The sequence below is a fragment of the Salvelinus fontinalis genome, chromosome 17 (genome assembly GCF_029448725.1).
Source record: "Salvelinus fontinalis isolate EN_2023a chromosome 17, ASM2944872v1, whole genome shotgun sequence".
Lineage (NCBI taxonomy): Eukaryota > Metazoa > Chordata > Actinopteri > Salmoniformes > Salmonidae > Salvelinus > Salvelinus fontinalis.
Genome location: NC_074681.1, coordinates 16,894,083 through 16,955,030, shown reverse-complemented (window position 1 = coordinate 16,955,030; position 60,948 = coordinate 16,894,083). Strand labels below are relative to the sequence as shown.

Below are 60,948 nucleotides of genomic sequence, written 5' to 3'. Positions count from 1 at the left end.
ATGTTAGTGGCTTAGGACGCCATTTCTTTTGACTTAGCTTCGCTTGGCGCAAACTGTATTGAAAAGTAAGGATAATTTAAAAAATGTAATTCCGCGATTGTATTAAGAATTAAATTGTCTATCAATCGCTGTCCACCCTATATTTTTTTGTCACGTTTATGAGTATTTATGTATACGAGTAGATCACTGTCTAATATGGCGCACGGACATTTTCTCACCAGCTGGGCTACATTTCCCATTGTCTAACCATGATTTTGGTGGCTAAATATGCACATTTTCGAACAAACTGTATATGTATGTTGTAATGTGATGTTACAGGGGTGTCATCTGAAGAATTCTGAGAAGGTTAGTGAAAAAAATAATATATTTTGGCGATGTTTACGTTATCGCTCTCTTTGGCTAGAATCAATGCTGGGGTAATGTTTGCACATGTGCTATGCTAATATAACGATTTATTGTGTTTTCGCTGTAAGACACTTAGAAAATCTGAAATATTGTCTGTATTCACAGGATCTGTGTCTTTCGATTAGTGTATGCTGTGTATTTTTACAAAATGTTTGATGATTAGTAGTTAGGTAAACACGTTGCTCATTGTAATTATTCTAGTCCATTTGTGACGGTGGGTGCAATTGTAAACTATGCCATCTACCTGAAATATGCACATTTTTCTAACAAAACCTATCCCATACCATAAATATGTTATCAGACTGTCATCTGATGAGCTTTTTTCTTGGTTAGGGGCTATAAATATCTTAGTTTAGCCGAATTGGTGATAGCTACTGGTGTTGGTGGACAAATAAAAGATGGTGGATTATGCTAATGTGTTTTTAGGTAATAGATTTACATCTTTACATATTGTGTCTTCCCTGTAAAACATTTTAAAAATCGGACATGTTGGCTGGATTCACAAGATCTGTGTCTTTCATTAGCTGTATTGGACTTTAATGTGTGAAAGTTAAATATTTTAAAAAAATATTTTTTTTGAATTTCGCGGCTCTGCCTTTTCAGTGGGGGTGGGGGGGGTGTGCCGCTAGCGGCACCCTAGTCCTAGACAGGTTAACATGATGTCTTCTAACTGCATTCGCTGTACTCATATACAGGAGAATGATCGCCTAACGGCGAGGATAGCTGTGCTGCAAGCCCAGCTTCAGACGCAATCGTTAGGCAAGGGTCATTTCAGTGTAGGAAAGGGTGAAACAGCGTCTGTGCCACCAGTAAGTACAGATAGTAACGTTAGTATAAATCCCCCCGCACTGCCCCCGCAGCCGGACAATTTTCTCATGGCTTCTGGAGGGAAATGCTGTTGGAATGCTCAACCGGTGTCGCTCATTCAGCCGACAGAAACTTTCAACCGGTTTTCCCCATTGAGTAGCGAGTCGGAGTCTGAGGCCGAGTCTTCTCTTGTCTCTACTCCTCCCGTTACGGGGTCTGAGACGCCGAAGGCTCCCACCATTAGCTCTGACAAATTGAAAACCCTAGTCATTGGCAACTACATTACCCGCAGTATTAGACTTAAAACGAATCACCCAGCGATCATACACTGTTTACCAGGGGGCAGGGCTACCGACGTTAAGGCTAATCTGAAGATGGTGCTGGCTAAAGCTAAAACTGGTGAGTGTAGAGAGTATAGAGATATTGTTATCCACGTCGGCACCAACGATGTTAGGATGAAAGAGTCAGAGGTCACCAAGCGCAACATAGCTTCAGCGTGTAAATCAGCTAGAAAGATGTGTCGGCATCGAGTAATTGTCTCTGGCCCTCTCCCAGTTAGGGGGAGTGACGAGCTCTACAGCAGAGTCTCACAACTCAATCGCTGATTGAAAACTGTTTTCTGCCCCTCCCAAAAGATAGAATTTGTAGATAATTGGCCCTCTTTCTGGGACTCACCCACAAACAGGACCAAGCCTGACCTGCTGAGGAGTGACGGACTCCATCCTAGCTGGAGGGGTGCTCTCATCTTATCTACAAACATAGATAGGGCTCTAACTCCACTAGCTCCACAATGAAATAGGGTGCAGGCCAGGCAGCAGGCTGTTAGCCAACCTGCCAGCTTAGTGGAGTCTGCCAATAGCACAGTCAGTGTAGTCAGCTCAGCCATCCCCATTGAGACTGTGTCTGTGCCTCGACCTAGGTTGGGCAAAACTAAACATGGCGGTGTTCGCCTTAGCAATCTCATTAGGATAAAGACCTCCATTCCTGCCATTATTGAAAGAGATCGTGATACCTCACATCTCAAAATAGGGTTACTTAATGTTAGATCCCTCACTTCAAAGGCAGTTATAGTCAATGAACTAATCACTGATCATAATCTTGATGTGATTGGCCTGACTGAAACATGGCTTAAGCCTGATGAATTTACTGTGTTAAATGAGGCCTCACCTCCTGGTTACACTAGTGACCATATCCCCCGTGCATCCCGCAAAGGCGGAGGTGTTGCTAACATTTACGATAGCAAATTTCAATTTACAAAAAAAAAAAAAGATGACTTTTTCGTCTTTTGAGCTTCTAGTCATGAAATCTATGAAGCCTACTCAATCACTTTTTATAGCCACTGTTTATAGGCCTCCTGGGCCATATACAGCGTTCCTCTCTGAGTTCCCTGAATTCCTATCAGACCTTGTAGTCATAGCAGATCATATTCTAATTTTTGGTGATTTTAATATTCATATGGAGAAGTCCACAGACCCACTCCAAAAGTCTTTCGGAGCCATCATCGACTCAGTGGGTTTTGTCCAACATGTCTCTGGACCTACTCACTGCCACAGTCATACTCTGGACTTAGTTTTGTCCCATGGAATAAATGTTGTAGATCTTAATGTTTTTCCTCATAATCCTGGACTGTCGGACCACCAGTTTATTACGTTTGCAATCGCAACAAATAATCTGCTCAGACCCCAACCAAGGATCATCAAAAGTCGTGCTATAAATTCTCAGACAACACAAAAATTCCTTGATGCCCTTCCAGACTCCTTCTGCCTACCCAACGACGTCAGAGGACGAAAATCAGTTAACCACCTAACTGAGGAACTCAATTTAACCTTGCGCAATACCCTAGATGCAGTTGCACCCCTAAAAACGAAAAACATTTGTCATAAGAAACTAGCTCCCTGGTATACAGAAAATACCCGAGCTTTGAAGCAAGCTTCCAGAAAATTGGAACGGAAATGGCGCCACACCAAACTGGAAGTCTTCCGACTAGCTTGGAAAGACAGTACCGTGCAGTACCGAAGAGCCCTCACTGAAAGAGCCCTCACTGCTGCTCGATCATCCTACTTTTCCAACTTAATTGAGGAAAATAAGAACAATCCAAAATTTCTTTTTGATACTGTTGCAAAGCTAACTAAAAAGCAGCATTCCCCAAGAGAGGATGGCTTTCACTTCAGCAGTAATAAATTCATGAACTTCTTTGAGGAAAAGATCATGATCATTAGAAAGCAAAATATGGACTCCTCTTTAAATCTGCGTATTCCTCCAAAGCTCAATTGTCCTGAGTCTGCACAACTCTGCCAGGACCTAGGATCAAGGGAGACACTCAAGTGTTTTAGTACTATATCTCTTGACACAATGATGAAAATAATCATGGCCTCTAAACCTTCTAGCTGCATACTGGATCCTATTCCTACTAAACTACTGAAAGAGCTGATTCCTGTGCTTGGCCCTCATATGTTGAACATAATAAACGGCTCTCTATCCACCGGATGTGTACCAAACTCACTAAAAGTGGCAGTAATAAAGCCTCTCTTAAAAAAGCCAAACCTTGACCCGGAAAATATAAAGAACTATCGGCCTATATCGAATCTTCCATTCCTCTCAAAAATTTTAGAAAAAGCTGTTGCGCAGCACTCACTGCCTTCCTGAAGACAAACAATGTATACGAAATGCTTCAGTCTGGTTTTAGACCCCATCATAGCACTGAGACTGCACTTGTGAAGGTGGTAAATTACCTTTTAATGGCGTCAGACCGAGGCTCTGCATCTGTCCTCGTGCTACTAGACCTTAGTGCTGCCTTTGACACCATCGATCACCACATTCTTTTGGAGAGACTGGAAACCCAAATTGGTCTACACGGACAAGTTCTGGCCTGGTTTAGATCTTACCTGTCGGAAAGATATCAGTTTGTCTCTGTGAATGGTTTGTCCTCTGACAAATCAACTGTACATTTCGGTGTTCCTCAAGGTTCCATTTTAGGACCACTATTGTTTTCACTATATATTTTACCTCTTGGGGATGTTATTCGAAAACATAATGTTAACTTTCACTGCTATGCGGATGACACACAGCTGTACATTTCAATGAAACATGGTGAAGCCTCAAAATTGCCCTCGCTAGAAGCCTGTGTTTCAGACATAAGGAAGTGGATGGCTGAAAACTTTCTACTTTTAAACTCGGACAAAACAGAGATGCTTGTTCTAGGTCCCAAGAAACAAAGAGATCTTCTGTTAAAGCTGACAATTAATCTTGATGGTTGTAAAGTCGTCTCAAATAAAGCTGTGAAGGACCTCGGCGTTACTCTGGACCCTGATCTCTCTTTTGACGAACATATCAAGACTGTTTCAAGGACAGCTTTTTTCCATCTACGTAACATTGCAAAAATCAGAAATGTTCTGTTCAAAAATGATGCAGAAAAATTAATCCATGCATTTGTTACTTCTAGGTTAGACTACTGCAATGCTCTACTTTCCGGCTACCCGGATAAAGCACTAAATAAACTTCAGTTAGTGCTAAATACGGCTGCTAGAATCCTGACTAGAACCAAGAAATTTGATCATATTACTCCAGTGCTAGCCTCCCTACACTGGCTTCCTGTTAAGGCAAGGGCTGATTTTAAGGTTTTACCGTTAACCTATAAAGCGTTACATGTACTTGCTCCTACCTATCTTTCCGAGTTGGTCCTGCCGTACATACCTACACGTACGCTACGGTCACAAGACGCAGGCCTCCTAATTGTCCCTAGAATTTCTAAGCAAACAGCGGGAGGCAGGGCTTTCTCCTATAGATCTCCATTTTTATGGAATAGTCTGCCTACCCATGTGAGAGACGCAGACTCGGTCTCAACCTTTAAGTCTTTACTGAAGACTTATCTCTTCAGTAGGTCATATGATTGAGTGTAGTCTGGCCCAGGAGTGTGAAGGTGAACGGAAAGGCTCTGGAGCAACGAACCGCCCTTGCTGTCTCTGCCTGGCCGGTTCCCCTCTCTCCACTGGGATTCTCTGCCCCTAACCCTATTACAGGGGCTGAGTCACTGGCTTACTGGTGCTCTTTCATGCTGTACCTAGGAGGGGTGCGTCACTTGAGTGGGTTGAGTTACTGACGTGATCTTCCTGTGTGGGTTGGCGCCCCCCCCTGGTTTGTGCTGTGGTGGAGATCTTTGTGGGCTATACTCGGCCTTGTCTCAGGATTGTAAGTTGGTGGTTGAAGATATCCCTCTAGTGGTGTGGGGGCTGTGCTTTGGCAGAGTGGGTGGGGTTATATCCTTCCTGTTTGGCCCTGTCCGGGGGTATCATCGGATGGGGCCACAGTGTCTCCTGACCCCTCCTGTCTCAGCCTCCAGTATTTATGCTGCAGTAGTTTATGTGTCGGGGGGCTAGGGTCAGTTGGTTATACCTGGAGTACTTCTCCTATCTTATCCAGTGTCCTGTGTGAATTTAAGTATGCTCTCTCTAATTCTCTCGTTCTCTCTTTCTTTCTCTCTCTCGGAGAACCTGAGCCCTAGGACCATACGTCACGGCAAACCGGGCATGATGACTCCTTGCTTTCCCCAGTCCACCTGGCCTTGCTGCTGTTCCAGTTTCAACTGTTCTGCCTGCTGTTATGGAACCCCTACCTGTCCCAGACCTGCTGTTTTCAATTCTTAATGATCGGCTATGAAAAGCCAACTGACATTTATTCCTGATTATTATTTGACCATGCTTGTCATTTATGAACATTTTGGCCTTTCTAGGGAGTTTTTCCTAGCCACCGTGCTTCTACACCTGCATTGCTTGCTGTTTGGGGTTTTAGGCTGGGTGTCTGTACAGCACTTCGAGATATTAGCTGATGTACGAAGGGCTATATAAAATAAACTTGATTTGAATGACAATGCCACCAGCCGTACTGCTCGTTCTGTGCGTGATTTCCTGCAAGACGGGAATGTCAGTGTTCTACTATGGCCAGCGAAGAGCCCGGATCTCAATCTCATTGAGCACATCTGGGACCTATTGGATCGGAGGGTGAGGGCTAGGGCCATTCCCCCCAGAAATGGCTGGGAATTTGCAGGTGCCTTGGTGGAAGAGTGGGGTAACATCTCACAGCAAGAACTGGCAAATCTGGTGCAGTCCATGAGGAGGAGATGCACTGCAGTACTTAATGCAGCTGGTGGCCACACCAGATACTGATACTGTTACTTTTAATTTTGACATAACATTTGAGGACATAACTTTTTTGCTGAGTTTACGTACAGGCACTGTGGTGATGTTGTCCGCGATGCACTTATTGATAAAGCCCAGTGACTGATGTGGTGTACTCCTCAATGTGATCGGAAGAATCCCAGAACATATTCCAGTCTGTTCTTGTAAAACAGTCCTGTAGTTCAGCATCTGCTTCATCTGACCACTTTTTTATAGACCGAGTCACTGGTGCTTTCTGCTTTAATTTTAGCTTGTAAGCAGGAATCAGGAGGATAGAATTATGGTCAGATTTGCCAAATGGAGGGAGAGGGAGAGCTTTGTACGTGTCTCTGTGTGTGGAGTAAAGGTGGTCCAGAATTTTTTCCCCCTCTGTTTGCACATTTAACATACTGATTGAAATTAGGTAAAACTGATTTGTTTCCCTGCGTTAACGTCGCCGCCACTAGGAGCGCCGCCTCTGGATGAGTGTTTTCCTGTTTGTTTATGGCAGTATACAGCTCATTGAGCACGGCTTTAGTGCCAACATCGGTCTGTGGTGGTTTGTAGACGGCTACGAAAAATACAGATAAACTCTCTAGGTAGATAGAGTATCTCATTATAAGCTGTAGACCACACTACCTCAGGCGAGCAAAACCTTGAGACTTCCTTAGATATCGTGCACCAGCTGTTGTTCATATATATGCATAGGCCCTCGCTCCGTGTCTTACCAGAGGCTGCTGTTCTGTCCTGCCGATGGAGTGTATAACCCGCCAGCTGTATGTTCTTAACTTCGTCGTTCAGCCACGACTCGGTGAAACATAAGATATTACAGTTTTTAATGTCCCGTTTGGAGGATATACGTGCTTTCAGCTCTTCCTATTTATTTTCCAGCGATTGAACATTAGCTAGCAGGATGGAAGGCAAGGGCAGATTAGCCATTCGTCGCCTGATCCTCACAAGGCACCTGGATCTTTTTCCACAAAATCTCTGTTTCCTTCTCCAACGAATCAATGGGATCTGGCCCTGGTCGGGTGTCTGTATCACATCTCTCCCGTCTGACTCATTGAAGATGAACTCTTTGTCCAGTTTGAGGTGAGCAATCGCAGTTCTGATGTCCAGATGCTCTTTTCGGTCATAAGAGACGGTAGAAGCAACATTATGTACAAAACAAGTTACGAACAACGCAAGAAAACAAACAAAATATCATGGTTGGTTAAGAGCCGATAAGACGGCAACCTTCCCCTCCGGCGCCATCACTACCAAGCCCAAACTGAGGGAGGACCCAGTTGACTATTGGATCAGGCTCAACAAAGTAGCAGATTTAGCTGATGACGGTTTACGCAGACAGGGTGGGAGGATGGAAAACTTAGGTCAGCAAGTGGCCCACGTTTGTGAAACATTCCCCTGATCCTGAGCTCTCCTGCAGGTTCAGCTACAAAGTACTTCATAAGTGGAGCTCCAGAGATGTTCAGGTGAGGATAGACGTGTACCAGAGGGAACAGAGAGCCTTAATGAAACAAAGCAGTGTTACACAACTGAAGAGTCATGCCACTGCTCTGCACGACATTGTCCGTGTCACACAACCAAGTTAACAATGAAAAATGTAATGCCTCACACTCCTCTTTTGCTCCTGTTACTACTCAAAGTCAACAGTATCACGTTCCACATACTTCCGTAACTCCTGCCTTGGTTCAACATGCACAGCAGCATTCAGATGAGAGGATGATGGGGAAAGCGCAGCGACAAAACAGTGGTTCCCGTGAACACAACCCCCCCTGCACACAACCCAAGGCCTGCAGGGTATGTGATGATACTAGGCACTCAAAACAGTCTCATTGCATGGGAGAGCATCTGTGCTTCCTCTGTTTCACTCCTGGTCACACGAGACATGCATGCCCTAGGCTTTTGTCACAGTCCAGTCTGGCTGAGGGAAATTAGCCGACCTGTATTTTGAGGGAGGCAATACAGGTCAAGGTGAAGATACTCCCAATGCCGAAGCTATATACATGTCAGCCAAAGACTCTAGTGACATGACTGGAGATGTTTTGTACCAGTGCACACTTGTGATAGGAAGAAGCGACATCCTTTTCTACACGCATGTGATTGCTGGTAACAAAGTGACTAGGCGCTATGCTTGACAGTGGCTCAATGGCGTGCACAATGAGTGAGATGGCAGAGCTGAAGTTGATAGAAGCTGGGGTAGTTGATGTGAAAAAACTGTTAAACTCAGATGCCATGCTTGTTGGCTGTGGAGGAGGCCTAAGTCTGCATTCAACAGAAACATGGAAGTCTATGGATGCAACTTTGATTAATACTGGGAACCAACGTGATCAAGCACATCCTTAGTGAATCAAAACAATGTGACAATTATTAGAAAGCAGTCTCGGCCCCTTGCATCACAGATGACATGGAATCTGAACAGTTTCTCGCCATGTTCACTGGAATGAACCGCTGGAGAGGTGACGACATCCCTGACAAGATAGGAACACTGAGATGTAACTCAGCATTTGCCTTGACCCTGGTCACGAGTATCTGGTTTGGGGTAAGCTACCGAAAACCACTGTTGTGTCTCTTGGCAGTGCGGGCGGTGATGACAGAACCTACTACGCCTCACTCAGCACCTTAGGAATCATGGTGGAAAGGATTGTTATGCCTCTGTGGGGAGGCAGATGGGTCCCACTAAAGCTGATCAACACGTCTGGCCGTCCTGTGTGTCTGAAGCGCAATGTGAAGCTTGCAGACATCTTCCCATGTGTAGCAATGGAGGATATACAAGACGCCGAACCAGAACTGAGTGTAGTCCACCTGGTCAACTGTCCTCAAGCCACGTCTGAGGCCGATGTGACGGGCCACATGAGAGCGACACGCTCCATGGAAGAGAAGCTGAGACTGCAGGAGTGGAGTGCTTTGGACCTCAGCTCCTGGGATGTGTCGGAGAAGTGCAAGAGTCAGCTGGCTGACCTAGTAGTGCGCTATGAGAATATCTTCTCACGTCACCATCTTGATGGTGGAGAAGCTAAAGGATTTGTTCACAGATCACAATTTCCATTTCGAAGAGTGCCTCCAAGTCAATACCAGAAGTTGCGCCAGGTCTTGAGCGAGATGGAGGAAAAAGAGCTCATCTGGAAATCGACAAGTGAGTACGCATCTCCCCTGGTGCTAGTCTGGAAGAAAAATTGAGACCTTTGAACAAGAGGACCCTGGAGGATGCACATCCTCTCCCGCACCAGGTGGACTCCTTGGCTGCGCTCAGCGGCAATGCTCTATTCAGCACAATGGATCTCACCTCTGGGTTCTATTACATGCCACTGCACGAAGATGACAGGAAGTATTCCGACTTCACAAGGGGGCTCTTTGAATACAACCGTCTACCTCAGGGTCTGTAACAGCCCTTGAAGCTTCATGCGCATGATGACCAGTATCTTCAGAGATCAGAACTTCATGAGTTTTCTGTGTTACTTGGATGATCTGTTGGTCTTTGGCCCAGATGAGAAGAAAGCCTTTGAATGCTTGGAGATGGTCTTCAGCAGGCTTCGTGGTCACAACATGAAGTTGGCCCCAGAGAAGTGCTTCTTTCTCAGGAAGTCTGTCAAGTTCCTTGTTCACATAATTTATGAAAATGGTGTTGCAGCGTCGAAAGTTGAGCGTTGCAGACTGGACACCCGAACATGAGCAGGCCTTCGAAAAGTTGAAGAAATCTCTAGTAGACACGTGGTGTTGGCACATCCTGACTTCTCCCATCCGTTCATGTTGTCAACAGATGCGTCCCTGGATGACATAGGTGCTGTCCTGTCACAGTTGCAAGACGGAGAAACGTGTGCCAGACCCATTGCATTTGCTAGCAAGTCTCAGTCTCAGAAGAACTACCCAGCTCATCGGTTAGAGTTCCTGGCAATGAAGTGGTCGATCTGCGACAAGTTCAGTCACTGTTTGAAAGGTTGTGTCTTTACTGTTTGGACTGACAACAATCCACTTACTCGCATTATGACCAAGCTGAGGCTGGACTGTTGCGAGCAGCGCTGATTGGCCAAGTTAGCCAGTTATGATTTTGACATCAAGTATGTTCCTGGTCCTCAGAATATGGTTGCTGAAGCTGAGTCGAGTGCCCTTTTTCAAAGGTGTTGGCAATAGACTGCTTCGTGAGCCCCACGAAAAACTCCTTAGTGACGTTCAAGCAGTGTCAAACTCTTCAGTCCAAGATGTCTTCAGGTGGTCAAGTGATCTCAAAGGCATTCCCAAATGTGTAAGCTAACAGAGAACTTCCACTTCTGTTTACATGTGTTCTTAGTCCTTGGCAGTGGAGTAGGTGTCAGTCACATGACAACTAGGAAACAGGAGCTAGAGCATGTGCTGTGGAAATGGTGCATAATTTACCTCAACTGATACCTATTGGTCAAGACACCTTACCTGCCTACTCTGAGAAGGAGCTCCGTGATGAGCAACTCAACGATGGGACCCTTTCTCGTGTTCTATTCTATGTGGAGAGAAAACGCAGGCCTTCTAGAAGGGAAAGAGCAAGAGAAACAGTTAGTCATCAGATACTTGAAGAGCTTGGAGAAGCTTGTTGTCAGTAATGACATACTGTACAGAGTCTCACAAGATCAGATATCAAAGACAAAGCAGTTCTAGTACGTAGTTCCTGAGTCTCTCAAAGCAGAAGTCCTGAAGGGTGTTCATGATCACGCGGGTCATCAGGGTCAGTTCAGAAGCCTCGGTTTAGCTAGACAGAGATTCTTCTTGCTGCACCTTGACAGAGATGTTAGGGATTACCAACGTTGCATCGTCAGCAAGACAGTTGATCCTGAGGGCAGGGCTCCACTGGAAAGTAATACGTTGACTAGGCCGCTACAACTGGTTTGTATCGATTTCTGGTCTGCTGAAGATTCAAGCAACAAGTCCATTAACTTGTTAACTAGTGTTAACAGATCACTTTAAAAGAATGGCTCAAGCGTTTCCCTGCAGAGATCAATCAGCTAAGCAGGGTGCAAGAATCCTGTGGGACCGATACTTCTGTGTGTATGGATTTCCTGAGAGAATTCACAGTGACCAAGGAGCAAGTTTCAAGAGTCAGTTGATCAGCGAGTTACTCAGAGTTTCTAGTGTGAGGAAGTTGCACATGACACCGTATCACCCAATGGGAAATGGCAGCGTGGAACGTTTCAATCGGACGCTTGGCAACATGATCCGAGCTCTAGCACCGAACACTAAGTAAGACCGGCCAAGACACCTGCAGACATTGACGTTCATATATAATTATACCACTCATGAGACGACAGGGTTCGCCCCCTTCTACCTGATGTATGGAAGGATCCCTCGTCTGCCAGTAGACGTGCTTTCAGAAACACTTTGAATGATCCAGCTTTTACCAGTTATGACAAGTATGTGTGTCGCTCTCCAAGGATCTGAAGGATGCTATGGTGATAACACAGAAACAAAAGAACAGAACCCACAAACTTGAGATTTACAACAGTGGCCCACCATAGACGTCGGCAATCGAGTACTTTTGGCAAACAAGAAAGAAAGCAGTAAGAGGAAAGTGGCAGACCGATGGGAATCGACAATATACACTGTGGCGGACAATCTAGGCACTCACAGATACATAATATGTAATGAAGTCACTGGACAGGAAAGATTTGTCCATCGGAACCTGATCATGTTGGTCAACTTCCTCCCAGTGGACGAGGAAAGTGCTGGGTCTGGCCCAACCTCATCCATGTCTGTTTACCTGATTCCAAGTTCCGGTGCTCACAATGTGATGATGGATTCAGTATCAGATATAAGACACGGTAAAAATTCATTATCTGGATTGAAGCAGGATGTGTCTGTACAAGGTGTCAAGCAGGGAGAACCAGATCATGGATAGGAAAGAGGAGAGTACATGCCTGAGGGGGAGAGAATACCTACCTGCTGAAGAGAGAGTGGATTCCATTTCTGAAAGAGAGAGAGAGAGGACTCCTTACCTGATCCGGAGCTTGTGGACTCTATAGGAAGAACTCGAAATTGGATAACACAGCTACGAAGTAGAAGAGATGAGCATGAGGAATCTCCAGGTGTGACCTCAGAACCCCTGGTCTCTCAAGACTCAGAGATTCAGAAGAGATCCAGTGAGCAATCACTCTCTTCTGTCGCCATTGGACAGTCTGAACAGCCTAGGGACTCGCAGTTCACTGACACACTAGCGACTTACACTCACACTGAGAATCCTAGTGCAGTTATGCAAATCAGGACCCATGTTGGTCGAATCATCAGACATGTCAACAGATTGATCTACTCTATGTCTAGACAAGATATTCTAAGTGACACTAAGCTTAATATTCAAGCAGTTTGCAAGTCATTGATCCAAGCCTTCAGAGATTAACCAAAACTAGAGTTGTAATTTACACATAATCATTCAATGAAGATCCCAATTTCTATTATTTTACATGGGCATTGTATTTTATTGGTGAGGTCCAGTAGTACACAGTAGGTTGTGTGGGGTGTAGAAAGGCATCCTACAGCCAGTAGTTGGTTTGAGAGTTTGGCCAATTCTCATTCCACTTCATCCTTTTGGGATACTTAAAATCTTGTAAATGGACCTTATATGTTGTGTAATTTGATGTATGTGTGTGCTAAAGTTTGGTGGTTGCTGCTTAAGTTCTGCCAAAATTCAGTGGGGGTGGGTGTAATTGGGTTGAAATGGACATCCTTAGCGACCTGATGATCATTAGCGAGTTGGGTATTACTAACACATGTCCAGAGTGCATAAGAGGAGATTACCGGGACTCAACGATCATGTAGAATTTTACTGCGGTCATGACTCATGACTACTAGTGTGGTGGTAATATCCCAGGGCAAACTCTTCTACCACACTTGTCACCGCAGGTATGCCAACTGCATACCGGACTGGCTGAACTTTAGAGCGCTCATCACTGCCGACTGACTCCATTTAGAGATCAAGGTTCTCAAGAGAGCATGCAAACCTACTACTACTACTACTCTTGCATGCAAATTTCACGCCATTGACGAGTGTCTCTCCGTGTGACTTTGGCTTAAGGAATAATTGTTCACTTCGCTAATTGAAACTCCAAACCCCAGCATGGTCTGCTTTGTCTGTTTCGCAAGTGTTCCCAGAAGTCTTGCGATGTCGCGACTTTGGGTTTAGAAACTCTGTGCATACGCATTGTTTTAGTGACATTGTCAACTAACCCATCTATCCAGGTGACCATGAGTTGAGTAGGGTCTATCTGCAGACAGCGTACTATATGCCGTGCCCATTACATGCTGCGCCCACTACGCATCACTTACAAAAAAAGATTGCCGTTTTGAAACTCCAGTAAAAGTGCAGTAACCGCAGTCGACTGTGGTATTTTGGATGCAGTAATTGCAGAATAACTGCAGTTGAACTGCAGTTATAATACAGTCTTAACTGCAGTTATGTTGCAAAATTACAGCAGTAAAAAAACAGTGTTATTTTGGACGCAGTATTTGCTGCATACTGCAGTTTTACTGCAGTCTGCCTGCAATTGTTTTTCATAAGGGGCCCACAGCCAGAGGACACCGACACAAACTGTCCTAAGTCCCGCCAGCCGAGCACTGCTTTCTCGCAGTTATATTAACGGTATGGTGAGGGTAATCACTACCCGGTAGTGCCACGTGAGAGTTGGGTTGACTATACTAGCTTCCCTTAACATAATATTAATAGCACTGCGGAAGAGAAGTGCTCGGCAGGCGGGGCGGTCGAAGGACAATGTTTACCGGTATCCCCTAGCCTAGCTAACTAGCAGCCGCCTCCTATGGTGGGGGTTTTCGGCTACGTGAACAATTGTGCTTGCCTTTTCCCTTAAAAGACCTTAGCTTGGAAAACAGCGGCAATATTACAGTTTGTCTATTTTCAGATACCGTAGCCTCAAAATAGTCTGAATTATTCAAAGATAACTCCAGAAATCTGTCATTAATTTTGACATTTTGCAGAGGAGATGTAGTTGCTCAATTATACATCTAACTAATATGTTTGGTGCAGTATTTCTCTATGAAAAAATTTGCATGAAAGTGAGTTGTCTCTCGTTGAATAACAAACTTTATTGAAGAATCCCTACTGTTGACCAATCATCGACGAAGGGGCGTAGACTTCAGCTACCTACTTTGGCTTGCCTCCCAATAAATGTGTGCCGAACAGCCCAAAAAAACCTTACCTATCTCTAAAATGAAGTTCTTCACAAAATGATTTCATAACATATGCAAGAACTTTCGAACCGTTTCTGCTGGAAATCATACGGATGCCTTAAGGCGGAGTTAATACAAGTCTTGGCTACCGGGTGGAGTAGTGACGAGAAAATGGCGGAGTGAGTGGGTTGTGAGTTGCTAGGTATGTTATTGATCTAGGGTCGGGAAGCATGGAGAGGCCAGAGATAGCCAGACTTGTAATTTGGGCCAGGGAACGGAATTTGGGTTCTGGAAAAAAAGCCATCACTGTGTGCTCTGGAAGCAATACAGCGGATGAAGGCACGTTAAGAGTGTGGTGAATGGATGTGGTTATGGACAGCAAGGAAGAAGGAGAAGAGCTGACTTCAGAGGGAAGATGTGTTGAGGAAGAATGGTGCCAAGTACAAACCATATTCTGCTGTCTCTGATGGCTCAGAAAGTGAACCTGACAATAGTGAGGATGAATTACCTGTGGTGGCAGGTGTGGTCGAAGACCTCAGAATCCGAGCCTTGCCCTGATGGTCATGCAAAGGATGATTTGGGCCTAGTGGGAGTGACATTTTTGGAGAAAGTGGATCACTGCCTGGCTGATCCATATGTGCTCTCAGGCTGGATAAAAACGAAGTTGGGTACTGTTCAAGGTAGCTTGAAGAGGACTTCCATTTAGAGGGAATGGGTGCTTTGTGTCACGCGATTAGGGACAAGACCTGTGACTTGTTCTCCGGAGCAGGGAGCCTTTGAAAGTAGTGATTACTAGAGTGGCGTTAAGTATTGAGGTGGAGCAACTGAAATGTAAAATTCTCTTGTCCTTGATGCCCGCTATTTAGAGAGATGCAAACCTGGTGGCGAGCGTTGTGAAACTGAGAAGACATCGTCTGTCTGTTAAAACGGCCAGCTCATCTCCTTTCCAAGACCCCAACTTTCTTTTGGATTTCCTATTGTAATAAGGTCACGCCAATCATCATAATTTTATTAGCCAATAAGGAGCCTTCTTTCCCAGGACTTAGGGTAATACCCGACCAGGCAGGGCCTCAGGCAGTGTATAGTTTCCATTAAGATGATGAACCTGTTTTTCCTCCTGCTTATTTTACCTCCCTTAGAAGAAATTGCCTTTCTTGCTGATGTTATTGTGCGTGCAGCTAAATGTAAGTGCCAAAATCCTGATGTCTTGTTGTTTGGAGCTAAATAGTGTCTGTTGTAAATATGTACTATTTGTGTTAAAATTGCTAGCTTGCTTACTCCTGCTAGCGTTAGCACTAGCATTGTCATCCAGAATGCATTACTATTTAGCATGCTTATTAGTGATTAGCATGTGTTAGCATTTGTCTGTGGTGTTAGGCTATTTTCGGCTGTAGATCGTTCATGCTTGTTATGTTTTAAAATGTGTAGATATTTCTACATTGCTCTATTGTTCCTTGTGCATCTGGCGTGTTTTTGGGTCCACATAGCCTGTTTAGTTGTTGACATGCAAATAGTCATATATTTTCCCATGCTGTGCCATAGCCTAAGTTCTCCTCTTTTCTTTACAGAACCAATACACCATGACAGCGCAATACACAAGGGGTGGAACAGTGGCAAAGGTACCCACAGGACAAACAGAATAATATTAGTCTGAGGAGAGATTAAATAGCATTTATACAACAAAAATAATTCTAAACACACCTTTAGTTTACAAAGTTAAACAGATGTATTTTTTCTTCATAATAAGCAGGAGTAATATTCTTAGATCAGAATGACAGCAGACTGTACTTCTATCCATGTCACTAAAGACTAACAGAAACAAAAGACACATTTAACTAGAATGGCTTATCTTTTCTCCCCCAACCCACCAAGTGGTAACATGTAGATATACACATTTACTTTCAAAGCATGCACACGAAACACACCATAGTAGCAATAAAAACAAAATATAAACTGAGGTACACTTGCGACATGTACTGAGAGTAATAGTGCTTGTACTGGCAACCACACAGAAGAGTTATTGCAGCATATATATCAATGGGTTTGTTTTTTTGCATAGGCTAGTCAGTTACAGTACATTACAGAGGCGCATGGAGCAGAAAAGAGGGGAACAACTTAGGGTGAAAGGAGGCCTTTGGTGTATTGAGCAAGGTAAATGAAACTGACAACTGAGTGCAAAGTGCAAAACAGTTACTTTAAACAAATATTTACAAAGTAGGTACTATTCGGCCAAGTTGAAATAAGGCAGCTGTTTCATGTATCGTAGCATTTTTCAACACATCCACAAAAACATCCCCCACATATAAAACATCTTGGTGAAAAGGACAGTTCATAATTTCTGTATGAGAGCATTTCACATTTTAAAGGCCATTTCATAATTTCCTTATGATAACATTCAACAGTTCAATGGCAATAACCACATTTTACAAAACTTAAATACAAAAAGCTTAAATTCATATTTAAAAAAACAGCTTACCAAAATTCAAAGCTTTCTCTTGTTTTACTCTCAGAGAGAGAGTGGTGTTGTATGTGTGTGTGGATCTGCATTAAATCCTTGAACTTTAACTACTGCTTCCTCGTGTTCTGAACGGACACCTTGTGGTGGTTGCTACCGGCCTAAAATCCAGCACCTATGTTTTTTTTATCCTTCTTTTTTATTGGCCTTTCGAATTCATTAACAACCTATATTTTACACGGTCCTTCGAGCCAGATCTAGTAATTGTTACAGCCCAAGGATGCCAGTTAACAGAGAAGATTCTCCACAAGATGTGATCCGTCTGCGCCGACCAGCTCACCTGCAACAATATCTCGACAATTACAGTGATGGCATCGAGTCAAGGCACAGACTACCACACAGATCCACATACCACTCCTATGAGGGAGAGCAGCTAGAGAGTTTTCTTGAGCACTTGAGATGGGAAATACGGCAATCAAAGTGGTCTTCTTCCCCATCAACAACTCATCACCGGTCCAATGCATCACCCAGGTTGATCAGCAGAATAGAGGACAGGGCCTCAGCCTTTTCATTGGTTGCTAATTCACCGGGTTCCCACCTCAGGCTAACCTTGGCCAGATATCGCCAAGATCAGCGTCAAACCTCGACCAGAGATCCTCAGGATCAGTCAGACCTTAACCAGAGATCACCAGGATCAGCGTCGATCTGAGCGTGGATCGCCAGTGACAACCGGAAAGGTCTCACTGTGTTTATACAGCCAGTGTGACAAGATTGATGAGCTCATTGAATCAGTCCGGAAGATGGTAGGTTCCTACAGACCACGCGACCACCGTCACCAGCACTTACCTGATGGACACTGCCAGTTGTCACCTGACCGTCTCAGCCAGGCCTTCAACAGTTCTCTCCTCTTACAACTGAAAGACGTCTTAGAGGGGGAGAACAGGGACCTGTGCCACCAAGCTGCCCAAGAACTTGATGACATCATCTCAGAGATTGTCATGTGTGACAGGTTAAAGGAAATACTCATAGCCTGTTATACTTTAAAAAGTATTAGTAAGTTCATAGTATGTGAGGATCTTAAAACATCTAAGGTTAAGAAGATCATGCATTCAGTATTAGTTGATAGAGATTGATAATATTCATATTATTGTGTTAAAATCCGTCAAGCGTACAAAGGGTACGAATTGTGAGAGGAATGTGTAAACGTTATGTTGATTACTTTATTTTGTCGTGGGTAAAAGTGTTAATCTGTGATCTACTAAATGCTCTTAATCTATGAGCCTGAGATCGATTGCTCTGGTCTCCACTCAAGTTCACGGAGAATTCGCGGTCTTTTTCTCATTGCACTAAAAGTTTTAATGAGTAAACATTCCGTATCACTATCGTGATTCTTTCTCCCCTTTTTCAGGTACGTTATTGATGATAAAAAAATAGTAATTTAAATGTTATAACTCACTAACATGTCAAGAGTGTTTAAGGTGTGTCTAAGTAACATATTGAGGAAGTTAGTTAAGTTTGCAGAGAGTAATATGAGCCCTGCTCGGTTGCAGCTAGCTTCGTACTGCGAGTAGCTGCCATTTTATGTCGATTGTGAATGAACATGTGCGTTGTTAATAAGATATTTTGCGGTGTTATTTGTATAATGGTTTTTCAAACACGTTATTGCCTGTTGATAAATTGAGTTATGGTTTACTGAGTTAAAGCTTTGTGCTTGACAGTTATATTGAAAATAGTATTTGTTTCAGTGATGTACAGTGTATACTGTTGTGACTTGAATAAGCCTTGTACCCTACAAAACTATCTATTTCCTGTAGATCTGTTATTCTGTCAAATGTGTTACTTATGTAAAATGATTGCACTAAAAGTTTTAATGAGTAAACATTCCGTATCACTATCGTGATTCTTTCTCCCCTTTTTCAGGGGTGTAACACATACAACAGATACTACACCAGAAGTGCAAGAATGAGGTTCTGCGGTGCCAGTGCGAAAAGCTCATTGATGCCAGACGTCAGAAGATGCTCGAGACGCAGCGCCGTTCTACATGAGCTTCCACATTAGCCCCGGTCTAGGATCTGACCCCGGCTGTGGGGTCTCTCACAGCGGTGCCACAGCTTTCTCCAGGACCAGAGGAGCTACCAGAGCTCACACTGGCGGAGCACCCTACCACCATGCTCCATCCGACCCCAGCCGTGTAGATCCAGCCTGTTCCAACAATGGAGCGCAAGTTAGTAGTGGGGCCTACTACACCGGCTCCTGCCATGGAGCTTCAGCCACAGCTGTGCTTCAACCAGCTCCTGTTACAGAATTTCAACTAGTGCCACAGATGTGCCATCTCCAGTGACAGAGGTTCTGCCGACCTCTGTTCTGGAACCAAAATGTATCCTTACCTCCCTGCCTATTTGCGAGCAGGAAGACCTACAGCCTTCTTCGGGGACGGTGGAGATACCAGAGTTCACCCTGAGGGAGAACCATTCTCCTGCTCCAGCTGACACCTCTGAATGTCAGTTGGTCCACAATGCGGGAGCAGTGTCTGTAGCTGCTGAAGGCACCATGTCCAGCCCTGACACTCAGACCTCTCCGGTCCCTGTCTGGTGGGATCTGCCTACTCTTACCTTCAACGTCCAGCCTACTGCTGTCCAAAGACATCTCCCTGCTCCTCCCTGGGAGCCCCCTCCAGTCTCAGCTGCAGTGGCTTGATCCATGTCTACTGTCCAGGCACCGTCAGTCCCATCCTGGTGGAACCTGCCGGTCAGAGCCCTGGGGTTCTTGATAGCCCCTCCAAGCTGTCTTTGGGAACCCTCCTGATGGCCCCGTGGGGGACCCTCCTGACGGCCCCGTGGGTGACCCTCCTGACTAAGGTGTTCAGTGTCCTGTTGTAGGAGACACCTCACCTTCTGCCCTACTTGGTCCTCAGTCTATAGCCCCAGTAGGTCCAGAGTATCTTAGCCATGAGTTCCCTGATTCCCTAGTGGCTACACAGTTTCTTGCTATGCTGGATCCACAGTTTCCTATTCTAGTAGGCCCGGAGCTTTGTGTCTTGATAGATCTAACATCCCCTAGCTCACAGTCTGTAGCCCAGTCAGGCCCTGTCTGTAGCCCAGTCAGGCCCTGTCACTAGCTCTGTCAGGCACAAGTCAACAGCTCTGGACACTCAGTTAGGTTCTCCTGGACCCAGGGTCCAGCTCTCTCCCAACTTTGGGTATTTTTCTCCCTCTCTTTTAGGTGTGCAGCTATCTACTGTCCTGAGATCTTCACCTGTTGCTGCTGTGGGGATCCAGCTGATCTCATCTCCGGTCCCAGAGCCCTCTCTTTTCGCTGAAGCGGTGGTCCAGCCGTCTACTGTCCTGAGATCTCTGCCCATCGCTGCTGTGGAGATCCAGCTGACCACAACTCCTGTGCCTGGGGCCTCTCCTGTCGTCGATGGGGTGGCCTCACCATCTGCAGTCCGGAGACCCTCATCAAGCGCTGCTGCTGCGAACCTGTGGTCTCTAGTCCTGAGAGCTTTGTCGAGACCTGCGGCCGAACCTCCACCGTCTACCATGCTGAGACCATCACAGAGCTCTGCTGCTGTGGCCCAACTTCCTGATCAGGGGTCTTCACCTGGTCCCTCTGCCTGGGTCCGGCCTGTCCGGTGGCCACCGCCCATTGCTGCTTTGTGGCTCCAGCAGCCTAAGTATCCAGTCCCAGGGTCCTCTGTGATCTCTGCTGCTGCAGCCCTGCGATCTCCAGTCCTGAGACCCTCTTTGAGCTCTGCCGCTATGGCCCTGCTGTCTCCAGTCCTGGTGTCCTCAGGTGGCACCTTTCCAGGGGTCAATACCACTCCTGCTCCTCCCCTGGGGATCTTACAAGCCCTCACTTTTGAGGTGCTCCTGTTGCCTGTTCCTGGGCAAAGCGGGCAGTCATCACTGGATCCACCACCGCATCATGTTGGCTCCCCTCTTCCAGAACTGCTTCACAGCCTGCACTGGCCCCCACAGTATTATTCGCCCTGGTCTGGTGACCTCAAGCTCCTTTGTGACGGGGCAGCCAAGTGCACCAAAAGACAGGCTTTCTGTTGGACAAGTCACCCATCTGATCTACATTTTGCCTTTCTGGATGACCACAGTATTCACATCATTCCTCTCAGTGACTGTCTGCCCTTGCTGCCCTTTGATGTTGATTTGTAATATGTACAACACATTTGTGGGCGGCTGTTAAAACGGCCAGCTCATCTCCTTTCCAAGACCCCAACTTTCTTTTGGATTTCCTATTGGAATAAGGTCACACCAATCATCATAATTTTATTAGCCAATAAGCAGCCTTCTTTCCCAGGACTTGGGGTAATACCCGACCAGGCAGGACCTCAGGCAGTGTATAGTTTCCATTAAGATGATGAACCTGTTTTTCCTCCTGCTTATTTTACCTCCCTTAGAAGAAATTGCTTTTCTTGCTGATGTTATTGTGCGTGCAGCTAAATGTAAGTGCCAAAATCCTGATATCTTGTTGTTTGGAGCTAAATAGTGTCTGTTATAAATATGTACTATTTGTGTTAAACTTGCTAGCTAGCTAGCTAGCTAGCTAGCTTGCGTACTCCTGCTAGCGTTAGCATTAGCATTGTCATCCAGAATGCATTACTATTTAACATGCTTATTAGCGATTAGCATGTGTTAGTATTTGTCTGTGGTGCTAGGCTATTTTCAGATGTAGATCGCTCATGCTTGTTATGTTTTAAAATGTGTAGATATTTCTACATTGCTCTATTGTTCTTTGTGCATCTGGCGTGTTTTTGGGTCCACATAGCCTGTTTAGTTGTTGACATTCAAATCAAATGTATTTATATAGCCCTTCGTACATCAGCTGATATCTCAAAGTGCTGTACAGAAACCCAGCCTAAAACAGCAAGCAATGCAGGTGTAGAAGCACGGTGGCTAGGAAAAACTCCCTAGAAAGGCCAAAACCTAGGAAGAAACCTAGAGAGGAACCAGGCTATGAGGGGTGGCCAGTCCTCTTCTGGCTGTGCCGGGTGGAGATTATAACAGAACATGGCCAAGATGTTCAAATGTTCATAAATGACCAGCATGGTCAAATAATAATAATCACGGTAGTTGTCGAGGGTACAGCACCTCAGGAGTAAATGTCAGTTGGCTTTTCATTTCCGATCATTAAGAGTATCTCTACCGCTCCTGCGGTCTCTAGAGAGTTGAAAACAGCAGGTCTGGGACATGTAGCACGTCCGGTGAACATGTCCGGGTTCCATAGCCGCAGGCAGAACAGTTGAAACTGGAGCAGCAGCACGGCCAGGTGGACTGGGGACAGCAAGGAGTCATTATGTCAGGTCGTCCTGAGGCATGGTCCTAGGGCACAGGTCCTCCGAGAGAGAGAAAGAAAGAGAGAATTAGAGAGAGCATACTTAAATTCACACAGGACACCGGATAAGACAGAAGTACTCCAGATATAACAAACTGACCCTAGCCCCCGACACATAAACTACTGCAGCATAAATACTGGAGGCTGAGACAGGAGGGGTCAGGAGACACTGTGGCCCCATCCGATGATACCCCCAGACAGGGCCAAACAGGAAGGATATAACCCCACCCACTTTGCCAAGGCACAGCCCCCACACCACTGGAGGGATATCTTCAACCACCAACTTACCATCCGGAGACAAGGCCGAGTATAGCCCACAAAGATCTCCGCCACGACACAACCCAAGGGGGGGCGCTAACCCAGACAGGAAGATCACGTCAGTGACTCAACCCACTCAAGTGACGCACCCCTCCTAGGGACGGCATGAAAGAGCACCAGTAAGCCAGTGACTCGGCCCCTGTAATAGGGTTAGAGGCAGAGAATCCCAGTGGAGAGAGGGGAACTGGCCAGGCAGAGACAGCAAGGGCGGTTCGTTGCTCCAGAGCCTTTCCGTTCACCTTCACACTCCTGGGCCAGACTACACTAGGACCTACTGAAGAGATGAGTCTTCAATAAAGAATTAAAGGTTGAGACCGAGTCTGCGTCTCTCACATGGGTAGGCAGACCATTACATAAAAATGGAGATCTATAGGAGAAAGCCCTGCCTCCAGCTGTTTGCTTAGAAATTCTAGGGACAATTAGGAGGCCTGCGTCTTGTGACCGTAGCGTACGTGTAGGTATGTACGGCAGGACCAACTCGGAAAGATAGGTAGGAGCAAGCCCATGTAACGCTTTGTAAGTTAACAGTAAAACCTTGAAATCAACCCTTGCCTTAACAGGAAGCCAGTGTAGGGAGGCTAGCACTGGAGTAATATGATCAAATATTTTGGTTCTAGTCAGGATTCTAGCAGCCGTATTTAGCACTAACTGAAGTTTATTTAGTGCTTTATCCGGGTAGCCGGAAAGTAGAGCATTGCAGTAGTCTAACCTAGAAGTAACAAAAGCATGGATTAATTTTTCTGCATCATTTTTGGACAGAAAATTTCAGATTTTTGCAATGTTACGTAGATGGAAAAAAAGCTGTCCTTGAAACAGTCTTGATATGTTCGTCAAAAGAGAGATCAGGGTCCAGAGTAACGCCGAGGTCCTTCACAGCTTTATTTGAGACGACTTTCCAACCATCAAGATGAATTGTCAGCTTTAACAGAAGATCTCTTTGTTTCTTGGGACCTAGAACAAGCATCTCTGTTTTGTCCGAGTTTAAAAGTAGAAAGTTTTCAGCCATCCACTTCCTTATGTCTGAAACACAGGCTTCTAGCGAGGGCAATTTTGGGGCTTCACCATGTTTCATTGAAATGTACAGCTGTGTGTCATCCGCATAGCAGTAAAAGTTAACATTATGTTTTCGAATGACATCCCCAAGAGATAAAATATATAGTGAAAACAATAGTGGTCAATAGTGGTCCTAAAACGGAACCTTGAGGAACACCGAAATGTACGGCAAGACGGAGCTGCTCTTCCTCCCGGGGAAGGACTGCCCGTTCCATGATCTCGCCATCACGGTTGACAACTCCATTGTGTCCTCCTCCCAGAGCGCTAAGAACCTTGGCGTGATCCTGGACAACACCCTGTCGTTCTCAACTAACATCAAGGTGGTGGCCCGTTCCTGTAGGTTCATGCTCTACAACATCCGCAGAGTACGACCCTGCCTCACACAGGAAGCGGCGCAGGTCCTAATCCAGGCACTTGTCATCTCCCGTCTGGATTACTGCAACTCGCTGTTGGCTGGGCTCCCTGCCTGTGCCATTAAACCACTACAACTCATCCAGAACGCCGCAGCCCGTCTGGTGTTCAACCTTCCCAAGTTCTCTCACGTCACCCCGCTCCTCCGCTCTCTCCACTGGCTTCCAGTTGAAGCTCGCATCCGCTACAAGACCATGGTGCTTGCCTACGGATCTGTGAGGGGAACGGCACCTCAGTACCTTCAGGCTCTGATCAGGCCCTACACCCAAACAAGGGCACTGCGTTCATCCACCTCTGGCCTGCTCGCCTCCCTACCACTGAGGAAGTACAGTTCCCGCTCAGCCCAGTCAAAACTGTTCGCTGCTCTGGCACCCCAATGGTGGAACAAACTCCCTCACGACGCCAGGACAGCGGAGTCAATCACCACCTTCCGGAGACACCTGAAACCCCACCTCTTCAAGGAATACCTAGGATAGGATAAAGCAATCCTTCTGACCCCCCCCCCCCCCCCCCCCCCCCTTAAAAGATTTAGATGCACTATTGTAAAGTGGCTGTTCCACTGGATGTCATAAGGCGAATGCACCAATTTGTAAGTCGCTCTGGATAAGAGCGTCTGCTAAATGACTTAAATGTAATGTAAATGTACAGATGATTTGTCAGAGGACAAACCATTCACAGAGACAAACTGATATCTTTCCGACAGATAAGATCTAAACCAGGCCAGAACTTGTCCGTGTAGACCAATTTGGGTTTCCAATCTCTCCAAAAGAATGTGGTGAAATAGGCACATATTTTCCATGCTGTGCCATAGCCTAAGTTCTCCTCTTTTCATTACAGAACCACAATTAGTATCAGAGAGAGAGTGGTGTTGTATGTGTGTGTGTGGATCTTCATTAAATCCTTGAACTGGAACAACTGCTTCCTCGTGTTCTGAACGGACACCTTGTGGTGGTTGCTACCGGCGTAAAATCCAGCACCTACGTTTTTTCTATCCTTTTTTATTGGTCCTTCGAATTCATAAACAACCCATATTTTACACTGTCCTTTTGAGTTTTGAAGGAGTCTTTACCAGATAAAGTCATGTTAGGATATGTCAGTTATCCAGTGAGAGCATTTGTGCCGAACCCACTAAGATTTTCAGATGCCTAGTTTATGGTAATGTTGCAGAAGTGTGTAGGAGGGAGATTCCGAGATGTGTGCAGGAGGGCATGGGACAAAGGAATGTGTAGTATTGGTGGAAAAACTGTGTGTCAATTGTGGGGGTGTCCTGTGCGAGAGGTTGAGATTGCCAGGGTCTGAGGCAGTGACGAGAGTAGAGGATGATGGGTCAAGGGTGAGTTGTAGGCCTAGGCCAATACAGATTGTTACAAATTTGTGCTTAAGTAAGATTCTTACTTTTGCATTCATTGCAATGGTCTGTACTGCAGAAATGTAACGTAAATCATAGAAAATAGATGTTGTGGTGGCAGCTGCAGAGAAGTACTTGGGCATATCGGAAGTTTTACTGCAGAAGAGTTACAATGTGTGTTGAACGAAAGACTCCCCTCCTCCCAGGCTGTCAGCCTGGTGTAAAATCAGTTAGGGGGAAAGTAGTGGAATGGGGTAGTGATTATTTTATTTATTAAATAGTGACATATATGTGTATGGTTAGTTGGTGGCGCAAGTTTGACCTTTTTGCGTCACAAAATGTAAGGTGATTCAATACACACTACCGCACAGTAGGTGGCAGCATGCATTAACAAAATGTGCGAACGCCATTATACCAAAGAAGAAGTAGAAGAAGTAGTCTTGGCCAACTCCCCTTTGTTGGGTGCTGCGCCATTTCGTGCAGGGTTAAAAACAGCTTATTTTATCCGCAAGAAGACGATCGTAGTACTAGCACTAGTGACCGATTTAGCTGAAATATAAGCCATTTAAATCTTTAAGCTCCCGGTGAGTATTTTTATTCAAGGGTGTTTTATTTTTTTTCCTCTGACTTTGCAGTATCTTTGGAGTTTTCTTTTTTAACGCTATGTATTTTTCTATTTGCGCGAGCGGCTAGCTAACTCGTTATGGTTCAATTTCTTAAAGCTAGGTAGATGGCAAGTTGGCCCAACAACATCCTAGCTAGCAGGATCCCATTATTTTTTTATACAGTTTTTGCCAGCTTTTGTTGTCTTGCAAACTGAGTTGTATAAGCCAAGCTTTTTAAGACAATAACTGCGAAGACGGCTTTCTTTGTGGACGATGACTACAAAACGGCTGCAGTTCAATGTGTTAACTTTGCTGGTTGGCTAGCATGTAAGCTAACCTTGTGGATTGTATCTCTAGCGTGCTAACCTTGTTGAATTTTTTCAATTTTGGCCGTTTTTTGTTATCTATATTCCGTGTTGCACATACATTTTGGCTTGTGGTGTTTTTATTTTTGTGATTAGCTGGTTTTGGAGTCCGACTGGGACAGGAACGCTATTTTTGCGGGAATGTTTTTTTCTGCAAGATGTTGGTTGTCCATTGTTTTTCACGACATTACGTTAGCGAATAGATTAACGTTATTTTAGGTTCATAACCGTAGAATTAATGTGACCGACGACACAAGGACATTTGCTATTTTTGTTACACTAATTAAAGGTTACTTTATGAATGATGCAGTTATGTACTTTGTCCTTACTCAGTCTCTTTGCTAGACCCAAAAGCAATATAAAGCTAGGTAGGTTTATCTAATATAATACTATAGTCTTTGACTACTAGTTAACTAGATGGTGAAGACTGAGGTTATTTGGGCTGCCTTGGCAAGGTGTGGGCTGCTAAAATTGTGTAGTCTTTAATGAACCTGATTTAATCGAGGTGCATCTTACACTAAACAATAGTGTTAAAGATATTAGTAAGTTTCATTCAAAAGCGATTCTAGCTACTAGCATTTACTTTGTAAGTCAGGTGGTGAATCATGAATGTTCAGAGTTGTGGTGCTGTGCCTCAGGCCCCTCCCTGCCAGAGACCCCAGCACTGATTGATTAGCTTGTTAGATGTCACTCATCATTAGGCTGCTAATAATCAAGTTTTAGTTTGGTCTGATCTCATCTGTGGAGCATGCCTAGTACACTTTCTTTTATTTTCACTTGTATCATATCTGCACACTTGAGTTCTATAAAATAAGGGAGTTGGGACATTCAACTCTGCAGTGCACAGCTCCTGCCTCCCAACACACCACCCCATGTGGTACTGCTGTAGTCCCATAAGCAGCATGAGTGTTCTTGTTGCCCCTGTGCAGAACATACACTGATTGTGAAGTCCTCAAAGCAGGCATAGCACTACCTTTCAGTAACTATATGTTCATGCAAAACAACATCCCAATGTTATTTCCCTGTGTGCATCACAAATGAATACTCTTATAGTAAATCTGAAAAGGCTTGTCAGTGATTACCACATTACCTACTACGACCTATCCCTGTAATGGATGTCTGAACCGTAATAACACAATCTATCAACATATTGATACATTTGCATAATGTGCAACTACAAGTACTTGAAGCATATTGCATCTGATTGGCTAGGCTGCTCCTAGTCTTACACATCATTTGTCCTCTATAGGATGCCAATAACCCTGTTTTTCCTCTGTATTTGACAACTGAATTATGTACAAAACCCAACCAGGTAAGACTAATAACCCTGTACAATGTCACAGGTGTGTTCTGTCGCCCGCCTCAGTATAAGTCGTGGGGTGAAGTTCTGCATTCTAAGGGTGCTGCTGGAGTTGTAGTTTATGCTGAGAGCACCCAAGACACCTGCCCGCACACACTGGCCTTGCCCTCAGTGTCAAAGAACTGACAGACGACCGCCGTGCACACAGACGCTATGGAGTGAGTGATGGTTATTTAACCCCCATCGGTTGTTATTGATGCTTACTTTTTTGACACTGGTTGTATGCGGTGCCATTGAGATTCTCACTCCCCAATGTCCAATTGTGCCCAACCCCCTGTGCTTAGCCTTCCACAAAGTACCACATGTGCCACTAATATTGAGCACCAAATTCCTCATTTGTACACATGTGCCTTTCCCTGCCCGTATGCTTAAAGCGCTAAATAGTAGCCTGGTCCTGTTGCGTGCCATCTATTTCCTACTCTTAGACGCTTGTTAACTGTGACCCCTGCCTAGATTAGCAATTCAGGCAATATAAAACAAACCATGCTACAAAACCTGCTGAAGGTGGATTGCAACATGCATATTTCCCCCTCCACACCATTCTAATATGTCTGAACAGTCAGTGGACACTCGTGTGCATCCATTTATTCATAAAAATAATAAATTGTATTGAGTGAGTTTTGGTTTGTCTATCAATTGAAATGTGATATGCAGCCACAAGTATGACGTTATGGTGTTTTTATATATTGTCTTGAGTGTTGTCTTTGCTTATTCATGGTCTTTTTTACAGTAGGACCTTCTGGATTTGCACCAGACTAGATATGAATATATGTACCACCAACACATGGACATCTGAAGAATTTTTAAGATGCTACACAATCACAAAACATAATTGGTGGAGGTGATAGGATCTGAATAAGGTCAACAACAGTGTTCATGAGGAACATTCCCTGCCACTCGGTTATTTATATAAAAAGATGGTTGCGTAGTGTTATCTTGCAGTGACACAGTTGATAATTGTGGTTTCATCTGCCTCTCCACCAGTCGGTCCCCCACCACCAGTGCCCTGATGGCCAGCAACGTGACCAACAAGACGGACCCTCGCTCGCTCAACTCCCGGGTCTTCATCGGAAACCTCAACACGCTACTGGTCACCAAGACTGACGTGGAGGCCATCTTCAGCAAGTATGGCAAGATTGTGGGCTGTTCTGTGCACAAGGGCTTTGCCTTTGTCCAGTTCGTCAACGAGAGATGTGCCCGGGCCGCCGTAGGTGGTGAGGACGGACGCATGATCGTGGGACAGGTGTTGGGTAAGAACTAAAGCCAGCTTCTGGGGCTGGTGTGCAATGCCTCAAATTGGCCTCAGGGTTCTTTGGGTAATGAGCAAAACTGACATTTTAGGGTACAGTATCTTGCCTGCTTGGAGGATAACTGTTATTTAAATTTGGCTCTTTGTGACTACTGAATATGGATAAAGATTGTATTTCCAAGACTGACTCTGTCCTCTCTTCCTCAGACATTAACTTGGCCGGAGAACCCAAACCCCACAGGTCAAAGACCACAAAGCGCTCTGCGGGAGACATGTACAGGTCTGATTCAATGTAAAGAACCACGTTTTTAAATACCTAATATTAAAATGTGAACATGCTGTCTTTCCTCTCCAAATCTTCCTCTTCTCCACTGCATATAATGTATCTTTTTTTGACAACCAATTTTCTTCACCCCACAGCAGTCCCACATTTGATCTGGACTACGACTTCCAGAGAGATTACTATGACCGGTGAGTCCAGTACTTTGTCTGTTCCCACATCCTGTTCTTTTAGCTCTAGTTAAATGAACTTAATATGCAAGAGGAATTAGAGTAAATGAAATAAAGTTAGTTTATTCATTACTCTATTCTCAGAGTGTACTCGTACCCGTCCCGCGTGCCCCCTCCTCCTCCACCCCTGTCCCGAGCAGTGATCCCATCCAAGCGCCCGCGGGTCAGCATGACTGGAGGGGGTAGCCGCCGCACCAAGGCCAGTTTCTCCAAGAGCAGCCAGAGAGCATCCTCAAGAACAAGTTAGTACCCAGCCCTCTGCGCTAACCACTCAACTGACATATTACTCGTAATACACTTGCAGGCTAGCAGAGTTATAGCACCCTGGTGCAGTACATGCTGTCAATGCTTATGAATCATGTGGCTAATGACACTTGTCAAACAGCTTCATTAGGCAGTGTGTTCAAAAAAGCTCAAACCTTTATCTCCTCCCGTTTCCTCTCAGTGAAAACAGATGACCTGCAGACCATCAAGAAGGAGCTGACGCTGATTAAACACAAAGTAGACTACCTGCTGGAGAGCCTAGGCCGCATGGAGAAGGACCACGGCAAGAAGTCAGGTAGGGTGCAGGAGGGTCACCTGAACCATGTGTTGTTCAAAGTTTAAACACATTCATGAGCTGATTTGTACTGTATGTATCTCCGTATTCAGCAGACTTGTATACACAGATGATGGATTTCATATTTGACGCCATTTTATCTGTCTGGTTTGACCTGTTTCTCTGGGCAGATGGGAAAGGTACCAAGCCTGAACCAGGAGCGGTGTCCTCACTGCAGCATTCCAGCAACAAGAAGGAGGAGAGCATCAAGAGGGAGAGGGAGAACCAGGAGCTCAACGACTCTGAGGAGGAGGGGGACCTGCTAGAAGAGGAGGTGAGATGGAGGGGGAGAAATGTCATGATGCTGTAAAAGATGAATGGTGGTGTATTTATGCTTATTGGATTGTTTGTACTCACCACGTAATCGTTGGTCTCAGGTAAAGAGTCAAGAAAGGGATGATGATGACGATGAGGAGGAAGGAGAGCATGTGGATGGAGACGATGGTGACAGTGTCAACGGAGATGAGGACTCATAGACAGACGGATGCACACTTGTACAGACAAACACATCCACACAACTTCCAGTGGGACCTCCGACTCCTATTTTAATTCCCACACTATGAAATGTCACACACTCACCTGCCCCCACTACCACAGGTATATTTTTTCTTGGCGCAATTTAGTTTGTCTCCATTTCAGCCCCCTCCTATCATTGTTAAACAACTAGCATTGTCCTGCAGTCAATTACATTGGAACTAGCTGTAGGTAGCGAGCAGTAATAGGTGATTTGCTGTGCTGCTGTTCCTTTTTTTTGACCAGCCGAGAGCAGAAATTGCCATTTATTCTCTGACCTGAGCCACAAATCAAATCACATTGGCAATCAAGAGATGACAGGTTTGAAGAAACTTGATTTTTGGGCCCACCTGAGTATGTATCTTCCTTATATTCATGTCATTATTTTTATACTAAGTTGTACTGTAATAATAAATTGCAATTATACTCTGATTAATGCATTTTATTGAATTGAGGCAGGTTTTCAGATGAAAGCATTACGTGTACTGTGGATCACCACTATCTGGAGATGTTACCCAACAGAGGGAACTTTGGTTGTCAGATGACTGAGAACGGGCCACTCATGTGCTTTATCATACTTAGACCCAACCAGCCATGTAGTAGGTACACAATTGTCATGGAGACAGCTTATCAAACCATGGTCCTCTCCCTGAAATCCAATAATATGCATCTATTGCAGACGAAAGATCGCAGTTTAACTAAATGCAGTGTGATGGCATGTTTTTGGCTACAAAATGCCTCAACTTTGAGTATTGGTTGAAATTAACCAGAGGAAGGAGGGTATAACTATCTATTAAAGGATCCACAAATACAAAATTGGCACAGTATTTACTTATCAGAATTGTGGTTGGAGTCATTAACTCATTTTCAACCACTCCACAAATTTCTTGTTAAACTATAGTTTTGGCAAGTTGGTTAGGACATCTACATTGTGAATAACAAGTCATTTTTCAAACAGTTGTTTACATACACTAAGTTGACTGCCTTTAAACAGCTTGCAAAATTCCAGGAATTTGTCATGTCTTTTGATAGGCTAATTGAAGTTTTACCTGTGGATGTATTTCAAGGCCTATGTTCAAACTCAGTGCCTCTGCTTGACATGGGAAAATCAGCCAAGACCTCAGAAATAAAAATTGTAGACCATGTCTAATTCATCCTTGGGAGCAATTTCCAAATGCCTGAAGGTACCACGTTCATCAGTACAAATGATGGTACGCAAGTATAAACATCATGGGACCGCTCAGGTAAGAGATGCGTTCTGTCTCCTAGAGATGAATGTACTTTGAGAAAAGTGCAAATCAATCCCAGAACAGCAGCAAAGACCATGTGAAGATGCTGGAGGAAACAGGTACAAAAGTATCCACAGTAAAAATGAGTCCTATGCCGCTCGCCAAGGAAGAAGCCACTGCTCCAAAAAAGCCAGACTACGGTTTGCAACTACATGGGGACAAAGATCGTACTTTTTTGGAGAAATGTCCTCTGAAATAAATCAATCAAATCAAATTTTATTAGTCACATACACATGGTTAGCAGATGTTAATGCGAGTGTAGCGAAATGCTTGTGCTTCTAGTTCCGACAATGCAGTAATAACAACAAGTAATCTAACCTAACAATTCCGCAACTACTACCTTATACACGCAAGTGTAAAGGGGTAAAGAATATGTACATAAAGATATATGAATGAGTGATGGTACATACGGCATAGGCAAGGTGCAGTAGATGGTATAGAGTACGGTATATACCTATGAGATGAGTACTGTAGGGTATGTAAACATAAAGTGGCATAGTTTAAAGTGGCTAGTGGTCCATGTATTACATAAGATGGCAAGATGCAGTAGATGATATAGAGTACAGTATATACATATACATAAGAGATGTGTAATGTAGGGTATGTAAACATATTAGGTGGCATAGTTTAAAGTGGCTAGTGGTACATTTTTACATAATTTCCATCAATTCCCATTTTTAAGGTGGCTGGAGCTGAGTCAGTTTGTTGGCAGCGGCCGCTAAATGTTAGTGGTGGCTGTTTAACAGTCTGATGGCCTTGAGATAGAAGCTGTTTTTCAGTCTCTCGGTCCCTGCTTGGATGCACCTGTACTGACCTCGCCTTCTGGATGATAGCGGGGTGAACAGGCAGTGGCTTGGGTGGTTGTTGTCCTTGATGATCTTTATGGCCTTCCTGTGACGTCGGGTGGTGTAGGTGTCCTGGAGGGCAGGTAGTTTGCCCCGGGTGATGCGTTCTGCCGACCTCACTACCCTCTGGAGAGCCTTACGGTTGTGTGCGGAGCAGTTGCCGTACCAGGCGGTGATACAGCCCGACAGGATGCTCTCGATTGTGCATCTGTAGAAGTTTGTGAGTGCTTTTGGTGACAAGCCGAATTTCTTCAGCCTCCTGAGGTTGAAGAGGCGCTGCTGCGCCTTCTTCACAACGCTGTCTGTGTGGGTGGACCAATTCAGTTTGTCCGTGATGTGTACACCGAGGAACTTAAAACTTTCCACCTTCTCCACTACTGACCCGTCGATGTGGATAGGGGGGTGCTCCCTCTGCTGTTTCCTGAAGTCCACAATCATCTCCTTTGTTTTGTTGACGTTGAGTGTGAGGTTATTTTCCTGACACCACACTCCGAGGGCCCCCACCTCCTCCCTGTAGGCCGTCTCGTCGTTGTTGGTAATCAAGCCTACCACTGTAGTGTCGTCCGCAAACTTGATGATTGAGTTGGAGGCGTGCATGGCCACGCAGTCGTGGGTGAACAGGGAGTACAGGAGAGGGCTCAGAACGCACCCTTGTGGGGCCCCAGTGTTGAGGATCAGCGGGGTGGAGATGTTGTTACCTACCCTCACCACCTGGGGGCGGCCCGTCAGGAAGTCCAGGACCCAGTTGCACAGGGCGGGGTCGAGACCCAGGGTCTATTACTCTGACATTTCACGTTCTTAAAATAAAGTGGTGATCCTAATTGACCTAAGGTGTATTTTAAATGTATTTGGCTAAGGTGTATGTAGACTTCTGACTTCAACTGTACATTATCAACCAATTAATTCCTTTTACTGTAGCATACGTACTTTCTAATTGTTCCCATTCATACACATTTAAATGACCAAGATCCCACATTAACAGTAATTCATCTGAGATACTGAGTCAATTTTCCTTCAAATATTTAGGGTAAAAGGGTTATCTTTCCATTGGTGTTGATGCTGGCTAACCTTCAGGTTCTCTTCAGGAAAGACGATACATCAGCACACTGAGCAGGACAATCACAGCTGAAAGGGAAGGGTGGATTGACTGGATGTTATGGACCCGACAGAACACTGGGAAGCACTAGAATAGACATGGCCACAGCAGATCTATGGTTGATTAAGGGCAACTTCTAGCTCAAGCCTGACTTGCTTACCTTGGAATGTGAGTGCGCTGCTGCCTGCTGTTGTTGGGACTGACGTTGTTGCAACGTTGCTGGTAGGGTCAGCCAGGTTCAACGGCTTTTTGGTCAAGCGTATGTTGATGTCACCAATACCCATACCTGAATAAGTAGGGATGAAGCAGAAGGCAGATGTTTAGAAGATAAAATGATTACAGTGAGAGAGAGGGTGTGTCTGCCTGGTTCCAATATCAGGTCAACACACTTACCGTTTGTGATATTTCCCACAGCGAGGAAGGTGGCGAAGGTGGTGACTGGTCCTGGTTGTTGCATTAACTGCTGGCACGCTAAATTTACACTGAATGACAGTCCCATTGACTGAGCCAGTGATGTTTTTCACAATCTGGGAACACAAAAAAAAGTGTTACATTTGCCTACAGTAAATAACCAACTTCAATAGTGTCAATTGATTTGATGATGAAAGCCTCTTCACCCTTTGTGTCAGAGAAATTGTGTTGTTGAGGTTGTTGCGCTGGGCAGAGCGGAAGAAGAAACTGCCATTTCTGTTCTGGGCACAGATAAAAACCATAGACGTTCCCTATTCATAGAAGAGAGGGAGAGCATGGGTTACAGACAATCATCATTACCTCTACTACAACAGCAATTTAATGTCCAACGAAAGGTCCCTTAATGTCTTGTCTTTGGGAAGAAGTCCAAAAAGTGATAATTATGTGGTTCTGGGTTCATCTTGTTTTTCTGGTTGTGTGTGTGCGCATGTGTTACCTCTGTCTCGTTGGCAGTCAGTCCTAGAGCAATGTATCCACTGGAGTCCCCAAGGAGCTCAACTAACAGGTCTACTCCATTAGGAGAAGAGGGGGCGGTGGTGACTATGGAAGCGAAGAGGCAGCTTGTTTTTCCTGTAGGATCACATTGTTCTGGGGTCTCTACACACAGCTTAATCAATCCACAGCCTGTCCGTGTGATATGCACCTGTCAAACCACACACAGCAAATCTAGTTCAAGTTATGCACACACACAAGTTAATTTCACAATCTAAATGTGTGGGCTGTTGACTCATTGACATCATACCACTATGACTTCTAAAATCATCTGACTAACTTTGATTTGGGAGTGAACTATGGCTTTAAGTTAGGAGCTGGGGCCGGATTCACAAAACTTTGTAAAGAAATTTCTTCTTAACTGCCATTTTTTCCTTAACTACTGAAAGATTAGTGGAATCTGTGTGGGTAGCTGGACAGGTAGGATGACTGACAGTGAAGGTGAACAGGTGGTCACGTGTCAGGTGACAGAAGAATGGATGAGACGGAGGCAGGAATTCCTTTAACCATAAAGTAGTATATTTACTGAGTAGTCTGTGCTGCATAACAAAGGAAACAAAATAACACATATCCAATCAAATTCATAATCACAAAGATCAAATCATAACAATCATTCATTATTAAAATAATTAGGGAATTCAACAATCCAGTTCATTAAGAAGTCAATAGTAATCACCTGTGAGTCATTTAGGCTCTTAACTATTTATCATAAATCATGAAATAAATACAAACAGTGAATGGTCATTCAATCTGTAATCTCCTTTAGTTTGATATCAAAGTCGATCAGTTGGCAAACAATGACGTTTCTCATTTCACCCTTTCAATTGGTCTTCATGTGTACATGGAATTAATTTAATTACATATTAACCATATCGATTGCATAATTGGCCTATGAGGATCCGTATGGCCGCGATCATTTACAATTCACATTACACAATATGTTTGAAGCGTGCGCTCCAAGCCGCGCTCCGCGATAATAACTATAAACAATAACTGATGGCCCACTCTCCCGCTCGCAACAGATAGTTCAGATGAAAGGTAACAGAGTCGGTGGACTTACGTGGATTCATGGACGCACAGAACTTCGAGCAGACGGAGTTAAGGAAGAGAAAGGAGCGAGATCAGGCGATGCCGTTTTCCTCCTTTTATGTGGATGAGATCTGTCGGTCATTGCCACCTGACCTAATTAAAGCGCTCTGGCCCAGCTGAGTGAGTGGCCATGAATTAAAGGATTATTCCACCAACTCCATGGGCCTTTTCTACAGCCACCCTGGAAATTTGTTGAATTCCACACTCCTCAAAAAGGCTCATTGCTCCCCGTCCTCCGTCATCTCAGGGAGAGAAATTAGTCGAGCAACTGGCCTAATATATGTCTGGTTCTTTACCTGGATCTCCACTGATCTAACGCGACCATCGGTCCCAGGCATGGTCTTAGTGATACGTCCCACCGGCCAGGAGGCTCGAGGCAGCTGAGGGTCCACCACCATTACTACTTGGCCAGTTTCCAGGCTGGCCATTTCTCTCCGCCATTTTCCTCTGTGCTGTAGGCTTGGTAAGTAATCCAGAATGAATCAGGCCCAGAAATGGTCAGCCAAGATCTGTCTGTGTCGCCACCTGCGTCTGCCAACGACGTTGGTATCAGCATACATGGCTCGAGGAAGTGACGCATCTCGGCGTCCCATCAAGAGCATATTCGGTGTAACCGGATCGGGTCAGCGATATCTGCAGAGAGATATCCCAAGGGTTTGGAGTTCAATATCCCTTCCACCTCTATCAGGACGGTCCGCAAGACAGTTTCAGTGACAGTTTCGTCCCCTAGGACGACTCGTAAGGCCGTCTTTACAGATTTGATCTCTCGCTCCCATGTTCCTCCAAAATGAGGAGCTCCTGGAGGGTTAAATTTGAATAAGATTTGTTGGTCCATCAGCTGATCCTGGAGGCTGGGTTCCATGGCTTGGAAGGCTTCCTCCAACCTGGCTTCTCCTGCCTTGAAGTTTGTGCCTCTGTCAGCCAGGATCTCGTAGGGTTTCCCCTGTCGGGAGATAAACCGCCGTAGGGCCATGAGGAAGGCTTCAGTATCCAAACTCTCCAGTAGGTCCAGGTGGACACACCTAGTCGTCAAACACTTGAATAGAATGCCCCAGCGCTTTTCCACTCGACGACCTAGCTTGATCTTCAAGGGGCCAAAGCAATCTACTCCTGTTGACCAGAAGGGTGGTTTGAGAAGGCGCAAGCGAGCAGGGGGTAAATCTGCCATTTTGGGCACAGTGGCTCCAGCCCGCCATCTCTGACATTCTACGCAGGCGTATTGGTGCTTACGAATGGCTCCTCGTCCTCCAAGTATCCAGTACTTCCGCCTCATCTCCCCATAGACCCTCTCTGGCCCTGCGTGGAGAAGCTTTTCATCATAACTCTTGATGAGGAGCCTGGTAAGAGGGTGTCTGGAGTCAAGGATAATTGGGTGAATAGCGTCGGGGTCCAAAACTTCTGCTCGGCGCAGCCTCCCTCCGACTCTGATCACTCCACGGATTTGATCATATTCTGGGGCGAGAGAGAGAAGACAGGCGGTCAGATCCGGCAGTGTTTGGGATTGGGCTAGGTCAGGGAGAGCTGTTGTTGGTTCCTTAGAGATGCTGTAACATTGGGCGGACTTCCTTAACTCATGGGTTTCAATTGGTTGCGGAAAAGCCGCACGCCTGGGGGCTTTCGGCCACTCGTTCTCTGGTTGGGACAAGAATGGTGGTCCCAAGCCCTAGCGATGGGGTTGAGCCAGTTCCTTAAGGGTTTTACCGCGAGTAACGTCATCAGCAGGATTGTTTATGCTATCAACATACCTCCAGTCCTGGACTTCTGTCAGGTCTTGGATTTCCGCAATGCGAGTTCCGACAAACATCTTATACCTGCAGGACTCCGATGTGAGCTAGGTCAATACAGTGGTCAAATCACTCCAGTAGATGACCCTCTGGATTGGCAAGGTGAGCTTGGCTCGCAAGGTAGAGGCCAACTGGGCTCCGGAAAGGGCAGCACTGAGTTCCAGCCTAGGCATTGACAACTGCTTCTTGGGTGCGACCCTGGACCTGGCCATGACAAAGGAGACATGGGTGTGTCCTGCCTTATCTTCCACTCTTAGATAGGAAACCGCCCCATAAGCTCGCTCCGAAGCGTCACAGAACACATGCAATTCCAGGCATGATCCCAGTTGGTCAGCACAGGGTGGTACATAACATCTTGGCATTTGGACTTCAGAGAGCTCCGATAACTCTGTTTCCCAACAGATCCATCGTTCCACTAGGTCAGCCGGATGGATCGGTTCATCCCAGTCCCTCTTGGTCTGCCACAGGTCCTGGACTAAGACTTTGGCCCGGGTTGTGTATGGCAGGATATACCCAAGGGGATCGTATTGACTGGCCAGTGTCCGATAGATGGTGCGCAGAGTGGGGGTTTCGGTACTCAGTGCTGAGCGGTGCTTGTACCCAAGGGTATCCGGTATGCAGCTCCATCTCAGTCCTAGAGTGGGCTCTTGTGGGTTAGCACCAGACTGCGATAGCCAGAGTTCACTGCTACTGGACCTAGCTTGTGGCGGGAGGTGCTGGATAACCTCGGCTCTGTTACTCGCCCACTGTCGGACCTCAAATCCCCCTTTGGACAGGAGATTCCGTACTTTATCGAGGAGTGCTTTTGCTTCAGCCGTGGATGGGATGCTCTGTAAGCAGTTATCCACATAGAAGGCATTTTCCACTGAATCCCATACTTCTGGGTCACTGTCTGGGTGCTCCCGTGCGTGTCTCTGCAGAGCGTATATGGCACAGCAAGGACTGCAGGTAGTGCAAAATGGGAGTACTTGCCATTCATAGATGGTGGGCTCTGCGTCTCGTTCCATATCTCGCCATATGAACCGGAGCAGTGTGGTGTCAGAAGGCAGTAGACGAATCTGATGAAACATGGCTTTGATGTCTCCACTGATGGCTGTAGAGTGCTGCCGGAACCGGAGAAGGACACCGAGCAAGGAAAGACCTAAGGTTGGTCCCGGGAGTAGACAGTCATTCAGGCTTTGACCAGCAGCTTGGAATGAACAGTTGAAGACAAGTCTGTACTTCCCACCGTGTTGCTGGATAACATGGTGAGGGAGATACCAGGATTCGCTGAGTGGGTTTCCCTCTTCATGAGCGGTCACTTTTGTGACATAGCCTGCCTTCACAAGGTTATGAATCTCCCGGTTATGAACTTCAGCAAGCTCAGGATTCTTCACCAGGCGTCGCTCCGTTCCACGCAGTAGTGGGAGAACAGCCCGTGTTGTGGTTGCCAGAAGAGGATGGTTGGGCACCCGTAGCAGTGGGGTTGCGTACCTATGAACGCCATCCAGTTCAGTGGTGGTGGTGCGCTTCTCCAGGAGGTCTAATGCATAGGAGTCATGTTTTGAGCGGGTGATGTCCTGTAGCTTCCGGTTGGAGAAGGTGTCCATCTTCCAGAGCATCTCTACATTCCGAAGGAGGTCAGTGGCCGCACAGGGGGATGGAGCTGGATTGCTTCTGGTGAAGATAACTTGCTGTGACTGTACAGCTTGGGTGGAGAGAAGTAGATGGACTGGACCTTGCACAGCCCAACCCAAGGCTGTATGGACAGCAATGGGCCCTCCTTCTGGTCCAGCTCGTATAGGCTCAGTCGGGGTGACGAGATGTGGGTGGTCTGACCCAATCAGGATAAGTGGCGTTACTCTGGCCAGGTTAGGAAGAGGCAATCCTCGTAGATGAGGATATTGTTTCTGTAGAACACTTACCGGGCAGGAGTGCTCCGCAAGATTCAAGCCATCTGCCGTGAAGGCATTGGTGATGTTATAGGCCACGTCCCGGTTTCCTGAAGGTGAAATGCTAAAGGTCACAGCAGAGCCTTTCATTTGGATAACATCATGTCGCACCGTTCTGAGGTTAAGGGTCTCGGGAGTCCCCTCCAGGTTTAGCTGACGGGTGGCCGCCGTGAGAATGATCGTTCTTTCTGACCCATCATCTAGAACGGCGAATGTATCAATGCTTCTCCCTTCACTTTGCAGAGTGACCTTGACCACCTTCAACATGACCCTTGGAGACCGGTTCTGCTGGTCGAGGTACAGCTCCTTTGCAGCTCCTACCATGAGCATACTCTGCTCATTCTGTGCTTGGGGAATTACATCATGCAACACTGTGAGATGGATTTCCTTACAGCGATTGCAGGGTTTCCTCAATGTGCAGGTCTCCGCCTTATGGCTACGGGCACACTTGTAGTATCGCTCGCCTGAAGTGATCCAGGCCTTCAATTGAGTTTGAGTGAGCTTTTTTACCCTGGGGCATGAGCCAAGGAAGTGTCCCTTACTATTGCAATATGGGCAGTAAGGCTGGAATTTGCTGTTCTTGCTCTTGAGAGGGGTCTTCTTCCCGGGTTCCTTCCCGGCTTCACTATTTAAGTACATGGTAGTGGGATTTGGTCTTTTCTGTCCCCCCTGGCGTTCAAACTCCTTCCTTCCCCCTGTGGCTATGGCTGAGATTGTGGCCTGGTGAGCGATACTCTTCGCCTTTGCCTTCACCTCCAACCATGCGGCCAGGTCTCTGAGAGCATAGGTGCTTCTCGAGCCCTCTTTCAGGATGCCCTTGTTCAAACAATGTTCAATGAAACTGTCTCTGAGGTACACTGGAAGCTTGCTAAGAAGCCTGTCCACGTGGGAGCCACATTTCAGCTCGTTCCCATCTTCTCCTTCAACAGATTGGAGCATTGAGGTCAGGGATTGGACAGCCAGGGAGAACTCTTGGAAGGCAGCATGGTCTCCCATTTTAATTGGAGATGTGTTCAGGATGTTGTTTAGTTCATTCTGGACTAGCTGGCGTGGCTCACCATATCTCGCCTTCAGGGCCTGGAGAGCGGCAGTGTATGGTGTTGCGGAGTGCATAAAAGATTGGGCCAGCCTGCATGCACTGGGAAACCGCAAATGATCCATTAGTACTTGGTATTTGTAGCGTTCTGACAGATGACTGTGAATACCCAGTAGGCTCTCCAATGCCATTTCCAAAAGGACAAATTCACTCTCCTTTCCGCTCTCAAAGTATGGCAGTTTGGGTCTGGGAATTCCATAGGCTGAGGCTACTAGAAGTTTCATAATATTGGCTCCCTCTTCTGGTTGCGTGAAGGATAAACCCGGGACTTCTGATGAGCCCACTGTGGGCTCATTGGGCCGGTCCCCTACTGTCCCAGACCCTCCATTGGTGGCAGACGGAATTGGGTGAGAGCCCTTCCACCTGATGTTTGAGGACTGGCCTGGCCCTGGACGAGAGGAACGATTTGCCTTAGTCGGTAATTGGTGGAAAGGCGAAGGAGTGATGCTTTGTCCACATGGAGGAATGCTAACTTCTGTCACTGGCATAGAGGGCGTTGGTGGAGCGGCCTGTCCCCCGTGCTCCGTGTTGGCTGTTGACCCCGGAGCCTCCCGGGACTGTGTGCCATGCTGTACCAGAGGGGCAGATTGGGAAAGAAAGGTAGACAGGTCAGGTCCATGTGGAGGGGTGGTCAGGTCAACTCCCTGTTCGTTCCTCTCAAGGAAGGATGAGACCATCCGTGCCTCCTCCAATTCCCTTCTGGCTTGACGGTGCCGTCGCTGTTGTGCCAGGTCCTTGGCAATGAATTCCCGTTCCTGTAGAGCACTACGGGCCTGCACATCCAATAGGTGACATCGTTCATCAGCCTGTCGTTCCTCCTCAATCTGACGCTCAATTTCCTCCAAAGCTAATAGTTTTATCCTCTCTTGTAGGACAGCGGTCTGTGAATCGCTGAGGGCTAGTGAATGGCGGCTGCCATGGCCACTTCCAAAGGGGTATCCACTGGTCGAACTCCCACTCCGTCTAGAGTGCCTCGATGCTTTCCCTTTAGTTAAGGAGTGAGCGGAGCCTGCCTCAGGAAGCTGGTTGACCGGTGCTGTGGGAGTCACCTCCATGGGTTCTTCCTGTAGACCACTTTCCTGCTCCAACGCAGTTTCCGGTGCTTGGCTCAGAGGAGATGGTTGATGGCTGAAACGTACAGTTGATCCATCACCACCTTGAGCTCTAGTGGGCTTGCCCTTTGATGTCGAAATCTCGACCACATAATCCTTAAGATAACCAGATGCTTGCCTGGTTCTTCTAGTGCTGCTGGTGGTTGAGGATGAAGCCTTTGTTGCTTTAGGCTTAGCTCCTGGATATTTCCTTTGTTCCAAGTTCTTTCCCTCAGCTGCCCTCTCCTCCTCTCTTCCCTCCAGTGGAGACAATTCTTCCCTCTCCTCCTCCATTTCACCTGTCTTTGGTTCAGTCATCATCCGGCTCGAAGGACCATTGAAAGATTAGTGGAATCTGTGTGGGTAGCTGGACAGGTAGGATGACTGACAGTGAAGGTGAACAGGTGGTCACGTGTCAGGTGACAGAAGAATGGATGAGACGGTGGCAGGAATTCCTTTAACCATAAAGTGGTATATTTACTGAGTAGTCTGTGCTGCATAACAAAGGAAACAAAATAACACATATCCAATCAAATTCATAATCACAAAGATCAAATCATAACAATCATTCACTATTAAAATAATTAGGGAATTCAACAATCCAGTTCATTAAGAAGTCAATAGTAATCACCTGTGAGTCATTTAGGCTCTTAACCTGTCTAGGATCAGCGTGGCGCTAGCGGCACCCCCCCCCCCCCCCACTGAAAAACCAGTGCCGCGAAATTCAAAAAAAATATATTTTTAAAATATTTAACTTTCACACATTAAAGTCCAATACAGCTAATGAAAGACACAGATCTTATGAATCCAGTCAACATTTCCGATTTTTAAAATGTTTTACAGGGAAGACACAATATGTAAAGATGTACATCTATTACCTAAAAACACATTAGCATAATCCACCATCTTTTATTTGTCCACCAACACCAGTAGCCATCACCAATTCGGCTAAACTAAGATATTTATAGCCCCTAACCAACAAAAAAACTCATTAGATGACAGTCTGATAACATATTTATGGTATGGGATAGGTTTTGTTAGAAAAAAGTGCATATTTCAGGTATATGGCATAGTTTACAATTGCACCCACCATCACAAATGGACTAGAATAATTACAATGAGCAACGTGTTTACCTAACTACTAATCATCAAACATTTCGTAAAAATACACAGCATACACGAATCGAAAGACACAGATCCTGTGAATACAGACAATATTTCAGATTTTCTAAGTGTCTTACAGCGAAAACACAATAAATCGTTATATTAGCTTAGCACATAGCAATTAGCAGCCCAGCATTGATTCTAGCCAAAGTGAGCGATAAAAGTCAACATCGCCAAAAGATATTAATTTTTTCACTAACCTTCTCAGAATTCTTCCGATGACACTCCTGTAACATCACATTACAACATGCATATACAGTTTGATCGAAAATGTTTATATTTAGCCACCAAAATCATGGTTAGACAATGTGAAATGTAGACAAGCTGGTAAAGAAAATGTCCTTGCGCCACTTAGACAGTGATCTACTCTTATACATAAATACTCATAAACGTGACTAAAAAATACAGGGTGGACAGGGATTGATAGACAATTTAATTCTTAATACAATTGCGTTATTACATTTTTTAATTTATCCTTACTTTTCAATACAGTTTGCGCCAAGCGAAGCTACGTCAAAAAACATGGCGTCCTAAGCCACTAAAATGTTTCGACAGAAACACGATTTATCATAATAAAAATGTCCTACCTTGAGCTGTTCTTCCATCAGTATCTTGGGCAAAGGATCCTTTCTTGGGAGAAATCGTCTTTTGGTGGAAAGCTGTCCTCTTGCCATGTGGAAATGTCAACTGAGTTCGGGATGAACTGAAAAGCATGCCCAACTTTTCACATCGTTGCAAAAATAAATGTCCCAAAATCGCACTAAACGGATATAAATTGCTATAAAACGCTTTAAATTAACTACTTTATGATGTTTGTAACTCCTATAACGAGTGAAAAGATGACCGGAGAAATATAACAGGCTAAACTAACGCTTGGAACAGGAGAGGGTCGGTGTCTTCCACGCGCGTTACGCAGCTCCCAAAGAATGACTAGCTTCAGAGTTTTTTCATTTGTAGGGCCTGTGAACGCGCAATCGAGCCCGTTGGAATCGTCATCACGTAAAGGCATCCAGGGGAAGACGTAAGAAGTGTCCGTATAGTCATAGCAACGACAGTGCCCTTTTAACTGACTTCAGAAAAGTGGCCAACATTTCTCAAATCTGACTCCATGTCAGGGAAATTGCTGTAGAATGGGCTCTGTTCCACTTAGAGACAAAATTTCAACTCCTATAGAAACTATAGACTGTTTTCTATCCAATAATAATAATAATATGCATATTGTACGATCAAGGATTTTGTGGGAAGCCGTTTAAAAAATTAGCCACATTAGCATAAATAGTCTAAACAGCGCCCCCATCCCCAACAGGTTAACTATTTATCATAAATCATGAAATAAATACAAACAGTGAATGGTCATTCAATCTGTAATCTCCTTTAGTTTGATATCAAAGTCGATCAGTTGGCAAACAATGACGTTTCTCATTTCACCCTTTCAATTGGTCTTCATATGTACATGGAATTAATTTAATTACATATTAACCATATCGATTGCATAATTGGCCTATGAGGATCCGTATGGCCGCGATCATTTACAATTCACATTACACAATATGTTTGAAGCGTGCGCTCCAAGCCGCGCTCCGCGATAATAACTATAAACAATAACTGATGGCCCACTCTCCCGCTCGCAACAGATAGTTCAGATGAAAGGTAACAGAGTCGGTGGACTTACGTGGATTCATGGACGCACAGAACTTCGAGCAGACGGAGTTAAGGAAGAGAAAGCAGCGAGATCAGGCGATGCCGTTTTCCTCCTTTTATGTGGATGAGATCTGTCGGTCATTGCCACCTGACCTAATTAAAGCGCTCTGGCCCAGCTGAGTAAGTGGCCATGAATTAAAGGATTATTCCACCAACTCCATGGGCCTTTTCTACAACTACAGACTTAAGAAGAAAGTTAACCTGTCTAGGATGAGGGTGCCGCTAGCGGCACTCCCCCCCCACCCCCACTGAAAAACCAGTGCCGCGAAATTCAAAAATTTTTTTTTTTTTTAAATATTTTACTTTCACACATTAAAGTCCAATACAGCTAATGAAAGACACAGATCTTGTGAATCCAGCCAACATGTCCGATTTTTAAAATGTTTTACAGGGAAGACACAATATGTAAAGATGTACATCTATTACCTAAAAACACATTAGCATAATCCACCATCTTTTATTTGTCCACCAACACCAGTAGCTATCACCAATTCGGCTAAACTAAGATATTTATAGCCCCTAACCAAGAAAAAAACTCATCAGATGACAGTCTGATAACATATTTATGGTATGGGATAGGTTTTGTTAGAAAAAAGTGCATATTTCAGGTAGATGGCATAGGTTACAATTGCACCCACCGTCACAAATGGACTAGAAAAACTACACTGAGTAACGTGTTTACCTACTTACTAATCATCAAACATTTCGTAAAAATACACAGCATACACTAATCGAAAGACACAGATCCTGTGAATACAGACAATATTTCAGATTTTCTAAGTGTCTTACAGCGAAAACACAATAAATCGTTATATTAGCATAGCACATAGCACATAGCAGCCCAGCATTGATTCTAGCCAAAGTGAGCGATAAAAGTCAACATCGCCAAAATATATACATTTTTTCACTAACCTTCTCAGAATTCTTCAGATGACACTCCTGTAACATCATATTACACAATCCATATAGAGTTTGATCGAAAATGTTTATATTTAGCCACCAAAATCATGGTTAGACAATGTGAAATGTAGCCCAGCTGGTGAGAAAATGTCCGTGCGCCATATTAGACAGTGATCTACTCTTATACATAAATACTCATAAACGTGACTAAAAAATATAGGGTGGACAGGGATTGATAGACAATTTAATTCTTAATACAATCGCGGAATTACATTTTTTAAATTATCCTTACTTTTCAATACAGTTTGCGCCAAGCGAAGCTACGTCAAAAAACATGGCGTCCTAAGCCACTAACATTTTTCGACAGAAACACGATTTATCATAATAAAAATGTCCTACTTTGAGCTGTTCTTCCATCAGTATCTTGGGCAAAGGATCCTTTCTTGGGTCCAATCGTCTTTTGGTGGAAAGCTGTCCTCTTGCCATGTGGAAATGCCAACTGCGTTCGGGATGAACTGGAAGCGTGCCCAGCAATTCACAGCGTTTCAGAAATAAATGTCCCAAAATCGCACTAAACGGATATAAATTGCTATAAAACGCTTTAAATTAACTACCTTATGATGTTTTTAACTCCCATAACGAGTAGAAACATGACCAGAGTAATATTACTCCCTCCACTAATGCTTGGAACAGGTGCGGGTCGGTGTCCTCTAGGCGCATGACGCAGCTCCAAAAGAGTGACTAGCCTCAGGGTTTTTTAATTTGTAGTGCCTGTGAACGCGCAATCGACCCCATTCAAATCGTCATCACGTAAAGGCATCCAGGGGAAGACGTAAGCAGTGTCCGTATACTCATAGCAATAACAGTGCCCTTTTAACTGACTCCAGATCAGGGGCCAAAATTTCTGAAATCTGACTCCATGTCAGGGAAATTGCTGTAGAATGACTTCTGTTCCACTTAGAGACAAAATTTCAACTCCTATAGAAACTATAGACTGTTTTCTATCCAATAATAATAATAATATGCATATTGTACGATCAAGAATTTTGTGGGAAGCCGTTTCAAAAATTACACGATTAGCATAAATAGTGACAACAGCGCCCCCATCCTCAACAGGTTTTAAGCAAAGTTGCTCTTCCTCAATAAAGTTAATGGAAATGTTCTTCCTAAGTTTCTTCCTAAGAAAAAAGTTAAGAAATGGGATTCTTGAAAATAATGCTTTAGGATTTCTTATTTGAAATGTACTGAACTTTAGGACAGCTAAACCCTTGTCTTGAGACGACTAGATAATTTTGTAAACATGAAAGTTTTCTTGCACCACAGATACAGCTGGCGACCGGGTATTTAAATACAGCAAGAAGACAAATTATACGTGCATTATCTAGCTAGCTAGTAATTAACAATATATTACAATATTCTATACGTTTTAAATAGCTAGCGTTATCTCGTCAATTTGCAAAGAACTTGGCAACTTAGCTAACGTTAACGTCGTTAGCTATGTGTAACGGATGTGAAATGGCTAGCTAGTTAGTGGGTACGCGCTAATAGCGTTTCAATCAGTTACGTCACTCGCTTTGAGACCCTGAAGTAGGGTTTCCCCTTGCTCTGCAAGGGCCGCGGCTTTTGTGGAGCGATGGGTAACGATGCTTCGTGGGTGACTGTTGTTGATGTATGCAGAGGGTCCCTGGTTCGCGCGAGGGGAGGCAAACTGTTACATATGTTGTTGGCTATAATGTCGGGACGCTTTGGCTAGCGAAGGTAGCTACCTAACTAACCGGTTGCGCAGTCCCTCTACCACCTTCTCCTCCAGCTGGTGCACATTGATGGTCTCTCAGCTCCCTTCTTCTTAGCAGCCGACTTGATGTCGAACCACTTCTTTTTTACAGCGTCACTGTCCTTTGCTATACCCCCGACAGCATAGACAGACTCCGCGACTCTCGCCCATCCTCTCTTTTTTTTTGTCTTTTTTTTGTCTGCAGTGACCCCGCAGTTATCAAGTCTCCCCAACAGCATCCTTTTCCAGGCTGCTATTTCCTCCACCATCACTTCAAGCTCTTGTTTGCTGAAGTTTTTATTACGCTTTCCTTGGTTATCTATTTTTTATGTTGATGTACAGTAGCTAACGCTAGTCTTGCTATAATGTGTGAAAAATAAAGTGTTTTTGTATGCGTGTATTAAGGGTTCGCGAGCCAACTAAAACATTTTTATTCTCGAGACATAAAGCAAAAAAAAATGTCATAAAATGTAAACATCAACACTATTATAGTGGGCCAAATCCTATCATTCCTGTCACATAGGATTATTTATTAGTTTCAAGCACGTCACTAATGTCAATGCACAATATTTACGAAGTTCTTAAGAAAGATATTTACGAAGTTTCTACGACGAATTCCCAAGAACATTTTGAGGAATTGCATTTACGAACTATCTTATGAACTTATTTTTTGTCTTAAGCAGCTTCTTAAGTTTTTTCGTAAGTAATGTTTTGTGAATCCGGCCCCTGGTCCATAAAGTTGTCGCTGGAAAGAGTAGATTAAGAACCTTACCTCTGTATTATTGGCAAACGAGAGATGTCCGTTTCCGCTAACACCTGGTGCCAGGCAGCCCATCACCATAGAGACCACAAAGAGAAGTCCTCTGTCCATTCCTACATGGGAACATGGTAAATGGTGGAGAAAATTGTCAGAAATATATATATTTTTTTACATAACTTTAAAAACACTAAGTGTTATCATTTATCTTTTCTGATAGTAGAGAAATAAATGTCATATTTTAAGAAGCCATCAACCAAATATTTTAAATCTAAATGCAGAGTATTCTTAAATACAAATACAAGACTTACTTGGTCCTGTACTTAGTAAGCCTATCCTTTAGCCAATACACTGTCTCAGCAGGATTAATACGTTCTAAATTCTGTAATATGTTTTTTACTCCTTATCTACATGTTCATGTGGAAGGAGGCAGGGCTTGGATTACCGGTAGAGGTGAGTTACCACACAATGGAATAATACTGTATGTACGTATGAATGCAGAAATTCAGTTCCTCATTTGCCCTGTCACATTGTGTATTTACAAGAAGGAAACTATTAGTCTAGACCAGTGGTTCTCAATCCTGGTCCTATGGACCCAAAGGGGTGGACATTATGTATTTTTCCTTAGCACTACACAACTTATTCAAATCATCAACTTATCATCAAGCTTTGATGATTTGAATCAGCTGTGTAGTGCTAAGGCAAAGGTCAAGGTTTGAGAACCACTGGTCTAGACCAATTGTTGACAAAAGATCTGGTCTGATTGGTCAAAAGACCAATTATTGGCAAAAGATTTTGATGCAATTGGTCAAAATACCAATTATTGGTGTAAATGGTGTAAGCAGACATAGAGAACCAGTGGGCTAAATGCTGATGTCAATTCAATTCTTCAACTGACCAACCCTATATTGATAGATACAGACCTACATGCATCCTCTCCATTAGGCTTGGATGGTATAACAATGGGTTATTGTGAAATCACACACAGAAAGAAATAATCTGCGATTTAAAAAAAAAGAAAACGGTCTAATAATCAAGTCAAATCAAATGTTATTTGTCACATGTGCTAAATACAACAGGTGTTAGACATTACAGTGAAATGCTTACTTACAAGCCCTTAACTAACAATGTAGTTTTAAGAAAAATAAGAGTTAAGAAAATATTTACTAAAGTAAAAAGAAAGTAACACAAAATAACAATTACGAGGCTATATGCAGGGGGTACCGAGTCAATGTGCAGGGCAGTGGAGGCTCCTCAGAGTAGGAAGGGGAGGACCATTCTCCTCAGTGAAATTTCATAAAAATAGTGAAACATTAAAGTTATTATTTTTAAATATATTCATATGTCACCAAATAATTGATTAAAATACACTGTTTTGCAATGAAGGTCTACAGTAACGTAAACAGCACTGTCTAGGGTAGCACCAGGGTGTAGCCAGAGGACAGCTAGCTTCTGTCCTCCTCTGGCTACATTGACTTCAATACAAACCTAGGAGGCTCGTAGGCCTCCCCCTTCCATAGACATACATGGTAATTATGACCACTTCCGGAGGACGTCCTCCGACCAATAAAAAACTTTTGTAGTATGAACTGACATGTTGTCCATCCAATCATAGAATTAGGATCAGAAAACGAACCTAGTGAGTTGTATTGGGATTGTGCCACAGAGCATTGTGGGGGTTATATGTGTTGAGAAGTTTGGTGACATTGTTGGATAGAGATTAAGAGTGAAAAGTGATAGTTGAGCATTTTTTAAATAAAATTAAAACAAAATTAGTTTTTTCAATTTACAGGAGACGATTGAAGTATATTATAAATTGTTTTCTTGGTTTTAGAACTTTATTTTTGTGTCAAGTTAGTGCAACGTATTTAAATTTGCCTTGCTAACTTAACTAGCTACCATTGTGAGCGTGCAGTTTTCTCCGCCAGAATGGCCAACGCTGCCGAAAATGTTGTGGACTTTTGTTGAAGAACGCTTTTCATTTTCTAGAGTACACGGTGCGAGTTAAAATTGAGGGTCGACCTCTGCCTTATATCAGTTTCATGAACAAGGATGAAAAGGTGAGGGCGTTCAATACCAACTGGTATCAAAAGTATAGGAGCCGTTCATCTAGCCGCCTGTATTGCTTGCCTTGCCTGCTTTTTGGAAATTCTAAGGTTTGTTCGAAAGGTGGGTACAGTGACCCGAAGAACATCGATCGTTCAGCAGGCAGCATATAAATGCCCACATCAGATTCAAGCTTCTGGGGAAAAGATGCATTGATCATGACGACGGTCTGCGTATTCAAACTGTGGTACACAACAAGAAGAAACAGGGATGTTCTCAAGCGGCTTATCAACACCACTGCGTTTTTGGACATTGTATTTAACTTTTATTTAACTAGGCAAGTCAGTTAAAAACAAATTCTTATTTACAACGACAGACTACCAAAAGGCCTCCTGCGGGTACGGGGGCCTGGGATTTAAAAAATAAATACAATATAAATATAGGACAAAACACACATCACAACAAGAGACGACACTACATAAAGAGATACCTAAGACAACAACATACCAAGGCAGCAACGCAGCATGACAAAACATGGTACAATCACTATTGGGCAAAGTCAACAGCACAAAGGTAGAGACAACAATACATCATACAAAGCAGCCACAACTGTCATGCAAGAATTTGCTTTCAGAGGACACTACGAGCTGGTAAGTTCCGCCGACAAGGGAAACTACAATGAGCTTGCCAAGGTAATTGCGCGTAACAATGCTTTACTTGCCGAACATATCGAACTTTCGACTGTCTTTTCTGGGATGTCGAAATCAATTCAGAGTGATTTGATAGCTTCCATCGCATCATCCATTCAAATATTAAAAAGAAGTTTACGCAGCTGTCACGAATCCCGCCGAAGATAGTGCCTCTTCCTGTTCGGGCGGCGCTCGGTGGTCGTCGTCACCGGCCTACTAGCTGCCATCGATTCTCTTATTTTTGTTTCTGTTAGTTTGGGCTGATTGGGTGCACCTGTTTTGAGTTTAGTTTTGTGGGTAGGCTATTTAAGGGCAGTAGGCCCGCTGGCTTTTGTGCGGGCTTGTTATTCTGTTTGTGGTGTTTGTATTCGTGTGGATTTTGTCCTTTTTTATTGTGGACTGGATGTTGACGCGCCCTTTTGTTGTGTGGTGTAGCCTTCTCGTTTATATTCTATTTTGGAATATTAAAGTATATCCACTTGCTCGAAACTACCCTGCTCTCTGCGCCTGACTCCTTCATTCACCATTTGAATCGTAACAGAAGCCCGCACCCTCCATGGAGTCAGCAGCGATCACCCCTCTTCCATCAATGGAGGAGTGTGTCCTCCATCACACCGCCGTTCTCCATAGGATTGGTTCGGCGATGGACATGATGATGGAGAGGATGGAGCGATGGGAGAGGAGTGGTTTCCCGACGTCTACCCCAGCTCCTTCACAGATGCCGCAACCTACTCCATCCACGTCAGCGTCTGGTTCCGGCGCATTGCGTCTCGCGCTCCGGAGGGAGTACGACGGCGCGGTGGCTGGGTGCCAGGGGTTTTTGCTCCAGTTGGAGCTCTACTTGGCTACCGTTCATCCGACTCCCTCGGGAGAGAAGAGTGTTAGCCTCCTCATCTCCTGTCTGACGGGTAGAGCCCTGGAATGGGCCAACGCGGTCTGGAACGGCCCAGACTCGGTTCGGGACCACTACCCAGAGTTCACCCGCAGCTTTCGGGCCGTATTTGACCACCCTCAGGAGGGCCGTGCGGTGGGTGAGCGACTGTTCCACCTCAGACAGGAGACGAGGAGTGCGCAAGACTTTGCGTTGGAGTTCCGGACCTTGGCTGCTGGTGCGGGGTGAAATGACAGGACCTTAATAGACCATTACCGTTGCAGCCTCAGGGAGGACGTCCGTCGGGAGCTAGCTTGTAGAGACACCACACTCTCCCTCGATGAACTGATAGACATGTCGATCCGACTGGATAACCTGCTAGCTGCCCGCGGGCGTTCAGAGGGGGCCCTGTCAATTCCACCTCCCAGTCCTCCCGCTCCAACTCCGATGGAGTTGGGAGGAGCTGCATCTAGGGGGGCCGGAGGAGGTGGCTCCTCTTGCACCTACTGTGGCCGGAGAGGACACACTTCAGGACCGGTGCTGGAGGAGTCCATCTGGGAGTCGACATGGCAGGTGTTGATAATTCGTTTTACTTGAGACAGGAGACCAAGTGGAGACATAGGACGAGGTGGATAATTTTATAATAAGGCAGGTTTATTCAAGTGTAAAAATATTATGCAAAGCGTGCAGCACGGCTCCTTCTATCGGATCCGTATGGGGTCGTCAGGAAAAGAGGGAGTTTCCACAGTCGTACAGTTTTATATATAGACAACAAGCAAAGTAGGTTGATCTGCAAGTCTGGCCTTCCGATTGGTCGGTCTGGGTCTTGGGTAGTCCTGTACAGGCCTGGTGTCCACGTTCCATTGGTTCCTGAGGTAGTTCTTTGTCTGGAGCTCCAACCCTGAGTTGTGTGTGTCTGAGTGATTGTCATGGGGGAGGGGAGTTGTGGGAGTCGTGCATGTGTCCAATGAGTCCCGCATATGTCCAATATAAAAGGGAGTGTGTATATTGTGTCAACCATAGCTAATGTTGAGAAGTTGTTAAATCAAGTTACCAATATCTAATACAATTCCTTACACAGGCGGAATACTCCTCGGCCACCCCAGGTGAGTAGGCACAAGACTCACCCAGAGCTCCCTGTTGGTCACATGTTTTTGGTTATTTTTTTACCTGCGTTTTTCCCCTCTCTTCAGCATAAGGCGCTAGTCGACTCAGGTGCAGCTAGGAGTTTTATGGATCGCGGACTCGCCCGTAAGTTGGGTATTCCGCTAGTGCAGATAGACCCACCTTTCCCCGTGCACTCCTTAGATAGCCGACCGTTAGGATCAGGGCTGGTCAGGGAGGCCACGATACCGCTGGACATGGTAACACAGGGGGATCATAGGGAGCAGATCAGTTTTTACCTTATTGATTCACCTGGGGTTCCAGTGGTGTTGGGGGTTCCCTGGCTAGCCATTAACAATCCTCTCATTTCCTGGAGACAGGGAGCTCTTCAGGGGTGGTCAGATGAGTGTTCAGGTAGGTGTGTGGGAGTTTCCATCGGTGCCACGTCGGTGGAGAGTCCAGACCAGGTTTCCACTGTGCGCATTCCCATAGAATATGCCGATTTAGCTATCGCTTTTAGTAAGAAGAAAGCGACCAAATTACCACCTCATCGACGGTGTGATTGCGTGATAAACCTCCAGGAGAACGCTGCACTTCCCAGGAGTCATGTGTACCAATTGTCACAGGAGGAGACGTTGGCTATGGAGACATATGTCACGGAAGCTCTGAGACAAGGGTTCATTCGGCCCTCCATGCCACCCGCCTCCTCAAGTTTATTTTTTGTGAGAAAAAAGGAGGGAGGACTGCATCCGTGCATTGATTATCGAGGTCTAAATTCAATCACAGTGGGATTTAGTTATCCGCTACCTCTCATCGCTACGGCGATGGAATCATTTCACGGAGCGCGTTTTTTCACAAAACTGGACCTCAGGAGCGCGTATAATCTGGTGCGTATTCGGGGAGGAGACGAGTGGAAAACAGCGTTTAGTACCACATCAGGCCACTATGAGTACCTCGTCATGCCGTATGGGTTGAAGAATGCTCCAGCCGTTTTCCAGTCCTTTGTAGATGAGATTCTCAGGGACACGCAGGGGCAGGGTGTGGTAGTATATATTGATGACATCTTGATCTATTCTGCCACACGCGCCGCGCATGTCTCCCTGGTGCGCAGGGTGCTTGGGTGACTGCTGGAGTATGACCTATACGTCAAGGCTGAGAAATGTGTGTTCTCCAAACCAGCCGTTTCCTTCCAGGGTTATCGCATTTCCACCTCGGGGGTGGCGATGGAGTGTGACCGCGTTAACGCCGTGCGTAATTGGCCGACTCCGACCACGGTAAAGGAGGTGCAGCGGTTTTTAGGGTTTGCCAATTACTACCGGAGGTTTATCCGGGGTTTTGGCCAAGTGGCGGCGCCCATTACCTCACTGCTGAAGGGGGGGCTGGTCGCATCCGGACCCTTCGTTAGCGTTCATAGTGGAGGTGGATGCGTCCGAGGCTGGTGTTGGAGCCGTGCTATCATAGCGCTCGGGCACGCCACCGAAGCTCCGTCCCTGTGCTTTCTTTTCTAAGAAGCTGGGTCCGGCGGAGCGGAACTATGATGTGGGGGACCGGGAGTTACTAGCTATGGTAAAAGCCCTGAAGGTGTGGAGACACTGGCTTGAGGGGGCTAAATACCCTTTCCTCATCTGGACTGACCACCGCAATCTGGAGTATATCCGAGCGGCGAAGAGACTGAATCCGCGTCAAGCTAGGTGGGCCATGTTCTTTACACGCTTTAGATTCACGATCTCTTATCGACCAGGTTCCCTCAACACTAGGGCCGACGCGCTGTCCCGTCTCTATGACACGGATGACTGGCCCATCGATCCGACTCCCATCCTTCCAGCCTCTTGTCTGGTGGCCCCGGTGGTATGGGAGGTGGACGCGGACATCGAGCGGGCGTTGAGGGTAGAACCTGCGCCTTCCCAGTGTCCGACTGGCCTTAGGTACGTACCGCTTGGTGTTCGTGATCGATTGATTCGGTGGGCTCACACACTACCTTCTTCGGGTCATCCGGGGATTGAGAGGACAGTGCGTGGTCTTAGGGGGAAATACTGGTGGCCCACCTTGGCTAAAGACGTGAGACTCTATGTCTCCTCCTGCTCGGTATGCGCACAGAGTAAGGCTCCTAGGACCTGCCGAGAGGGAAGTTACAACCCCTCCCGGTTCCACAACGGCCATGGTCTCATCTATCGGTAGATTTTCTGACTGATCTTCCCCCATCTCAGGGGAACACTACCGTTCTGGTCGTTGTGCATCGGTTTTCTAAGTCCTGTCGTCTCCTTCCATTGCCTGGTCTCCCTACGGCCCTACAGACTGCGGAGGCTCTATTTACCCACGTCTTCCGGCATTACGGGGTGCCGGAGGACATCGTATCTGATCGAGGTCCCCAGTTCACGTCCCGGGTGTGGAGGGCGTTTATGGAGCGTCTGAGGGTCTCGGTCAGCCTTACCTTTGGGTATCACCCCGAAAGTAATGGGCAGGTGGAAAGAGTGAACCAGGAAGTGGGTAGGTTTCTGAGGTCGTATTGCCAGGACCGGCCAGGAGAATGGGCGAGGTACGTCCCGTGGGCAGAGTTGGCCCAGAACTCACTCCGCCACTCCTCAACCAACATGTCGCCATTTGAATGCGTACTGGGGTACCAGCCGGTCCTGGCTCCGTGGCATCAGAGCCAGACCGAAGCTCCTGCGGTGGAGGAGTGGGTACAGCGCTCTAGGGAGACCTGGCGGGCAGTCCAGGATTCTCTCAGGCAGGCCAGTGAACGGCAGAAGAAGAGCGCTGACCGCCACCGCAGTGAGGCCCCTGTGTTCGCACCAGGGGACAGGGTCTGGCTCTCGACCCGAAACCTGCCCCTCCGCCTGCCCTGCCGGAAGCTGGGGCCGCAGTGTGTGGGGCCATTTAAAGTCCTGAGGAGGATAAACGAGGTGTGTTATAGATTGCAACTCCCTTCTTACTATCGTATTAACCCCTCGTTTCATGTGTCTCTCCTCAGGCCGGTGGTAGCTGGTCCCCTTCAGGAAGGTGAGGTACCGGAGGTCCCTCCGCCCCCTCTGGACATCGAGGGGTCCCCGGCGTACACAGTACGAGCTATTCTGGACTCGAGACGCCGGGTGAGGGGCCTGCAGTACCTCGTTGACTGGGAGGGGTACGGTCTGGAGGAGAGGTGCTGGGTACCGGGGAGGGACATTTTAGATCCTTCCCTCTTGGTTGATTTCCACCGCCGTCACCCGGATTGCCCTGCGCCTCGCTCTCCGGGTCGTCCTCGAGGCCGGGGTTGGCGCGCTGCGGGAGCCGCGCGTCAGAGGGGGGGTACTGTCACGAATCCCGCCGAAGATGGTGCCTCTTCTTGTTCGGGCGGCGCTCGGCGGTCGTCGTCACAGGCCTACTAGCTGCCATCGATTCTCTTATTTTTGTTTCTGTTAGTTTGGGCTGATTGGGTGCACCTGTTTTGAGTTTAGTTTTGTGGGTAGGCTATTTAAGGGCAGTAGGCCCGCTGGCTTTTGTGCGGGCTTGTTATTCTGTTTTTGGTGTTTGTATTCGTGTGGATTTTGTCCTTGTTTATTGTGGACTGGATGTTGACGCGCCCTTTTGTTGTGTGGCGTAGCCGTCTCGTTTATTTTCTATTTTGGAATATTAAAGTATATCCACTTGCTCGAAACTACCCTGCTCTCTGCGCCTGACTCCTTCATTCACCATTTGAATCATAAAAGCAGCGCATTTTTTCGTGTGCGCTTTACACTCCTCCGGTAGTCCATTTGTGTGTCAGGTGTTAGGGTTGCGAAAGTTCAACTGAGATAGGAACACCTGAACTTGGTTAAAATAATTGTTTAATTCAAAAGTTAATAAATGGCAAATACAATTTCCGTATATACGGGTTCAATGTTTCATCACGCAGGATAAGACAGAGAACTGATTTGTTTCTGACAAAAATATTATATTATACTCGTGACAAAGGTTAGTTCCCACTTCCGAGCCGGCCTGTCAGAGTAGAGACTGGGCGTGGTTTAGACTCACCCAGCCTATCGTTGATGTTGGCGCCTTAAGCCAGTCCTGGCCCCTTAGCGCATATGATGTCCCAACGCTGTTGCTGTGTAGATTACCCTCCTTCACCCCAAAGATTTGGGTCAGACAATTTTATAACATTATCTGAGATATCTGCACCTGTATACAATGGCCTCTGTTCTCGCTCAAGGCTAACTACAGCTTCCCAGCTTCTTATCTGAGCTAACTGTTACTTCCAGCACACACACACACAGACATCCAGGCGCTCAAACAGTTTGTCAATATCAAATCACATTTGTTATAGTATTCAATCACATACAATACAATATTCAATCACATATGATATAGTTGCTAATCACGTTTGTTATAGTATAATATCACATACAATACAGTTGCTAATCACGTTTGTTATGGTATTGGGTTATAGTGCATAACTCAGAACCTCACATATGTTTTTCGTGTGTATAGTTTATCTGTTATTGTCTATTCAGCAGTCTCCTGATTCACCCCCCTCCTGTGTCTCTCTAAGATTAGCACAGTCTCGGTCACATAGTACAGCGCCCACACTACTGATACATTTGTTGCATACACACACATATTTCATACAGTACAGCGCTCTCTCTAACACACACGTATTTCAGGCTGATTGTTCATGGTTAGGCCCTGAGCACTGGTAAGAGTAGCAAGAGTCAGCAATTCAAACTTTAATGCATAAGAATAGTTAGTTAAGCATGTCAAAAACCTTATAAAAACCCCACACAGGAGAAAATGTGAATGTGATCACATTTTGTTTATATTCCAAATCGGGCTGGCTAGGCTGCCAATACGTTTTCAATCCAAAATGATTAACTGGAATTAATCAATCAACATAATAGTAATGACAGATGTGAGTAAACAATTCTATAAGGCCTACAGTTGCATAGAACTGCATGATACAAACATTCATAAAGCAAGCTCAGCCCTCAGTTCTATTGTCTATCAGTTGTTTTCTCTGTGCTTGGGTAGAGGAAATCCCTTTCTTAATCTAGTCTAAATATCATTAATATGAACAAGTATAAAGTAGCTGCAGTTTGACAGGAATTTCATCCCCCACAGGGCCAGGAGTTTTTTTAAACCATGTGACCTGATTAGGAAAAACTGGCCCCATCAAAGCCCTTATAAAACCTTTTTACAACTGATTAATCACTGTCATACCTTTTAATAGGGTTCCGAGTTTTCCTGGTTAGGTTAACAGATAAGGAAAAACTCAGGCTCCCAGGGGGTAAACATTGCCACCCGCTCTGGGACCTATGGTGCCACCAATCTGCTTGCAGTTGTCAGTTATAGTCAGGTATGTGGATGATCAGGGCATTATTCAAGAATGTTTCTTGGGCTACTCTGATGTATTAAGTGGGCGAGATGCCAACTCTGTGTTTAACTTCACGGAGAAACTTGTTCAAACCTATGATGGCGCAGCTGTAATGGAATATATCTGATATTTGTATTTCCAGCTAAGTCCCCTGCTGTTCCCTGATTTAAGAGGTGATGACCAGTCCACTCAATTACCATTGTCAACTCTGTCCTGACATGAACTGAAGCCACGTCTCATGTGCCCGCTCATTCACTGGCACATTGCATGTTTCCTCTCCAAGCACTGTGAGTACCCCTGCACATTTTCTCTCATTACTCTATGTAGAGTCAATCACATACACACTTACATTATTACACATCAATGATTTTACTCTTTGCTTGGACTAACTCATTCTTTGGTCTAACTTTGTAGTGTGTTGTGTTATTGTTTTTTGTCTTCCCAGGCAAATCCTGCACTGAAGTCAAGCCTCTGAACACCTCAACTCATGCCTCATACCCTCATTCAATCATTGCTTTGATCCCTTCCAAACACTGTAACTAGCCCTCTCATTCCCAATCCCCATAATATTGTACTATACATGTCTTTATTAAATGCTTTAGGTTAAAATAATTACTCTTTTGATGATTTTTGAAACACACTTTGACATCTCTGTGCGTTCAGCGCCTATACCGTGGGTCTCCCATCCTCCTCAATTTTTCAAGTCACCAGCCTCCACTGGTGCAGGGGTACAGGTTAGTTGAGGTAATTGAGGTAATATGTACATGTGTGTAGGGGTAAAGTGACTGCATAAATAATAAACAGCGAGTAGCAGCAGCGTAAAAAAAAAGTGGGTGTCAATGCAAATAGTCCGGGTAGCCATTTGATTAACTGTTCAGTAGTCTTATGGCTTGGGGCTGAAGCTGTTAAGGAGCCTTTTGGACCTAGCAAATCTCCGGTGTCGCTTGCCATGCGATAGCAGAGAGAACAGTCTGACTAGGGTGGCTGGAGCCTTTGACAATTTGTAGGGCCTTCCTCTGACACTGCCGGGTTAAGAGGTCCTGGAGGCCACACTACCATCTGTAGCGCCTTTTGGTAGGTAGTATGCCGAGCTCTTGCCATACCAGGCGGTGATGCAACTAGTCAGGATGCTCTCGATGGTGCAGCTGTAGATATTTTTGAGGATCTGAGGACCCATGCCAAATCTTTTTAGTTTCCCGAGGGGGAATAGGCTTTGTCGTGCTCTCTTCGCGGCTGTCTTGGTGTGTTTGGACCATTCTAGTTTGTTGGTGATGTGGACACCAAGGAACTTGAAGCTCTCGACCTGCTCCACTACCGCCCAGTCGATGTGATTTGGGGCGTGCTCAGTCCTCCTTTTCCTGTACTCCACGATCAGCTCCTTAGTCTTGGTTACGTTGAGGGATAGGTTGTTATTCTGGCACCACCCGGCCAGGTCTCTGACCTCCTCCCTATAGGCTGTCTTGTTGGTGATCAGGCCTACCACTGTGGTGCCGTCTGCAAACGTAATGATGGTGTTGGAGTCGTGCCTGGCCATGCAGTCGCGGGTGAACAGGGAGTACAGGAGGGGACTGAGCACGCACCCCTGGGGGGTCCAGTGTTGAGGATCAGTGTGGCAGATGTGTTGCTACCTACCCTCACCACCTGGGGGAGGCCCGTCAGGAAGTCCAGGATCCAGTTGCAGAGGGAGGTGTTTAGTTCCAGGGTTATTAGCTTAGTGATGAGCTTTGAGGGCACTATGGTGTTGAACGCTGAGCTGTAGTCAATGAATAACATTCTCACATAGGTGTTCCTTTTGTCCAGGTGGGAAAGGGCAGTGTGGAGTGCAATAGAGATAGCATCATCTGTGGATCTGTTTGGGCGGTATGCAAATTGGAGTTGGTCTAGGGTTTCTGGGATAATAGTGTTGATGTGAGCCATTACCAGCCTTTAAAAGCGCTAGATGGCTACGGACGTGAGTGCTACGGGTCTGTAGTCATTTAGGCAGGTTGCCTTCGTGTTCTTGGGCACAGGGACTATGGTGGTCTGCTTGAAACATATTGGTATTACAGACTCAATCAAGGACATGTTGAAAATGTCAGTGAAGACACCTGCCAGTTGGTCAGCACACATCCTGATCTTGACGATCAGTCAGCGTTTTCTTTTCAGAAGACTGTCTGGTTCACTTCCTTTACCTGATTTTCATATGAAATGCACACATTTAATTATTAACCTGCATATCGCGAAGCTCATTCTATTAAAAGTATAGTTTACCCAGGTCTTGGCCAATGTGAACTATAGCAAACATATACAACACAAACAATCAAGCAGAACAATAGCTAAAAGCACTAAATGCTTCATTCTTCAAACATGGTTTTACTGGTTGTGTTCCACATTTTCTGGGTTTGATGTCAACAGTAATACCCATAGTCATGCCCATGGAAAGAGAGGAAGAGAGAAAGAAGGGACTTTTTGTCTGCATACTTGAATCATGTCCAATTGGATTCGTTCCACCTGAGAGCATGTGATCATAACAGGGGTCATGGAACAAAACAAAAAAAACACAATCAGCTCCAGTTACTGACGCAGGTTCAATTGACACACCTTCCTGGCTGTAGTTCATCATTTGTTACCTGGTATCCTTTAAATTCTTTATAGGTTGCATTGTGTTTCTGGTGAAACCTACAGTATACTTCCTCCTGTTGTGAAACAGCTTCCCCTTCAACTTTTATTGGGTTCATTACCAGCAGGTTAGACTCAGGTAAAAATAACGAGACATACTCAAGTTATGCTGGACAACTTTTCTGTTCAGATG

The 60,948-nt window shown here is 45.4% G+C and overlaps 3 protein-coding genes across 5 annotated transcripts; 2 read left to right on the top strand and 1 right to left on the bottom strand.

Annotated features, from left to right (window-relative positions):
* The first annotated feature begins 2,245 nt into the window (after window positions 1–2,245).
* On the top strand, window positions 2,246–27,837 carry LOC129813848 (uncharacterized). Of its 2 annotated transcripts, none has more exons than XM_055866417.1 (2): window positions 2,246–16,126; window positions 27,752–27,837. In XM_055866417.1, the coding sequence occupies exon 1, from the start codon at window positions 2,368–2,370 to the stop codon at window positions 3,856–3,858; it is 1,491 nt and encodes a 496-aa protein (XP_055722392.1). In that variant the 5' UTR covers window positions 2,246–2,367; the 3' UTR covers window positions 3,859–16,126; window positions 27,752–27,837. The 2 variants fall into 2 exon arrangements, with proteins under 2 accessions (XP_055722392.1, XP_055722391.1); XM_055866416.1 differs by lacking the exon at window positions 27,752–27,837 and adding an exon at window positions 18,883–26,710.
* LOC129813849 (heterogeneous nuclear ribonucleoprotein C-like) lies at window positions 25,884–31,070 on the top strand. Of its 2 annotated transcripts, none has more exons than XM_055866420.1 (8): window positions 25,884–27,926; window positions 28,753–29,018; window positions 29,225–29,297; window positions 29,438–29,488; window positions 29,612–29,769; window positions 29,973–30,086; window positions 30,257–30,399; window positions 30,503–31,070. In XM_055866420.1, the coding sequence occupies exons 1-8, from the start codon at window positions 27,922–27,924 to the stop codon at window positions 30,599–30,601; spliced, it is 909 nt and encodes a 302-aa protein (XP_055722395.1). In that variant the 5' UTR covers window positions 25,884–27,921; the 3' UTR covers window positions 30,602–31,070. The 2 variants fall into 2 exon arrangements, with proteins under 2 accessions (XP_055722395.1, XP_055722393.1); XM_055866418.1 differs by having other exon boundaries at window positions 25,888–27,926; window positions 29,225–29,309.
* Window positions 31,071–32,134: 1,064 nt separating this feature from the next.
* Window positions 32,135–34,388, bottom strand: LOC129814574 (uncharacterized). The gene is made up of 3 exons (XM_055867749.1): window positions 34,262–34,388; window positions 34,029–34,154; window positions 32,135–33,897 (listed from the first exon to the last, which is right to left on the bottom strand). The coding sequence occupies exon 3, from the start codon at window positions 33,367–33,369 to the stop codon at window positions 32,653–32,655; it is 717 nt and encodes a 238-aa protein (XP_055723724.1). The 5' UTR covers window positions 33,370–33,897; window positions 34,029–34,154; window positions 34,262–34,388; the 3' UTR covers window positions 32,135–32,652.
* Window positions 34,389–60,948: the final 26,560 nt, after the last annotated feature.

Excerpts from the sequence above, each read along its gene's own strand:
- LOC129813848 (XM_055866417.1), top strand. The coding sequence starts at position 2,368 with ATGAGGCCTCACCTCCTGGTTACACTAGTGACCATATCCCCCGTGCAT.
- LOC129813849 (XM_055866418.1), top strand. Across the intron at positions 29,310-29,437 it reads ATGTACAGGTCTGATTCAAT|CAGTCCCACATTTGATCTGG; the intron begins GTAAAGAACCAC and ends TTCACCCCACAG. Across the intron at positions 29,770-29,972 it reads GAGAGCATCCTCAAGAACAA|TGAAAACAGATGACCTGCAG; the intron begins GTTAGTACCCAG and ends GTTTCCTCTCAG.
- LOC129814574 (XM_055867749.1), bottom strand. The coding sequence starts at position 33,369 with ATGCACGCCTCCAACTCAATCATCAAGTTTGCGGACGACACTACAGTG.